Source organism: Osmerus mordax, chromosome 7, assembly GCF_038355195.1.
Source record: "Osmerus mordax isolate fOsmMor3 chromosome 7, fOsmMor3.pri, whole genome shotgun sequence".
NCBI lineage: Eukaryota > Metazoa > Chordata > Actinopteri > Osmeriformes > Osmeridae > Osmerus > Osmerus mordax.
The window spans coordinates 20,513,654-20,570,741 of NC_090056.1; the positions used below are offsets into that span (position 1 = coordinate 20,513,654).

Genomic DNA, 57,088 nt, shown 5'->3' on the forward strand with positions numbered 1-57,088 from the left:
CACCTAGGTCACTGCTCATCTCCACACTCACCTAGGTCACTGCTCATCTCCACACTCACCTAGGTCACTGCTCATCTCCACACTCACCTAGGTCACTGCTCATCTCCACACTCACCTAGGTCACTGCTCATCTCCACACTCACCTAGGTCACTGCTCATCTCCACACTCACCTAGGTCACTGCTCATCTCCACACTCACCTAGGTCACTGCTCATCTCCACACTCACCTAGGTCACTGCTCATCTCCACACTCACCTAGGTCACTGCTCATCTCCACACTCACCTAGGTCACTGCTCATCTCCACACTCACCTAGGTCACTGCTCATCTCCACACTCACCTAGGTCACTGCTCATCTCCACACTCACCTAGGTCACTGCTCATCTCCACACTCACCTAGGTCACTGCTCATCTCCACACTCACCTAGGTCACTGCTCATCTCCACACTCACCTAGGTCACTGCTCATCTCCACACTCACCTAGGTCACTGCTCATCTCCACACTCACCTAGGTCACTGCTCATCTCCACACTCACCTAGGTCACTGCTCATCTCCACACTCACCTAGGTCACTGCTCATCTCCACACTCACCTAGGTCACTGCTCATCTCCACACTCACCTAGGTCACTGCTCATCTCCACACTCTAAAAACAAGTAGCAGCACTTTATACTGGAGATGGAAGTTACAGGATGTGTCTTTACCTTGGTTGACAGTCTGATCGGATGATGATCATTCTCTTCATCCGCTGTGTTTCTGTTCCAGCCAATCCTCTGCCAGCTTTCATCATCAGAGTGGTGGTGGTGCTGCTGACTCTGCTGACGTCCAACACTGCCCTCTATCTGTACTTTAAGGTACTGTCGTTTGTTCATGTCACATTTCTCCGGGTTTTCCCCTTTTACTGAGCCTCTTGTGTTGTGTCTCTTCAGACCCCCAGGAAGCCTGTAGAGAGGGGGAGCATGCAGCTGGTCTCCCAGCATTCCAGTGCTGAAGCTGGGCCAGGAGAGGAGAGAGCAGCCCAGAGGATGGAGCAGGAGGAGAGTGCTGTCTAGACGCTGATCTGAGGTCAGTCATGGAGTCCCTGCCAATGGTGACTGACAGCACTGGGAGAAGCTGGTCTGATCCTGGATCTGGGTCTTTGGACCAGTTCCACCAGGATTACTTTAATATCGCCAACATTATATCCATCATCGAGTGTTAATCAGTGTTTTATCTTTTATTGTTGTTATATTATCTGGAATAACTGTTAAAGGTGACTTTTCTATAGCACATATTTGTTTCAGCATGGTTGCTTCATTAATGATGTTTACTTGAATAACTTAGTATCTATGATAGGAATAGTATTGTGTTTTTCTCTAGTTTTTTTGTACTTCAATTTAAATGTATTTTGTAAACACACTTTGTATACATGTGAATTATATTTTTCCAATATGTGAAAAAAAAAGAAAAGTTTTGGACAGTCCTCTCCTCTCTTTTCACTGTGTGTGAAAAGAAAGTTTATATTTTTTTTTTTAAAGGTTGAAAAAATATATATTTTTATAGTTTCCACAATATAACATTTTGAAAGGTTGAAAGGAAAATGTATTTAAAAAGTTTCTAAACATAAGTTTGCATCATTGATGTACTTGATGAGGACTCTGCTGTACTCTATTGTGCTTTCATCTACTCAGTTTTAGGCTTCTCTGTTCTCCCCTCTCCCCCCCTCCTCCCCTCCTCCCCTCCCCTCCCCTCCCTCTTCCCCCCCTCTTCTCCCCCCCCCCCCTCCCCTCTCCTCTCCTTCAAAAAGGTGAGTTTCACCTAAAGGTGAGGAGTTTGCATGCCTGTATTATTCATCTGTGTCTTTGGCCATAAAGAGTTTAACATGGTCCTCTGTTACTACACACACATGAACCGCAAAGATCATTTTATTTGTCTTACAATAATTATCTTGGTTACATTCGTATATAAACTTTCAGATTCCTTTAGCATTTACAGGATGACGGTTGTGACGTTTATCAAAGACTACATTTCTAAACCATAAAAAGATGTGTAGGACCCACATGAACAGCTGGAACAGGAACGACAACATTGTCATTTCAAGAAGACAAATCCACTGATTAATATCCAGACTTTTCCTTTCCTTCTCACGAATCAATCAATGATTAGAGGGAAGTTCTCTTGTAATCACATCAAAATCACCCAGAATGCAACAGGCTGACTGAACCCGTGGTGTGTTAGTCAGTAAACAACTTCCATTTTTAAGATTATTTTTGTGCATCAAACAATTCCAACCCAAGAGTGAAGTCAGGTGTTACATCCTAACTGTTCCTCAGTCACCTGGGGCCACGTCCACACTAACAACAAGTTGAAATGACAGGAAAGACTTTAATAAGGAAGTGCACTAAGGGGCATCATGTGACACCTTCGAGGGGGCGGGGCTTAGGGAAGGAGGACGAAGCCAGAACCCCTGAGGGTTCTGTATCGCCATGGAGATAGACTCTACAGCATCTGAGGGTTCTTTATCGCCATGGAGATAGACTCTACAGCATCTGAGGGTTCTGTATCGCCATGGAGATAGACTCTACAGCACCTGAGGGTTCTGTATCGCCATGGATATAGACTCTACAGCACCTGAGGGTTCTGTATCGCCATGGAGATAGACTCTACAGCATCTGAGGGTTCTGTATCGCCATGGAGATCGACTCTACAGCATCTGAACACAAAGGTGAAAGGTCGGGCCGTTCTGCAGGAGTGGGAGGAAGAGAGTGACTCGTGTCTTAGAAACCCAGCCGGACTCGACGTCACGTAGGGAACAACAGGAAGTAGAACTACATGGTTATCGTGTATAAAAGAGCATAAACATGTTGTCATAAAAACTCAAACAAAAAAGACACAGAGAGTAGAAAAGAACTACAGTACAGCGGATAAGAACATGCTGATGTTTCTGAACCACAGAAGAAAAGGCATCTTAGATCATGTTAACGACAAGCAGGCGATGATGAATATGGCGATGATTGTGTGATAGAGGGTTTTAGAGAGAGTTCACCCTGACAGGTGAGAAAACAGCTGAGCTGAGACAGAGATCCAGTCAGACAGAGAGAAGGAGGAGAGGAGAGGAGAGAAGGAGAGGAGACGAGGGGAGAGGAGAGGAGAAGGGGAGAGGAGAGGAAGGGAAGAGAGGAGAGGAGAGAAGGAGAGGAGACGAGGGGAGAGGAGAGGAGGAGGGGAGAGGAGAGGAAGGGAAGAGAGGAGAAGAGAGGAGAGAAGGAGAGGAGACGAGGGGAGAGGAGAGGAAGGGAAGAGAGGAGAAGAGAGGAGAGAAGGAGTGAGGCATCCTGATGAAGGGTTGTGGTCCTGGTCTTCATCACACCTCTGGAACAGAGTGGTCCATGGCTGAACGCAGGAGACCACTGGACATCCTACACACACACACACACACACACACACACAAAGGTTGATTTGATGTTCCGTGAAGTAAGGTGTTGTAACTGTACTGTGTGTGTATGTGCCCATTTAGGACGCTTAAGCCCCGCCCACCAGGAAGTGACCTCACCTCTTGATCATGTGTTCATAGATGAACTTGGGCATGATGGTGATGGTCATGGTGGTGGGAGAAGTCGTGAGGATGTCTTTGATCTGGGCGTCCTACACACACACACACACTATTGTCATAGCAGCTTATATGGGCGAGAATGTTTATGAAAAGCTTAGATTATTATTTAGGTAGGCTGTTAGGGATTGTCAAATGGAGCAGAACTAAAGAATTCTGATGTACCTGTACTTGTTAGAAATGGCAAATAAACTTGAAACTGAAATTGAAACTCGTGACTCAATTTGCTAACAGAACTAGAGCTACGGCAACAATTAAATGAAATAATAACTACGACTAAATCAGTTGCATAGCAAGTCAGACAGTAAGACTTGAGATAGACTTGATAAGCCAAAAATGACTTAACATGACTTAAAATGACCTAAAGATTGACTTTAAATGACATAAAGTGACTCAAGATTGAATGAGAGAATGTTGAAGTGTTCTGTGCAGCAGGCTGTGAGTCACCTTGAGCCCGATGACGTTCTGCCCGTTGATCTCACAGATGTAGTGGTCGGTCAGGAGGCCGTTCCGCGCGGCCGAGCCGTCCTTCACCAGCGAGGTGATCTTCCCAGACTTGAACACAAACCCCACGTGTCCGGAGCTGTCCTTGTGCATGGTGACGGTGCGCTGGAACGGCCTGCACACACACACACACGTTATAAACAAGTCACACACACAGTCTCTTAAAAGACAAGAAAAGTGAAGCCTTGCAGTGTGACCTGATGACCAGCAGGGGGAAACAGATCTGAAGTCACCATGCACAGATCAGTCAGACCCAGAGCCTGTTTAAGGAGAGCCTGCCCACTCCCTATTAAGCCCCATTGTACCGAATTTTGTTGCAGTTCCACCAGAGTTCCACTGGGAGTGATCGTGGTCGAGTGCAGAATGAATGCGAGTCTATGGAGCTAAACCGCTAAATTAGTCTCTTTCACCTGATTTTCGTTGAGAAATATCAGATTTGATTGTAGTTTTTGCATGTTCAACATGGATTATAGGTCAAAATTTGAATGAACGAGTACTTATATCCTTTCAATTTCTTACAGGGTGAGTCGTTGTTGCCCATAACACGCTAGACGCAGAATGTCAGAGCATTAGCAACAATATTAGCAAACCAAAAATCTTTCGAGCACAGGGAAAGCCTAACCTGTCAGCTGTGTTGTTGAGGCCTCGAGAGAAAAAAGGAAGTGACCAGAGCTTGCCGTAATGCGGTATCTCTGGCCGTACAATGTGTATGACGTCATTGACATTTTAAAAGGCTTTGTAGAACAAAAGGCGACTTAAAAAAAATCTGACACCCAGCAGTGTGTATTTGTTTTGCCTCCCCTTTCCAATTCAACATTCAAATTACTAGACAAAAAATTATATCCTGAGAAAAGTGGATTTTGAGGGGTATAGCTCCATAGACCTCCATTCATTCTGAACTCGACCGTTAGCGCCCTCATATATGGAACTAGAGTGGAACTGCAGAACCCGGAAGTTTCCCGAGAGTGGGAGTTCTCCCCATATTAGACATTCTCTGGTCAGACCTCTGGAAGCAGCAGTGTGAGGTGGGCGGCGGTGCTGACCTGTCCCTGACGATGAGCTCGATGCGGTGCTCGGCTGCGGCCTTCAGGGCCTTGTGGGCCTTGTCCAGGCTCCAGCCAGCACAGTTCTGACCGTTGATCTGGAGGACCTGGTCCCCAAAACGCAGACCTGCCAGAGCTGCAGGAGAGTTCCCCTGGACCAGCTGGATGAACACACCCTGCACACACACACGCACACACACAGTTTACTTTGTGAAAGCTAGGAAGTGATAGCATGGGGGAGTCTGCACGTGTGAGTGTGTGTGTGCACGTGTGTGTGCACGTGTGAGTGTGTGTGTGCACGTGTGTGTGCACATGTGTGCGCGCGTGTGAGAGCCTCACGTTGTCGATGGCCCTGAGCCGGAGCCCCACCCTGCCCTCCTGGTCCTTACAGAGCACCACCTCTCTCAGACCAGGACGGATCTCAGCACGCCTCACCCCCACGTCAGCCCCCGTCACCGGGCGCACCATGCCCCCCAGCATGCCCCCCAGCCCCGGGGACAGGGACACCTGCTGTACAGGGGAGGAGGGAGGGAGAGAGAGGGAGGGAGAGAGAGAGAGAAGGAGGGAGAGAGGGAGATAGAGAGAGGGAATGGTGTAGAAGGAGAGACAACATGAACATTCAGGTGAAGAGGAAGTGTTTCCTCCCAGCAGAGTGAAGGCTGAGGAGAGCTGCCACCTCAACATGATGACTGGACAAGCAGTGACCAACCAACACACTCACACACTCACACACTCACACAGGTAGTCTCTTACATTGTCGCCCACGGGCACCAGGGCCATGTTCCTCTGGACCTCGTCACTGTTGAGGCTGAGGCCCATGTACTCCCCCAACTCCACCAGGTTAGGGTAGAGGCCTGGAGGGAGAGGAGAGGTTAGAGGCCTGGAGGGAGAGGAGAGGTTAGAGGCCTGGGGTTAGAGGCTAGAGGACAGACTCAGGCAAGGGGACTAGCAGACAGTGATTCATCTGACCCGTCTACAGGCCACACACACACACACACACACACAACCTCTCTCACACAACCTCTCTCTCTCACACACACACAACCTCTCTCTCTCACACACACACAACCTCTCTCACACACACACACACACAACCTCTCTCTCACACACACACACAACCTCTCTCACACACACACACACAACCTCTCTCTCACACACACACACACACACACACACAACCTCTCTCTCACACACACACACACACATACACAACCTCTCTCTCTCACACACACACACACACACCTACACAACCTCTCTCACACACACACACACACACACACAACCTATCTCTCTCACACACACACACACACACATACACAACCTCTCTCACACACACACACACACACACACACAACCTCTCTCTCCAGGGCTCCAGACTAACTTTTTCCCTTGGTTGCACTGGTGCACCTAACTTTTTTATTTAGGTGCACCAGCACAAAATTTAGGTGCACCCACATTTTTCCTTGCGTCGCCACAATTTCAAGGTCATCTTTTTATCACGCTCCATATACATTCATATATATTATGTAAATGACCTTAAACAAGAATAAGGTGTAGGTAAATATTGGTTTTATTTGACGCACAATTAAACTGTATCTAAAATATTCTTCACTGAGCTGCTAAAAGTGCTTCACTGAGCTGCCAAACTAAAACATTGCAAGCAAAATAAAACATTTTAAAATAGAAAGTGCTACTGTTTAAAAGTGCTTCCCTGAACTGAGACCTAACATTTCATGGCTCAACGTCTTATAGCGGGTCCCCCCTTGCTGTCGCATGCCCTTCAGATGGCCAACACCTGTAATTTGGCTTTCTTGCCCTTTGGCCTTGGCTAAACCAGCTTGCCACACTCTCCCTAGCATCAACATCCTAGCCCCATGGGTTAGCTCCATGGCCCAGCTCCGTAACTCAGGGGTGGCCAATTAATTTTGACAAGGTGCCACATGAGAAACCAGAAATGTGTTGGAGGGCCGCATCAACGATAACTTGAACTTAATTCTGCTCACTATTCATTTTCCCCCATTGTAAAAAGCAGTAAAGTATATATTTTGATTAGCTGCTACTGGTTATCAGAAGAATAAGGATATTCTGTAAATATTTATATAAATATTTTACATGTTGGTCAACTAGGAAAAGACTATCGAAGTAACAGTAAAAACTTAAATAATCATTACATCAGTGTTTCATTTTATTTGTAACTAGTTAATCTTCACCAACACTGAAAAGTTGTTTTGCAGTTTGTTAAAGATATGCAATTGATCAACTTTATACAAAAAGCAATACTTTTTTGCAGTTCATTTTGTTATGTGAGAGGAATCCAGTGGGCTTGAACAAGTGCATCGAAATCTGGCTGAATGTCTGAGGTGGATATGCGAAGGACAGCTGACAGGTGACATCCGAGTGTGCAATTTAACTAGCAAACCATCAGCCCGCGCCCACTGAATCAGTCAAGTTCTTATTATGTCCGCGTTTTTTCTTGAGTCCCTTAGTGCCGATTCAAATTGTAATCCTTCAACACAGCGACCTGTTCTCCAAAACTAAGAACACAGCTTTGACTTTGACCTCAGTAAACAGATACTTAGAAGTCCATGTCTTGTTAAAAACTCTACATTCTGTATCAACCTTTCGTTTTTCATTTTCGAGGGCTAACCACCTAACTCTCCTGTCGGTGAGGTTGCGCAAGCGCACATATGTAAATTGCCTGATCACTAGTGTTTCAGGACTACATATTTACAACCGCTCAACACATTTATTTATTTTTAATTTTAGATTTACCTCACGCGGGCCGGATTGGAACAGCCTGTGGGCCGGTTGTGGCCCTGCGGGCCGTACAATGCCCAGGTCTGCCATAACTGATTCTCTGGTGCTCAGGTCGTAATTTCACACAGAGCAGTGTAGGCCTACAGGAATATCTGGACCACAGCCAATCAGAGGCAAAGACCCGCCCCATCTCTGTCTCTGATTGGTTTAGACCACGATATGATCCAACCATGAGTGCGAGTTCCGTCAAAGAAGAAACAAACGCTTCGTTCCTGGAGAGGCAGCGGATGCGAGGAGGTTAGGTGCACCGGTGCGACCTAGTAAAAAATTGTCGCACCCGTACAAATTTTGGTCGCACTCTAGAGCCCTGCTCTCACACACACATACGGAGTGAGGGGATAGTGGAAAGAGAGAGGTGACAGAGAAGAGATAGAGAAGGAAGTGGATGAGAGAGGAGGAAGGAGGAGAGGAGGAGAGAGGAAAGGAGGAGAGAGGAAAGAGAGGAATAGAGGGAGGGAAGAGGAGGGGGGAGGAGAGAGGAGGAGAGAGGAGAGAGGAGGGGGGAGGAGAGAGGAAAGAGAGGAGGAGAGGAAAGAGAGGAGGAGAGGGAGAGGAGGAGGAGACTTGGTCCGGAGCCATGTGGGCTGCAGATTAGTGATGATGTCACACCACTTCCTGTCTGTTCCCTTCAGTCCCAAGGAAAAACAACCTCCCTCCCTCCCTTCCTCTCTCTCTACTCTCCTTTCCTCTCTTTTTATTTCCCCACCCCGCCCCTCAAAGTCCCCTCAGTCTCTCTCTCTTGCCCTCCCTCAATCCCTCCCACTCCCTCTCTCTCGCTGTCTTCAGTTCAAGGTCCATGCCATGTGGAACATTCCCTCTTTGTCACTCTCTCCTCTCTCTTTCTCCTCCCCCCCCCATCCCTCCTCCTCTCCTCCCTGTCCCAACACTAGTGCCAGGCCAGCTGTCTCCATAGCGACTATGGCTGACTAGGGAGAACAAAACCACCCCCATGGAGGGGGAGAGAGGGGGAGAGAGGGGGAGAGAGGGAGACAGACAGGCGTAGAAAGAGAGAGGGAGAGGAGAAGGAGGGAATAAGAGCAGAAATGTGTTCGCTAGCCTCGGTGGCCTCTTCAAACTCTTATTATTCTGTTCTTTCATTCCCTCCCTCCCTCATCTATCCTTCCCTTCTTCCCTCTGAAGAACGGTTCTCTGCAAACTCTCCAAATACTTCCCTTTCATCTCAACTCCATCATGAGCCGAGGAGGGGCGGAGAGAGAGAGATTAACTCTCTCGCTTTCTGCATGTCTCTCTCTGCTCTCAATAGCTCTCTGCCACATAGCCCCCCCAGGCTTCCAGAATAGACCCCACACAGTGAGAAACAGGCAGAGAGAGAGAAAGAGAGGGAGATAGAGATAAATGGTTGTAGGGTTGTAGCTCTGCATCTCCTGGTCTGTTAAGAGGAGGCCTCAAAGCCTGGGACTCACTTGATCCTGGAGCCTCAAGGCCAGCTGCCGGCTGGGGCTGGTAGGTCCCCTCGGGGTATGTCCCCTCTGCGATGGCTGGGAAGGTAGAGGTGGTCTGGACAAATTGGGCCTGGGCCTTGAGGAGGAAGAGCCGAGGAGAGAGGAGGAGAGGGGGAAAAGGTTGAATATCAGCTGCTTGTTGCTGTGAGACTGATTCCACATTACATAATACACATCTAACTTTATATACAAACTATCAACCCAAGATGTGTGTGTTCTTACCTTAATGACTTTGTCCACCTTCAGATCCTCTAGGGATGGATACAGCGACATGCTGGAGGAAGAGAGGACATGCCTTGTAAGATTGTGTAGGTGTGTCAGTGTGTGTGTAGGTGTGTGTGTGCAGGTGTGTGTGCAGGTGTGTGTGTCGGTGTGTGTGTCGGTGTGTGTGTCGGTGTGTGTGTCGGTGTGTGTGTAGGTGTGTGTGTCGGTGTGTGTGTCTGTGTGTGTGTTAGGGTTAGGTGTGTGAGCGTACCTGCACCGCGAGCGTGCGCGCCCGTTAGGCAACACTGCACCGCGAGCGTGCACGGTTGTGACAGTCTGAAAGGCCTGGCCATGCAGTGGAGTCTTAATGAGATTCCTGCTTTTCAATTTAGTCTTTCACCACAAGCCTAATCCCCATTTATCCATACCTCTGTAGAGGAGGAGGAGGTGGAGAGAAAGAGAGAGAGGAGGAGGGGAGGATGGAGAAGAGGAGGGGGGGTGGAGATGGAGAGGAAGAGAGAGAGGAGGAGGGGAGGATGGAGATGGAGAAGAGGAGAGAGAGAAGGGGGGGTGGAGATGGAGAAGAGGAGAGAGAGGAGGAGGGGGGGGTGGAGATGGAGAAGAGGAGAGCAGTAAAGGAAGGGGTTCAGAGAGAGAGAGAGAGAGAGAGAGAGAGAGAGAGAGAGAGAGAGAGAGAGAGAGAGAGAGAGAGAGAGAGAGAGAGAGAGAGAGAGAGAGGCTGGCTCATGATGAGTGGTGTTGTCTAGGGACTGAGTGGGTGAGAAACCTGCCTGGTTAAGTTGAACAGACTCCCTCTCTCATCTAATCTGGCTTGAGGTTCAACAATCAAAGAGATTCCACCATTCACAACATTCCCTCAGAGAAGTGAGTTCTTCACACACTGTATTGTTATAGCTATAGCCTAGCATTACGCAACAGGCCTTTAATGTATTATCATAGGGCTAGCCTAATTGAAGGAGATCTTAATTGTATTACCCATTTGCACATCTGATCCTTGATCGTCTGCTGTGTTTGAAGGTTCTTATGGGAGGAAAACATGTGTTTTGGCCCAGGTGTTAAGGTTGGCCCATGTGTTAAGGTTGGCCCAGGTGTTAAGGTTGGCCCAGGTGTTAAGGTTGGCCCAGGTGTTAAGGTTGGCCCAGGTGTTAAGGTTGGCCCAGGTGTTAAGGTTGGCCCAGGTGTTAAGGTTGGCCCAGGTGTTAAGGTTGAGACAGAAAGGCCCTAAAAGAGAACTTGCCAGCTCTGGGAAGTTTAAACAAACTTTCCATGGAGTGACGGAGTGACCTGTCATGTGACTGTGTGTCGAGGCTGGTGATAGGACAAGGTTGACCTGTGCTGTTGGGAAACAGTGAGCAACATGACAAAGCACTTTCCTCTTTACTGGAAGTGGAACGACCACAGATCAACAACTCCTACTTACATCCATTAGGATGGGGGGGGGGGGGGGGGTGAAGGACAAGAGGAAATGAAAGTAAGTGGGAGGAGGAGGAAGGAAAGATGGAGAAAGAGAGAAACAGAGGGAGAGGGGGGGGAGAAAGAGAGAGAGAGGGAGAGAGAGAGAGAAAGAGAGAGACAGAGAGAGAGAAACACAGGGAGGGAGAGGGAGAGAGAGAGAGAGAGAGAGAGAGAGAGAGAGAGAGAGAGAGACCCAGAGAGAGAGAGGGAGAGACCCAGAGAGAGAGAGAGAGAGAGAGGGAGAGACCCAGAGAGAGAGAGAGAGAGAGAGAGAGAGAGAGGGAGAGACCCAGAGAGAGAGAGAGAGAGAGAGAGAGAGAGAGAGAGAGAGAGAGAGAGAGAGAGAGAGAGAGAGAGAGAGAGAGAGAGAGAGGGGGAGAGACCCAGAGAGAGAGAGAGAGAGAGAGAGAGAGAGAGAGGGAGAGACCCAGAGAGAGAGAGAGAGAGAGAGAGAGAGAGAGAGAGAGAGAGAGAGAGAGAGAGAGAGAGAGAGAGAGAGAGAGAGAGAGAGAGAGAGGGTTGTGACGTCAGTGAGCCAGCTGACTATGAGTGTGTCTCCATACCTGGAACTGTCACACAGGTGGCCAACACCTGGACACCTGCCATGACAAACACACACACCTGTCCCTACGGCCTCTCCTTTCAAACACTACCTAACACCTGCCACGACAAACACACACACCTGTCCCTACGGCCTCTCCTTTCAAACACTACCTAACACCTGCCATGACAAACACACACACCTGTCCCTACGGCCTCTCCTTTCAAACACTACCTAACACCTGCCACGACAAACACACACACCTGTCCCTACGGCCTCTCCTTTCAAACACTACCTAACACCTGGACACCTGCCATGACAAACACACACACACACACACACACCTGTCCCTACGGCCTCTCCTTTCAAACACTACCTAACACCTGGACACCTGCCATGACAAACACACACACACCTGTCCTACGGCCTGTCCTCTATCACTACCCAACGTGGCGACAACACTCAACATTCCGTCTCCTAGCTGGCAACAGCTCCACTTAAACAAGGTTTACATAATCTCCCAGGAGAAATGAATCCTAAACCTCAGCACTGGAGTTACGACAGTGAGGTTTATCTCAGAGCGTAGGTCTGCCCTTCCCTCAGAGAGACACAAACAGACACGAGGTTCATGTTCCGTCTGATGTTTCCTGTTTCTGTTCCCGGTGATTGTCTGTCAACTGATAGCTATAACCTGTACGTAGCTGTAGACTGAGTGTAAGTATAGACTGTATCTGTAGACTGTGTAAGTGTATAGACTGTGTAGACTGTGTAAGTGTATAGACTGTAGAGTCTGACATAGGAAAGAGGAAGTCAGGGGCACACGATCATCCCACTGCCAAGACCACAGATGATGCAAATGCCCACATTTCCTCCCACGCACACACACACACACACACACGCACACGATAACACATCTAACTCCACCCACATCAGCTGTAACCTACACCGTAACAAGCCTACTCCCACCGTGCATCCACAGTGTATTAGGCTCTACCATGTCAAACATCAACAAGTCTCTCTCCTACGTATAAAACAACCCCTACGGCAAGTTCTCATAGTTGCTCAATCGATCCAGTTCCTCCTCGGTGTGGGAAAGAACCCACTCAGACAGACGCAGCGACCAGTCAGTCAGACGGCCGCTCACAGACCCTCTGTTTTCCCCTGGATCGCTCCACACACTGGCCAGTGACTCACTTCTCCCTCGCACAAACATGCCATTATGAAACAGAACAAAACGACTCCTTCTTCCTCAACAGTGTTTATGTTTCTTTTCTCTTTTTTGTTGCCGCTATTCAGAACCCTGGCCTGGGAGGATTCAGAACCCTGGCCTGGGAGGATTCAGAACCCTGGCCTGGGAGGATTCAGAACCCTGGCCTGGGAGGAATCAGAACCCTGGCCTGGGAGGATTCAGAACCCTGGCCTGGGAGGAATCAGAACCCTGGCCTGGGAAAATTCAGAACCCTGGCCTGGGAGGATTCGCTGGGGGAAATGTAAGAGTGTGGCACACACTCGCGTTATCTAGCCTGGGATGAGGCAAAGCATGTCAACACCTCCCCCCCCCCCCCCCCCCAGACCAGGCCAAGGACAACAGAGGGCCTGTTTTTGGACTACAACCTCACCTATGGAGGCCTTCAGCCGGGTGAACCATACAGCAGTGTGCCTCCTGCTGGGGTATCAGCTGGATGAGTCTGGCTCTGCGGCTCAGCCCTGAAGCCTGTCCGGTTCAAACTCCACTGGGCCGAACGAATCGACTGGAGGCATGAATAATGTAGTCCCCTTGGAAACGTATTCAGCTTTGCTGACATGAAAGGAGGGGGCAGGGTGGGAATCACGATGGGGGGTGGGGGGGGGCTGGTCATGAGGTATTTTCTGGAACTTGCTTTCTCATGTTCGGTCTGGTATCTTGAACACCTTTTGTACCTACCGGTAAGTAGGTACAGGCCACTGTTACATAACATGTCCCAACCCAAAGACATAACAATATCCGGCTCAACTCCACATCCAGGTGTCTAAACTAAATTATAAATAGAAAATAACCTGACCTGGCTACCTAGTTGACGCCAATTTTGACCGGTCACTGATAAGTTCTCAGACATGACAATGCTGCTGTTACACTGTTTGTAAACACGGATGTAACGTTTGGTAACACGGCAAATCTGTCAGATATAAAATATTCTGCGTCTCAATATAAAGGCCTTGTTGTGAGTTTAGGACTAAAATCTTTGATGTGTTACCACCACAAACTGCCGACTTCAGTGCATCCTGATCTTATCTAAATCGCCACATGATTTACATGTCATCACCAAGCTAGCTGGCTAATTAGCCATATCGAGACAATTTAGCTCCTTGACTAGCTAGTTTGGAAGGAACACATCAAGTCGTTGGTAGAAATATATTTAAAACAATACGCTTTTTCGTTAACGAATTACAGGCCACAGCAGGTAACACTGCTAGCTAGCAGACGTTAGCATTAGTCTGTTGTAGTGTTTATCCTCGATAGAGCTAGCTAGCTAGCTACGTATACGTATACGCTTGTGCTAGCTAATAGGCTATTTAGTCTGGCAAAGAAAAACTGCATTTATCACTTTGCTAGTGACCCTGTTGTTACTTAAAGAAAATATGGATGGATATATATATATATAGCTTTTGAGCTAATGTGCCAAATACAAAAACTCACCTGAAGGTTGAGGTTGTCGAGTTCAAAACTTTACAAATATTTCCCTTAAAATTTCCGTCTGACACAATAGCTATTAGCTAGCTACTTCGTACTTCTTTCGCACCGTCAACAAAGAGTCTACAGGGGTATTCTGAAGTCACCACAACCCGTTTCCTGGTAGACGAAACTCAGACCAATTACTGCTGACGTCAGACCGTCACCGCCTACAATTTCTATTTGTTGATATATTGTGTAATCCATAAATATCTCGGTAGTTTATGCTCCTAATCACACGGAAAACTAAGGAAATGTATTAATGCTATATTTATAGAGGCTCCATCAGCATGACTTTTATTGTTAGGGTAACCTCCACTTGAAACATGATTTCCCCAGAAGTGGTCTCGAACAATGTGATGTTGGCATGGCAAACTTCAAAGAAACGCAAGAGGCCTAAGGACGTTATTGAAGTTCAGAAACTGTTCTCACTGTAATTCCTTATCTAAAGAAGGCAAATCTAGAATAGTCAAAGGGACTGTCGTGAAATCAGGTTTACCTGGATTATTGCCAATGGAAATTCCAGCGACGGGCAGAAAATGTCTGAAGTATGAGTCAACATTTTCTTTCCGCGTGTCATTTAAGGGTAGGCATATCTGACCCCCCACCCCTAACGGTGACCACGAGCATGCTTTTCACAAACCATAACTCACCACATAAAACATGGTTTTTGTTTTTGATCAACAATAAGAAAAACCGGAAGAAGAAGAGGAGACCAGAGGCGTTGCCCCAAACAGGAGAGCACTTTATTGCAACGGCAAGATTTAAATATTCATCATTGGTTTTATCCTGCACACAGCATGTAACTCAGCACACTACAAAACGGGAAGGGGAGGGGCGAAGTGCCAGGCCCAGGACCGCGCGGCTGTCGCAGGCCTCGAGCAGCCAAGGCCAGCAACAGACGGGCTTCATACAGCTCCTCCCTCCAGTGGTTATCGAACATAACTTTACTTGATTTGCTCAGGTGAACAGAGCGACTGGTTTGTTGAGGCAGGTTTGGTGGTGCGAGCTAAGAGGGGAAGGCTTAAGCTCAGGGGTTGGAGAGTTAGACTGCAGATCAAGAGGTTGCAGGTTCAAATCCCCACCCCCCTTCCGGTACATCGCTTTGGCTGAAGGCTTCAGCTAAAGAGAATACTTTGTTATTATTATGACATCGACAGAGATCTGCTCTACTGGTAAAGTGTAAAAAAAAAAAAAAGATTCTGCAGTTAGAAAGTTTGGCATTTGAGAAATTCCCATCGTAGGTAGCCTACACAAAATATGTTAGGTATAATAGGTTTGACTTTGAAAAGCAGAATGGAAAAGTAGGCAGACTAAAAGCTATAAAAATGCAAAGCTTTGAGATAGGGGAGATGGAGACATGTCTAGCCAGGACAGAGGCACATGTACAGTTTACAGCTGTTATTAAATACAGTACTTGGCTGTTCCTAGTGGACAGCCCTCTATATCCTATTAAAGATCATTAACAACTAAAATCAAGAACGAAAACACTTCACTGTCTGATTCTATTCTACCAAAGGTTCAGGTACATTTCCGTATCAAACTAAGTTCCTGTTTTAAACAGGCATCCTATTCTTGGTTCTTCCCTCAACACTAAAACCCCATATATTACCAGACTGCTTTTATATTCTGTTCTTTGTCTTAGCTGGAACAGAGGTTCAGAAAAAATGTGCTTTTTAAAATATTGTCTTGGGTTGGTTACCATCGTGTTGTAGCCCTCTAACTGTGTCAATGTAAACTCTTAAAACTGATGAATGTCGTTGCTAGTGAGTCATTGGTGTTTTGTATTACTCATAATAACCACAGGTCTTCACAAAACAAATGCAGAATAGCATTAAAGCACAATATTTAAAAACAGAAATTCAAGATTAAGAACCAGGAGGTTTTGTAAGATTATGGCCCACACATTGGTTTTAAGAAGAAGAATGTGAAAATAAAGTAGTGAATCACTGAGAATAAAACATCACAGACTTTCATAACATATGGATGAAACAGCGAGAGTAAAGTGGTGTAACTCAAGGCTGGAGCATGCTGCACACTGTCCTCTCTCCAGTCTGCAGCATCAAGTCACCTGAAACACACAAGCACACACAGCAGCTCCATTCAGACACAGTAACTGTGGGATTACAACAGAATAGAACAGAATAAAACAGAATGGAACAGAATAACTGGAGGCCAACTGACAGATCTGTCAGCAGATAATATCTGACTAAATTGAGACTTTGTATACGCATTTTATCTGTGATATTCTTATTTGTGTTCACTATACATTTATTAAGTGGCTACTGCAGTCCAAATGTTATTGTTTCACTGTACGTTATGGTTGAACTGTAGTATTCTTTTTTGGTTAGCGGTGTCTGGTAGCTGAGACCTCCAGATATTGTAAAACTACGCACTTCTGCAACTATAAATACAAATTCATAAAATTAAATGTCCAATGTACAATTTTAATAATGAAAATAACATACAAAATAAGTAAATTAAATGTAATCTAAATATACTCACGTCAAATAAACGTCAGTTGGTGGACGGCTCATTCCAGGCTTAGCAGCTCCACGTCGAAGGTGAGCGTGGCGTTGGCCGGGATGATCCCCGGGTGCCCCTTGTTCCCATACGCAAAGTCAGGAGAGCAGGTCAGCTTGGCCCTCTGCCCCACGCTCATCTGCACACAGGGGACACCGGAGGGGTCATTTTACTCACTGGGTGTTTACATGGCTCCTTCACATGAGAGCGGACTGATCGAAACATTTAGTCAGTCATTTAGCAGACGCTCTTATCCAGAGCGACTTACACTAAGTACAAGGACATTCCCCCGAGGCAAGTAGGGTGAAATGCCTTGCCCAAGGACACAACGTCAGTTTGCACGGCCGGGAATCGAACCAGCGACCTTCAGATTACCAGCCCGATTCCCTAACCGCTCAGCCACCTGACTCCCTAAATACTCTATGGGTTTAGCCAGTCGCTCCTGCGCCGGTCCTGTGGTTAAGAACCAGAGTGGAAAGGAACAGGATGCAGGGTTGGTGGGACACAGGCAGGACACACCCCTTACCTGCACGTGACACAGGCAGGACACACCCCTTACCTGCACAACACCCTCCTCCCAGCCCCGGATCACTTCCTGTTTACCGATCTTGAAGCGGAAGGGCTTGTCCCTGTCTCGGGACGAGTCGAACTTACGACCGTCAGTCAGGGATCCTGGGAGGGGAGGGGAGAGAGCAGGAGATGGGGGGGAGGACATGAAGAGAGAGGAAACAGTCAATAAGTCTTCTCTCAAACACATCCTTCCTTCCTGCCGTACTGTGAGGAACACGACTGCATCAGTAAATTGTGGTCTCACTTTGATCAGAGACTGTTCCACCCCAGGCGTGAGGCAGGCTGGGCAGGGCCTACAGACTACTGTAGTCTGTATTAACATTTATGTAGTATGTAGTACTACAGTAACATGTCTGTAACAGACATGTTAGACATCTCCATACCAGCTAAGACAGACCAGTCCTTCCTTGTTAACTCCACCTTTAATAACACACACAATGGCGAAGACAACCTTACTGCATATAGACCTGCATATAGCTGCTTGTCGTACAATACATGACATATCATGTATATTTTGTAACTGGTTAGGGAAGCAGCCATTTTCCCTGCTGTGTGCCACTGAGAAGTCAAATTAAGAGATTCCAAGGATGTCCGAAATAGCGCGTGCAGCTGTCTTGAGGGAGTGGAAGGCAGAGCGACGGGCTCGTGTTATCTACCCCCAACATCGCATCCCCTGTCTGAAACCGTTTTAAAAGGCGATTAGACTGGAGTGAAGGAGGAGAGGAAAGGAGGGAGGGCGAGAGGGGGCGGGTATGTGTAATCTCTGGCGCGCGCTTCTGTCGGGCACACCAGGGGAGCTAGATAATATGGATTGTGATCCAGGTCGGCGGAGGAGGGGCGCGTGGGTGGCCCAATTCAATGACCGGGTTTTGTCGCGGTATGGTGCGTCTCTCTCGTTCTAAATGGCGATGCCAACTCTCACGACTACACATATTACGAACGTCAAACAAACGCAAAATGATTCGGCTACACGTTGTAAAAAATTCACTTTATTGATCCTGGTGGCGGGTATTTAATTGAACTTCGGTCTTTTTCCAATAGCCTATAGTCGATAGCCGAAGTTAGATGGTCATGTTTGGAAATGCTGTTTGTGGAGTAGAGTGTGTGTGTGTGTGTGAGAGAGAGAGAGAGAGAGAGAGAGAGAGAGAGAGAGAGAGACAGAGAGAGAGAGAGAGAGAGAGAGAGAGACAGAGAGAGAGAGAGAGAGAGAGAGAGAGAGAGAGAGAGAGAGAGAGAGAGAGAGAGAGACGCAATCTCCGTTCCACGTGCCTTCAGAACACTTCATGTAGGCACAGATCCGGGTATTATTTCAAAATTACATAATCCAACACCGTGGAGGCTGTGTTAGCAAGAAAGCTCGTGATCACATATACATTATTATAACAAGTAGTAGAACAGATAGGTTAAGACGTGTCTGGGCGTGTTCTCCTCCCACGCTTCATATCTAGTAGCGGGTCTTGTTTTGATTACAATTAAATCGAAACAAGAAATCTCTTGGAACAGTCGCCCAGACAGCGATAATCCGTTCTATCCAACCTCTTAGAAGTGTAAACAGCCCTGGCCAATCCTACACTCACACTCAACAAATCAGACGGTCTTTATAAATCCACACTGTTTTGTCTGGGATATCTGTCTCGACTCTGAACCCCGGGGCGGCGCACCGCGCTCGAGACAGAGACCTGTTGGATAAACCCTCTACTGGGATCAAAGGAGCGCAACGACATTAGTGCACATATCATACACTAACGCATAGTTGGACGATAATTGTAAAACTGTAACATAACTAAAACCGAAAGCGGTATTTACTCCACTTATGTTTACGCTACTTTTACGCACGACATGATTCAACCACGTTCCAACCTATCCAACCTTCGAATTCCAATGAATGGAAATAAAGTCCTGTAACGGACACCGTTTAACGATGAGGGAATGCATCCGCTGTGCACGTGACTACGGGGCCTGTAGAGTACGGAATTTGGGCCACTAAATGAATGATTAATCTATAGCCGTGTTTAGGACGCGCACACACGCCGTTTTGCTGCCAACGCACTTCAGAAACTTACCAACATAATGCACCACGCATGTCTGCCCCTTCTTAGGGAACGTCCTTCCTGTTGGAAAAGGCGCAGATAAAAACAAGATAAGGCACACGAGCAGGAAAGTAGACGCAGAGCGTGATTTTTCTGCACAGAAATGTGACATGACGAATCAAGATCCGTTATGAAGCGTAAAATGAAAATTTAAAACATGGAGTGGTTTTACCATCGCCCGGGGTTATGGTCTCGATTTCGACTCCCATTTTTGTCCGTTAATGTCCCTGCACCCTCGCTAGAGATTCTCCCGCAATCCGCTGCTCCAGTCTAGCTGCCAGTCTAGGACTGGAGCGTCTGTCACGTGACGGGTACGTAGCTTTGAGGCTGGGGGGTGGGATGTGTGGGATGGGGTGTGTGTGTGTGTTTGGTGGACTGTGGGGTACATTTCCGCTATTCCACTTTTTGTGAGCAGTTGATATTCGCATGAATAAAGTATTATATAAATACTTATATAATTAGAAAACATCTCAAACCAGACAGTCCGTCTCCCTGACGACCTGTATTGTCGTGTTTTTTAATCTGACTACATTTTAATTCTAAAACGTTAATTAGTAAATATCTATCCATAATTAGTACAATATCAATAGTGACTTTGGAAAAGCTTATATTTTATTTACATCACTCAGCTGACACTTTTCAAAGAGACCAGTCAGCCGTCGGCCAGAGAGACGTCAGCACAGTCGTTTGAATCAGCATTATTAAAAAGGGCCTTTATGAATGAAATGCTGGCTATCTGAGTATCAGCGTGACAATATAAAGTGGATATTTAATTTTCAGAAGAGATGGAGTGAATTGTATCTACGTGATAATCCCCCCCAACCCTAACTCCCCACACACACACTTTTTTTAAGCACCCCATGTTCAGAATACATCCGGAAAGGAAAGGGCTTTATTTTTATAAAAAGAAAATCAACCTTTTGAAACTTTTTTTTCACACAGTGAGAGGAGAGGAGAACAGAGAAGCCTCAAAACAGAGGATTTAATCAGAGCAGAGCACAATAGAGTATAGTAGAGTCCTCATGAAGTACTTATCAATGAGTCAAACGTTTGTGTAGAAACTTTGTAATAAATAATTTTTTCAACCTTTTGAAACTTTTTTCCAAAACTGTTTTTCAAACACAGTGAAAGGAGGACTTTTTTTCAAAAATATTTTTTCTACTTTTGAAAAATATTGTATCAAAACCTTTTTTCACACACACACACACACAACCTTTGCAATGTGGGGGGTCTGAGACAGCCCAACGGTTAAAAGAAAATGCTTCACTTTGTTTTTGTATGCGGTAAAGTTGTCGCAATACGACGGTGGGTCACAATGACTGATGGGTCAGAACGACCCGAAGATAACACAAGGTAAAGGAGATGAGTTTTTTTTTTTGTAATGAGAAGAAATAATATGGATCATGCCACCAAATACAGATTAAAATGAAAGTAACAAGCCTGGCTTGAAAATGTATGAAGTAGAAAGTACAGATTTTTTTTTGGAAAACATTTTTGGAGTGAAAGTAAATATGTACTTTAGTACAGTAACTAAGTATTTGTACTTCATTACTTCCCATCTCTGCCCCTGAGGTAACTGAATTAAAGAATGAAAACATCAACAAAACCCTTTCTCTCAACTGATAGATAGAGAGAGAGAGAGAGAGAGAGAGAGAGAGAGAGAGAGAGAGAGAGAGAGAGAGAGAGAGAGAGAGAGAGAGAGAGAGAGAGGTGAACATGTCTTTTAACAGTTGTGGTAGCAGCACTGTCTTCTCTATCGGGCCTCCCCAGAGCCACCATCTTTCCCCCTGAAAGGAACAGTTAGAGGAGAAATCACTTGACTGTTTCACACAAACACAGCAACACAACTTACCACTGCTACACTGTAGGCGGAGTCAGGTGGCAGAGCGGTTAGGGAAGCTGGCTTGTAATCAGATGGTTGCTGGTTCGATCCCCGGCTCTGCCAGATGACGTTGTGTCCTTGGGTAAGGCACTTCACCCTACTTGCCTCGGGGGAATGTCCCTGTACTTACTGTAAGTCGCTCTGGATAAGAGCGTCTGCTAAATGACTAAATGTAAATGTAGGCAAAGAGCCACACATTCACTTCTGGTAAACAGTACAGAGACCGCAATATCAGCTGGAGGCAGTTAAAGCTACTGGCCACTAGGTGTCGCTCCAACATTGAATTTAGGGACATGCTTGAACAGTCTTTCCCATGATCGCAGCTGATGTGGGAGGGTAAGAGAGAACGTACCAGTGCGATCTGAACAGGCAGCCAAACGGAAGTCAGCAGTTCAAAACTTATTTGAATTTAATAAGGAAGGTATTTGAATGCGGCTGAAAATGGATGAGTCATGTCTAAATGTGCACAACATTTCTATGTACCCGATTTAAATAATTCCAACTTTATACCAGTGGTTCCAGTGACATACATTTAAACTAAATGGGTTTAAAAAAATAAAATCAATTTGAAACAGCCTAGCTATTTTTCTAAATGTTCAGGTCAGGATAACAAAATAAAACATTATTTAATTTTCTTGTTACAGTGCTACTCACCCAAGGAAACCAACCTGCCATGAACTATGAAGAGAAACTCTACTAATCTCTATTTTAACTGATATTTTATATTATATATTTATCCTCCTCATTCTCTTTTACACTAGCGTGAGACGCAATCTTAAACTGTGAGAACCGTGCCACATGAATTCAAGTTCAAAGACCAGAACTAGTTCTGCTGATTGAAATCAGCTGTCTCAGTGCATTTGGGCTGTCTGCCCCCGACTGGTAACACGGTGGCCGTTCTGAGCCTGAAGGTTTTGCTCCTCTATGTGTGAGTGTCTGTGTGTGTCTGTGTACGTCTGTGTGTCTGTGTGTGTTTGTCTGTGTGAGTGTGTGTGTGTCTGTCTGTGTCTGAGTGTGTGTGTGTGTGTGTGTGCGTGTGTGCGTCTGTCTGTGTGTGGGTGCATCTGTCTGTGTGCGCGTCTGTCTGTGTGTGTGCGTCTGTCTGTGTGTGTGCGCGTCTGTCTGTGTGCGTGTGCGTCTGTCTGTGTGTGTGTGTGTGCGCGTCTGTCTGTGTGTGTGCGTCTGTCTGTGTGTGTGTGTGTGTGCGTCTGTCTGTCTGTGTGTGTGTGTGTGTGTGTGTGCGCGTCTGTCTGTGTGTGTGTCTGTGTGTGTGTGTGCATGTGTGTGTGGACTCACACGGCTGCCAGCAGGGCTCTCTGGTTGCGTGAGCGGCGCTCCTCGTTGACGGGGTAGCAGTAGAAGAGGCCCAGACCCACCAGCAGGAGGACGATGGGCACCGGGGAGAACAGCACCCTCAGAGACATGATCACCTCAGAGGGCTGTCTGCACGCCCCAGACTGGTACCCTGCGTAGCTGGGAGGAGATCACAGAGATGTACTCCACACACCTTACATTTCCCATAATGTGTGTGTATGTATAAGTGTATTATTATGTATTAGTGCCTGTGTATGTGTGTGTATGTATTAGTGCCTAGTGCCTGTGTATGTGTGTGTATGTATTAGTGCCTGTGTGTGTCTTACTGCAGCACCAAGGTGGAAATGCCCACAGCCAGTCCTCCTCCAAACTTGTTGAAGAACACGAAGCAGGAGAAGAAGAGGGGTTCCAGGCCGGTGCTGGTGGGGTTCTGCACCTTGAAGTCATCTACCACGTCAGGGAGCATGGACCTGCACACACACAGACAGACACCACATACACACACACAGACACCACACACACACAGACACTAATTATAACCCTAAAATCCCCTGGAATTAGCATTTAAAGTGACAGGCCCCAACAAAAGGACCCACAAGGTCAAGGTTTTCATATTTCTCTTTACTCGTGAGGACGTTCCCACAAGTGTGGTTAAACAAGGTTGCACACACACACACACACAGGTACTCACCAGGGCAGCAGGTAAAGCACAGCCAAGCTGCCCCCGGCAAACACAGCCATGATGAAGAACACAGGAAGGTTGTTATTCACACTGGCAAAGACTCCGATGGCGGGACCATAGATCTGGAACACACACACGGTAATAATGACAAATAATTATAATCCTACTTACTACTACTACTACTACTAATATTTTTTTTTTTATAAAATGTTTTAGAATATATACATTAAAAGAATATCTATATAATAAAAAGTGAGACGTGTAATAATAACTGACAGAGAGGCCGATGAAGAGGGTGGTCTTCTTGCCCAGTCTCAGCAGCACCGCCTGCCACAGAGGTACGCTCACTGTGGCCGACGCCTGCATGGCACACACACAACCAATCAGGATCAACCAATCAATCAATTAACCAGTCAACCAACCAATCAGGATCAACCAATCAATCAATTAACCAGTCAACTAACCAATCAAAATGTATCGATCAGTCACTGAACCAATTAAAAAATATATACACGGTATATCAAAACAAAATCTACCAATCAATATGAATAAAATTGCCAAGTCAACATTATTGTTTAGCAGGAGGAGGGTGTGTGTTGTGGCTAGCTGAGTGACAGGTGTGTGTGTGTGTTTCTGAGACCAGCAGGACGAGGATGATGTGCTGGAAGTACTGTCCTACTCCTGCTACATGGGTGCAGAACAGAGCAAAACTCCCCTGGGCCATCTAGGACACACAGAGAGGTCAGAGGTCATCAGGACACACAGGGAGGTCAGAGGTCATCAGGACACACAGGGAGGTCAGAGGTCATCAGGACACACAGAGGGAGGTCAGAGGTCATCAGGACACACAGAGAGAGGTCAGATGTCATCAGGACACACAGAGAGAGGTCAGAGGTCATCAGGACACACACGTAGGTAAACATGTATACAGGTACAAACACACACACGCACATACATACAGGTATACATGCATACAGGTGCACACACAAGTACACACACACATATAGGTCAGATTAGAACACCCCCCCCCCCCCAGGCCCCGCCCACCTGGAAAGCGATGGAGCTGAACAGGAAGCCAGCCACCAGCTGGACGTAGGGGGTGTGTCCCACCACCAGCCTCATCCCTGACAGGTAGGACATCCTGACCCTGCCCAGCGTGCTGAGGGGGGCTGGGGGAGGGGGCGGGCGGGGGCCGGGGGGCGGGGGGGAGCAGGGGGGAGAGGGGGGATGAGTACAGCTCAGTGGCAGATTGTTTGACTGCAGATCAAGAGGTCCCCAGGTTCAAATCCCCCTCTGTTGGTCGCTTTAGAGAAAAGCATCTGCTAAATAAACACGTTACTTATACAAGGTCAGATTACCAGATGTTACCGAAAGTTACCAGATGTTACTGGAGGTGGTAGCTTCCCTTACCCAGCTGCTCCTTGACCCCCAGGAAGAGGATAAGGACACACAGGAAGTAGAACCCTGCCAGGACCAGAGCAGCCAGGACATAGGCTCTCCTCTGGAGACAGGAGAGATGGTTACTCACAAGGAAACACAGGAGAGATGGTTACTCACCAGGAAACACAGGAGAGATGGTTACTCACAAGGAAACACAGGAGAGATGGTTACTCACAAGGAAACACAGCCATCACAGAGTTCCACTCCTTTACATCAGTGTTACATACCTGATTGAAATGAACAGGTTATTATCAAGCTCAGCAGAAGCCTGATAACGACCCCTTCATTTCAATCAGGTGTGTTGGAGCAGGGAAACATCTAGAACATGCAGGGAAGGGGGGCCCGAGGAGAATAATTGAGAAAGGCTGCTTTAGAGAAACCTCTCCACCACAGGAAGTCAAGCAATTCTGCTTCCTTTTTTCAGAGAAAGCTTCACTTCACAACCACCCACACTGTTGTTTAAGAAATGACCCCATGGGCCTTTAAACCCAGACCTGGTTTTCTTCAGGTCGTCATTGTAAAATGATAATTGATTCTCAACTGACCTATCTGGTCCTATCCTATAAATAAGGTACAGAGAGAGAAAGACAGAAAGAGAGAGAGAGACACATACAGTGTCACAAAGAGATAGATGGAGACAGGATAATGGATGTGTCCAGCGCTTGGTTGCATGCTCTCACCGTGTTCTGCAGAGTGTCAGTGAGAGTGTCGGAGGCGTTCTGGAGGAGAAGGGTGTCGCTGCTGTTGATCTGGCTGCAGGCCAGGACCTTCCTGGCATGGTACACTCCCACGATCTGACCCTGGATCAGGGCTACGGCCAGGGTAGCAAAAACCTCCATACCCATCCCTTTAGGGGAGGGAGGGAGGGAGGGAGGGAGGGAGGGAGGGAGGGAGGGAGGGAGGGAGGGAGGGAGGGAGGGAGGGAGGGAGGGAGGGAGGGAGGGAGGGAGGGAGGGAGGGAGGGAGGGAGGGAGCCATGACCCACACAGACCTCAGAGCCATGACCCACACAGACCTCAGAGTCTGCAGCAAAATTGTTGAAGTGTGCGTGTGAGGGTGTATGTGTGTGTATATGAGTGTGTGTGAGGGTGTAGGAGTGTGTGTGATGGTGTGTGTGTGTGTGTGATGGTGTGCATCTTACTGTAGCTCGTAGCAGAGTCTCTGTCCCTCTGGTCTCCTCCCAGGAACATGTTGAGAGAGGAGAAGGGAACGTGGGAGCACTGAGGAGAGGTACACACACACACACGCACACACCACACACACCACACACACACCACACACACACACCACACCACACACACCACACACCACACCACACACACACACACACCACACACACACCACACACACACACACCACACACACACAAACACACACACACCACACACACACACCACACACCACACACACACCACACACCACACACACACCACACACCACACACACACACACACACCTTAGTGAGGAACACCACACACACACATTAGTGAGGAACACCACATGAAAACATCCCATAGTCTCCATGGAGACTCACACTCATGAACAGGTCGAAGAGGCAGTTCCATGTGAAGAACCAGGAGAAGCTGAATCCTGGAGACGTGACTTCCTGGGGGGTGAACCACAGCATGACGTAGGACAGCACCCCCAGAGGCATGGAGAATATGATCCTGGGGGGAGACAGGTCACACAGACACACAGACAGGCAGACAGGTCAGACAGGCAGACACACAGACAGGTCAGACACACAGACAGACAGACACACAGACAGACAGGCAGACAGGTCAGACAGGCAGACACACAGACAGACACACAGACAGACAGGCAGACACACAGACAGACAGGCAGACAGACAAGTCAGAGAGACAGGTCAGAGAGAGAGGTCAGAGACAGGCAGACAGTTTGATAGACAGGCAGGTCAGAGAGACAGGTCAGAGAGACAGAAAGGTCATTCACCAAGGTATCAGTTTGCCAAAGCGTGTCCTTCCGCTCCTGCTGACGAGGTATCCCACCAGGGGGTCTGTGAGGGCGTCCCAGGCCCGTCCCAGGAAGAGGATGATGGAGGCATAGAACGCACCCATCTGGGGGGGCAGGGGGGGGGGCAGAACAAAGGTCAAATAAACTTGAATTATATTTAGATTTGTTTGATGCTGGGCATCACTGACCTGCACCTGGGGTATCACTGACCTGCACCACGTCCAGTAGGAAGATCTGCATGAAGAGACCTTTAGCGTTCAGTGTCATCTGGTAGGGAACGCCTCCCACCGCGTAGCACAGCTTCCTGGAGAGCGGGATGCCAGCTTGTCGCTTCTGCAACGCACAACCTCAAGACTTACGAAGATTGATTGGTCTGATTTAATCATATTTAACTTGATCCATTTTCAGATCTCCAGCCTAGATTGCTTTTATTCTGTAGGCATAGGCCAATCTATGTAGGCCTATTAGATAACATAGTGTGACATGTAATAATTGAAATTACACAAAAAAAGAGCGCAAATACATCAAACAGACACATCGAGATAATTATAGTAGCTACAATAATATTTGTCGACACACGACCACCATAAAAATAATCAATCGATGGTGCATAAGGAGGACGGGGGATGGTTGACTGACAGAATGCCAGCTACTTTATACTAGACTATGTCACCTCATCATAGCTTAAAATTCCTAGTAGCCTATAGCCATTTCATATTCATTTCCTTTCCCCACGGGCATTAGACTCGCTACGCTATCGGGTGAAGATCTGACTCCCAAAGTTGTTTCCTTTCCGTTTCCTTAAAAGACCACGAGCCACTGCATAAATCGTTTACACAGATAATCGCTAGTTAATTCACGAAATGCTTAAAAATAATTGAATGGAAATAGGCCTACTATGCCGTAGGATTATCACAGAATAGCAACAGGTTTAACAGACTACTTTATGAAATTGCGAACTAGGCACGGAATAGGTTAGTCGAAACCCAAGAATTAGGCTACATCCAAACAGCTGCGCATTCTCTCACTCCGCTTTTCTCACATTTGAGACAAATAACTTATTTAGGTATTTAGGACTAAATACGTAGACATTGTAGGCTTATACATTTTAAAATTAATATTTAGACCCCGTATAAAAGTAATGCATCTTGGGCATAGTCGATTTTACGGTGCTACTGTTGGGACGAAAACATTTACATTTTCAAATTCATGTAAAAAAACGATCAAATGATTGTTTGTTGTTTTACTCTGATTAATATAATTTAAAGATTAAAGATATTTTGAGCATGTTTTAGGTATGCAAAAAATAAATGTCACTACCCTTTGCACCCCCCGTTTTAAAACCTAGAATCGTCTATGATCTTGGGCCTTTGAGTCATTTTTATGGCAGGCGACTGAAACGGTCAAAGACTAATTAGTGTCCATTCAATCCATGCAAAATCAAAAACATCGCAACCCACTGTTTTAGCATCTTCATTCTCTGTTGAAATCGGATACTTCTCGTTGAGCGGACAGTCCTCCACTACATCATTTTCTGCCATCATCCCTGAAGCCTGTAGTTCAGATTCCGCAGAAAATGTAGACTATATCCTTGGCATGACGTTAATCGTTTGAACTTTAAACCACTAACCAGATATTGTCCAACTTCTGCAAATCTAAAACTTGTCTGACCACGCCCCACTAGATGCTTACATCATGTGAGGAACAAAACAAGGGTCTGAACACTACACACTTGAAAATGAGGAAATGTAAAAATCCGTTTAAGAGCATGGGGTAATAACCAGTGAAGAAAGAAAAGTTGGTAGAAAAGAAAAATACTACTGGACGTTCTTTTACATCAAACAAAAAGATTTTATTCGTTTTCCAGAGGTCCAAACAATCATCCCGTTGGTTCCGTTTAGGCCCCGTGCATAGAGAAGATCGGTACATATCAGCCTGTTGGTCGAATCCCAGTGTCAACAATCTACAACCCAAGTGAGCTATATGTTAAACCATTGGTTTGATAGTAAAGCAATCTAAATGTTAATGTTATACACATCAAAATCCCACTTTGTCTTTACAGGGGATTTATAATCCTGGCATCTGTAAAGTAAAGAAATGAAAGAAGAAAAAAAAGTCAGTTAAAAAAATAATTCAATCTTTTTTTGTATTTTCTTATTTTTGGGTCTGGGTTTGTGGTGTTGTAGGTGATGAGCACAAGGCTTCCATGGGGCTGGTTAGCAGGGAGAGAGCTGTGGGCTGGTGTGTCTGCAGTGTAGCATTAGCAACACCAGAAGGAGAGGTTATCTCGAACGTGGACCAGGGGGAGGCGGGACCAGGGGAGGGGGGGGGGGGGAAGAGACCAGAAGATGGACAAGAAGAGGGGAGAGCTGGGACAGGGAGGGACAAACATAGTGCAGGCTGGAGGACGTGTATTGAACATCTCTTTACAGAGCTTTCTAGCCTGTTTAGGCTCAGAATGCCCCTGGCTGGTTCCCGTGGCGATGACAGAACGCAGATACGGAAATGCTCCGCTCACAGAACTCGATCAGAACCTGTAGAATGTAGACATGGAACACGGAACCAGGAGGCCTTCTAAACCCGGAAACCATTCCCTTACTGTGAGGTTACACCCTCCAGCCTGGTCACCAAACCCTAGGAACACATCACCACATCATTCTCTATATCCCTCATCCTCTCATCCTGTCCACAGCCAGCTTCATCCCCGTCCAGGACTCCACCCAGACCACAGCAGAACGAGGGGGAGGAACAGGGTGGGGGATCATGTATAATGCACCACTATAGAAAACAAAATAAAGGAATTAGCAGTCCATTCATAACAAGTCCTTTGGGAGCGGGAGGCGTTGGTGGCGTGCTGTGCCTGGGCGCGGCCAGCAGGGGGGGCTCATCACTTTAGCCGCTGCACGATGACAGCGTTCAGCAGGTTGGCGTCTCTCAGGCTCTGGCTCTCGTCCACCAGCTCCTTGTTGGGGAACGTCGTCATGAGAACGAACTCGGTGGCGGCCATGTTGGGGCGGGCGGCGACCAGGAACTGGCGCACGTCGGACACGCTGGGAGAGAGACAGACACCAGAGCAGCTCCATCAGGTACGAGGAGGTCTGTTCTATCACTCTGCTCATAATACATTGGGCTGTTGGAGAAAGTCTTAAACTGAAGACTTTGCTCAGCAAAGCCCTCTCTCCAGTCCTGACCCCAGCCCTGTCTACTAACCCCAGCCCTCTCTACTAACCCTAGCCCGGACCCCAGCCCCCTCTCCACATCCCCTAACCCCAACCCAGTCCTCACCTCTGACCCCAGCCCTCTCCACATCCCCTGACCCCAACCCAGCCCCTCACCTCTGACCCCAGCCCCTCTCCACATCCCCTGACCCCAACCCAGCCCCTCACCTCTGACCCCAGCCCCCTCTCCACATCCCCTGACCCCAACCCAGCCCCTCACCTCTGACCCCAGCCCCCTCTCCACATCCCCTGACCCCAACCCAGCCCCTCACCTCTGACCCCAGCCCCCTCTCCACATCCCCTGACCCCAACCCCTCACCTCTGACCCCAGCCCCCTCTCCACATCCCCTGACCCCAACCCAGCCCCTCACCTCTGACCCCAGCCCCCTCTCCACATCCCCTGACCCCAACCCAGCCCCTGACCTCTGACCCCAGCCCCCTCTCCACATCCCCTGACCCCAGCCCCTTCTCCACATCCCCTGACCCCAGCCCCCTCTCCACATCCCCTGACCCCAACCCAGCCCCTGACCTCTGACCCCAACCCCCTCTCCCAGCTCACCTGTGGGTGTGGTTAAACTTCTGCACCAGCCGCCCCCCATCGGCCAGTCGGATCTGGATGCTGGTGACGGGCTGTGAGGGGTCAAGGGTCACGGAGGAGCTGGCCTGGGCTTCGCTGGCGGCCCGGTCGGCCTGGGGGCCCAGCGCCGACGGCAACGACACCAGGTCTGGGGTGGCGCTGGCGTCAGGTCAGGTGGGGGGAAAAAACACACAAAGAGGTAAGACTTCCAGTAGCTTGGATAGACAGAGCCTTTACTGCTATCTAGTGGTGGAAACATGGAACTACAGCCAAGACACACATTCCTAGCTAATGTTGATGGGAGATTAGATGCTGGATAATGAGTTTTCTGGAAATGAGATCCCAGTGTTTGGGAAGAGGCACTATGAGATTACACTGCATTACAGCTTTCCCTAAGTTAAATAGTATTTTAAATGAACATTTTGTCAGTATATATTCTGCTAAATACCTCTGTGGTTAGCTAGACCTAGCTATCTCTGTGGTTAGCAGTCCCTAACTAGCTCTGTGGTTAGCAGTCCCTAACTAGCTCTGTGGTTAGCAGTCCCTAACTAGCTCTGTGGTTAGCAGTGCCTAACTAGCTCTGTGGTTAGCAGTTCTAACTAGCTCTGTGGTTAGCAGTCCCTAACTAGCTCTGGGGTTAGCAGTCCCTAACTAGCTCTGGGGTTAGCAGTCCCTAACTAGCTCTGTGGTTAGCAGTCCCTAGCTAGCTCTGTGGTTAGCAGTCCCTAGCTAGCTCTGTGGTTAGCAGTCCCTAACTAGCTCTGTGGTTAGCAGTCCCTAGCTAGCTCTGTGGTTAGCAGTCCCTAGCTAGCTCTGTGGTTAGCAGTCCCTAACTAGCTCTGTGGTTAGCAGTCCCTAGCTAGCTCTGTGGTTAGCAGCACCTAGCTAGCTCTGTGGTTAGCAGTCCCTAACTAGCTCTGTGGTTAGCAGCACCTAGCTAGCTCTGTGGTTAGCAGTCCCTAGCTAGCTCTGTGGTTAGCAGTCCCTAACTAGCTCTGTGGTTAGCAGTCCCTAACTAGCTCTGTGGTTAGCAGTCCCTAACTAGCTCTGTGGTTAGCAGTCCCTAACTAGCTCTGTGGTTAGCAGTCCCTAACTAGCTCTGTGGTTAGCAGTCCCTAACTAGCTCTGTGGTTAGCAGTCCCTAGCTAGCTCTGTGGTTAGCAGCACCTAGCTACTAGACCGGCCAATACGCTCACCTGCCCAGCTTCTGTCCCTCCCCCCCGAAGGCCTTGAAGGCCACCTTGGGTTTGGAGAAGTCTTCATCCCTGTGGTCCTCCATGTCCAGGTTCACCTGCCCTCCCCTAGACCGCTGCCTCAGCTCCAGGGGAATCTCCCTGCAGCGCGCATACGCACACACACACACACACAGAGCAACTATTAGCAACACTTTGCAAACAGTAGGCATATTTGAATTTAACAATTCCAACCAGCCGGTTGTAATTCCAATCAGGCTGTACTTACCCCCTGCGGATGGATTCCAGGAAGATGGCGTTGCCTGGGTCACTGTAGTTCCGGAGCTCACCTTCGTCAAGGCTGAAACCAGTCTTCCATAATTTCAACACCACGTGTACCTGAAACACACACACACCTGGTACTGAAACACACACACACACCTGGTACTGAAACACACACAGACACCTGGTACTGAAACACACAGACACCTGGTACTGAAACACACACAGACACCTGGTACTGAAACACACACCTGGTACTGAAACACACACAGACACCTGGTACTGAAACACACGTGTTGTTTTGCTCCAACCTAGAGACTATAACAGAACAACACTGTAGTGTTGCTAGGCTACAGAGGAGATTATTATTCTGGTGAGTTGAATCTATGACAGCCAGTCTTGAAAGTGCCTAGTAGTTATACTACAGCCAATCAGAGATGAATGTGACCAGTAGGACTCTATGGCAGCCAATCAGATGTAAAGATCACCAGTAAGGATCTATAGAAGCCTATCAGGGACGAACATGATCAGTAAAAATCTGTAAGGCAGCCAATCAGAGATCAGAGTGACCAGCGAGGCTCTACGGCAGCCAACCAGAGATGAATGTGAGCAGTAAATCTGAGCCACTCACATCCTGTTGGTTGTTGGCGCCTCTCCTCTCCCCAGACACGTAGGCTGACTGCTCCTCTGGGGCGGCACCCAGACGGTAGCCTCCTCCCCCAAACGCCTGGAGGGGGGAGACAGAGGGGGGGAGAGAGGACAAGGGGAGAGGAGGTGAGGGGGAATGGAGACAAGGAGAGTTGAGGGAGATAAGGAGGGCAGAGGAAGGGGGAAAGACACAGAGAGAGAACGTAGGGGCAAAAAGAGGCAGAGAGAGAGAGAGCATTAAAGGAGCTAGAACAACAGGAAACTAAACGCCGCTGTGTTTTCAACCAGCAGTGGCACTGGATGGTGTGGAGGGAGAGTGTTACCCGGGCCCTGCTGGGTTCCCCCGGCCCCCGGCCAGCCTTCTCCACAGGCACAGCCCCGTGCTCCTTGGCCCCCTTGAACAGGTCCTCCACCACCTCATTGGAGCTCTTCTTCTTGGGCGGCCCCACGATCTGTTGGCCGCTGCGCTCCGAACCCCCGGCAAAGAATCTGGGGCGGGGGTGGGGGGGAAGGAGAGATGAGAGGGAGAGAGGAAGGAAAAATGGGGAATGGGAGGAGGGGGATATGAGAGAGAGAGAGAGAGCGAGAAGAAAGGTGAGTCAATCTGATGCAGCAACACTGCAGCCACACACCACGCAGAACCTGTCGAGGCAGCATAACATTGCACAAAGGGCCCACACTGAACAGAGAGCTGAGAAAGGTTGTGCACATTCTAGAACCACAAGGTGTGTGTGTGTGCGCTCACCTTTGCCCCTCCTCTTCATCACTGTCATCCTCCTCCTCGTGCATCAGATCTCTGAACGATGTCACCCTGGGCTGACTACTGTCCGAGACAAACATTCAATCAATCGTTAATCATCAACCCTTGACAGGTCACAAAACACATCCTCTAAACATTTGAACCCAATGACTTCAAATGTGTTTCAAGTTGTGTGTCTCCCGGTGTCTACCTGGGCGCCGCAGGCCGAGGAGCGGACGAACCGCCGGTCTCCGGCGGAGGAAGCGTCACGATGTCATCTTCTGCTCCGTCTTCAAAGAAACTTGCGAGGGCAAGCTGTGACGACAGAGACACGGAGTCGACTGAACGTTAGTTACTTAAAATATTCAGAATTAGCTAGCTAGCTCGAGTATTGGCGTATTCATGATTACATTACGCTAGCTAACAAAGAGATATCAAGCTAGACTAGCTACCCTGAGAACAGGTTGAGTTATTGAAACGGTGGGGCTAGCTCAGAGTTAGCTAGCTTCTAACGTTACGTTCAGCTAGTGATGCTAGCGGTTAAAATTAAACATTCAACTGAATGACAACTCACGAGCTAGATGAACAAATAATATCCAGCGGACTTTATTCTAGCATTTATCTAGCTGGTTCTGCCTAGATGTTTCAAAATACAACAGAAAATTAGACCGTAATGTGGCCAAGCTAGCTATAGCCATTGTCAAAGAGTGACTTGCACAAATCACCGGCATCGTCGCTAGCTAGCTCGCTCGCCTGCTACTACCAGCTAGCTAGTTAGCCAGCATTAACTAGACTGGCAGCAGTCTTTTGTTGTACAAACTTCCATTCTTTTATTGGATTCTGTGTAACTCGGCGGGGGATGAGATTATCCCGTACCTGCAGATCCCAACCGGCAGACTCTAAGAAAAACCGGGCCCTTTCTTCGTCAACATCAGTAACTGCAACGAACTCCCTCACCGACTCGTCCTGGTCCGCCATTTTCAAATGCCCATTGAATGAAAGGTCCGACTGAACCTACGGAAACAACCTACGACGTTCCTACCAACGCCACGGTATCCTTTCACTTTTAACAGGACGTAAAAAAGGCACAAAAGACTGTCTACACTTAATAACGACAAGAAGATAGACTTAAATATAATTCCGGGGTTGCTAAAATATCAATTGGTTTTGTAAACGTTTTATAATTTGTACTATTACATTTGATTCTTTCGATTAGTCTGTACGCAGTAACACGGTCCACCACTAAGTGACGACAAATGCTTAATTGTGAATTCCCAGAAATGAGCTTGAGTAGCCTACTTAAAGCTGAATTGGACACCGACACCTACCTATTCGTTTGTGTCTAAAAAACATTATTTTCTATAAATTCGTGAAACGGAATACAGAGCTGATGTGATCATATCATAAACCATAAATTGCCCACAACTTACCTTACCGAGCAGTTGAAACACTTTATTGGGGACTTTGTATGTTACAACTGGTTATTCGTGTTTGTGTTCTGTTATTTCAGATCCAGTCTCTTGTTGTGGAGAACCAGAATTAGACCGGATAGCGGGGGAGTCACAGGCAGCGTCTTGATTGTTTCTTGGGGGGGAAGACGGATCTGTCACGCGCTGCTGGCGGTTTGATCGTCAAGGCTAATTAAAACTACAGCGAAGTAAAAAGACGGTGGTTTGGCTGTCACCATTTCTCGGCACAGAACATACAAGCACACATAGGCCTATGCGCGCACACAGACACACACACACACACACTCACACACACACAAACACACACACACAAGCACACACATTAAGGGAGATAAAAGCGTAGTGACGTAGGGATTTGGGGCAATAGTTGTGTTCCCTGGTGGCTGTCTGCTGCAGGGTCCTATGATGACGCAACTGAACACTGAGACGGAATCAGACATGGCTGGGGGGTGGGGGGGAGAATAACATTGGGAACAAGAGACAAGAAGAGAGGCATAGGAAAGAATAGGGAGCAGAGAAAGTAGAAGTAGAAAGTAGAAGAGAGAGAGAGACCAAAGAAAGAGGGGGAGAGAGAGAGAAAGAGGGGGGGAGAGAGAAAGAAAGAAGGGGAGAGAGAGAAAGAGGGGGGAGAGAGAGAGAAAGAGGGGGAGAGAGAGAGAAAGAGGGGGAGAGAGAGAGAAAGAGGGGGGAGAAAGAGGGGGAGAGAGAGAGAAAGAGGGGGAGAGAGAAAGAAAGAGGGGGAGAGAGAGAGAAAGAGGGGGAGAGAGAGAGAAAGAGGGGGGAGAGAGAGAGAGAAAGAGGGGGGAGAGAGAAAGAAAGAGGGGGAGAGAGAGAGAAAGAGTGAAAGACAAAAGAAAGAGAGAGGGGGAGAGAGAGTCGAGGGTCTGTTGAAAGTCTATTGTCTGCATGTCAGGCCTCAGGAGATGTGAGGATGTCTAACAGTGATCCCTCGACATCAGGAACACAACTACACACTGACAGCAGGGATCAGCTAGCATCCACATGACACACACATTCACACACACACACACACACACACACACACACACACACACACACACACACACACACACACACACACACACAATCCCTCAGGTGAGGTGGTTGGTGGTTTTGATCTTATTGTCTGTGACCATGATTCCTGCCTCAGGGGGAACTCCTGATAGTGTTACACTCACACACACACAGAATGGACACAGCTTAGAGGGGAGGAGAGTCTGTTGTCTGTTGTTGAGTAAGATATTCCAAGTGGAAAGAGGAGGATGGGGCTGGAGTAAAGGTGTGTGTGGAGCAGGGGTGGTTTGTGTGTGGTCAGGGGTGGTGTGTGTGTGGTCAGGGGTGGTGTGTGTGTGTGGTCAGGGAGTAGAAGTGTGTGGTTCGGGTGTGGAGGTGTGTGTGTGACCGGGGATGGAGGTGTGTGTGTGACCGGGGATGGAGGTGTGTGTGTGACCGGGGATGGAGGTGTGTGTGTGACCGGGGATGGAGGTGTGTGTGTGACCGGGGATGGAGGTGTGTGTGTGACCGGGGATGGAGGTGTGTGTGTGTAACCTTGAGGGCTGAGTAGGACAGCAGACTCATAAAGGAACATGGTTCAGCTGGGGAGCTTCATCAAGGCATCTGCCAAGCACCTATAAACCACTCTGTACAAACAGGACAGGCAGACACACACACATGCGCACCCACACCCACACACACACACACAGGTACACACGTACACCACACACACTCACCCACACCCACACTCATACTCAACACACACACACACACACAGCGGGGTGGGTTGAAATGAACTCTTTCTCTTTCCTCGGGCAACGTAACTGTGTTATAAAACACCCTTTATGACTCCTGACAGTTAAAGGGGGGTGGATCTACTGCCCTCTCCTCTTCCTCCCCCTCCCCATCCCTCCCTCCCCATCCCTCCCCCTCCCCAGCTTGTCAGAGGCCGACCTTTTGACCGGAGGAGCGCTGGACAAGCAGAGCGTCATCAATACATAAACTAATCAGCACGTTCAGACGTTCCTGGTTCTCAACCTGTCCTCACAACTTCCTGATGTGTGTGTGTGCATGCTTGTGCGTGTATGATTGGTACTATGCTGTTTGTAAAGTTCAAGGCTCTTTAACAGGTTAACTATCTGAGACCACAGGAACTTAAAGATCTCATCTGATTGGCTGTAAGAAGGGGTTATGTTCTATGATTAACAATAAGTCTCTATCTGTGTTTTGCAGTTTGTATGAGTTTAGAAGTATGTTTGGTACAGAAGTATGTGTGTGTGTGTGTGTGTGTGTAGAGGTTGCAGAGGGGATGTGTTCCATTCTCTTATTAACCAGCAGCCACAGACCAGGGTGTAAATCTGGACCTTTCAACTAAGGAAGATTTACACCAAGCAATCCTTCTTTGCTCCTCTCCTCCCCCTATCCCCCTCCCTCTTTCCCCTTCTCCTCGCTCTTCCTCCCCATGCTCTCCCATCTCCATCTCCGTATCTCCCCTTTCCTCCTCCCTCTCTGTGTGGGTGGTGTGTGGGTGGAGTGTGTGTTGGTGGTCTGCGAGTGCTCCATAAAGAACCGTTAACATGCAGAAGATGTTGACGTCTGACCTTAATTATTTCATGTGCATTTCTGGTTGAGTCGTTTCGTGTTTCTGTTAAGCAGGCTGCAAAAAGAAACACCAACTTAGTATGTCTGAGGGACAGAGGACAGACCAGAAACACTACTAAGAGAGAGAGAGAGAGAGGGAGCAGAGAGGGGGAGCAGAGAGGGGGGGAGAGAGAGAACGGGGAGAGAGGGGGGGGAGAGAGAACGGGGAGAGCGGGAGAGAGAAGGAGCAGAGAGGGAAAGAGGGAGGGAGGGAGGGAGGGAGGGAGAGAGAAAGAGGAAGAGAGAAAGAGAGTGAAGGGGGAGAATGTGTGAGAGAGATGGGGGGAGAGAGTTGGAAGGAACAAGAAATGGCAAGAGAGGGTGAGGGAGGGAGATGGAGAGAGGGAGAGAGAAAGAGTGAAGAGGGAGAAAATGGAAGAGACAGAGTTGGATGGATGTAGAGAGGGTGTTGGATGGATGTAGAGAAGTGTCATCACACACATGAACACACACTGACAAAGACCCCTCCATCACACAGACCAGACCAGGACCAGGACCAGACCAACACTAGACCAGGACCAGACCACCAGTACCAGACCAGGACCAGGGCTAGACCAAGACTAGACCAAGACTAGACTAGGACCAGACCAGGGCTAGACCAAGACTAGACCAAGACTAGACCAGGACCAGACCAGGACCAGGACCAGACCAGGACAGACAAAGAAATCAGACTACTTAACAACCACAGTGCCATAAGCTACCACAGGACTGCATAATTCCTTCTCAACCTCTAAACACACACACACACACACACTTACACAAACACATTTACACACACACCATATAACCCCAACCCCCACCCCGCTCCTCCCCTGTTGGGGTAATTCCATGTGACATTCCATCCAGACCATCCATCTCCACGGTTACCGCTTTGATTGGTGGCAAAGAGAGAGGGGTCACCGTGGTAACCACATGCTTGGCTGGGGGGCCTCATCTGGCCTGATAGGCGTCTGTGGAACGTGCCTGTCGGCAAACTGGCCTAGATCTCAACTGACATTTGGCAGTCTATAGTGTCTGGGTTTATGTGTGTGTGTGTGTGTGCGTGCATGCGTGTCAGTCCACTTATGTCTTTGGCACATACAATGTGTGTATGTGTTTGTGTATGTGTGTTCACTTGTGTATTTGGCATATCACACCCAAAACACACTCTGAAGAACACACACACGTACAGACACAACTATAAAGCCTGCTGTGAGTATCTCTGATTTCCTGTTTAGTTGTTGTACGTAAAGAGAGAGTTGTTTAAACATTTATAGTTCCTCTCCACACTGGATGTTTCCACACAACATGACTCTCCTGCACATTAAACATTCAAACTTCTCATCTCATTCTTCTTTATCTTATGTTTCTTTCTCCTCTTCCTCCTCTCCTCTTTTTCTCACAATTCCAAGACTGTTATTACTGCCACTATCTCTCTCAGCATCTCTCTCTGTTCTGGTCTCTCCTTCTCTTCTTCTGTCTTCCCTCCTCCCCTCCCATCCTCTCTCTCCCCCCCCCCCTCTTCCTGACTAATTTGGGACATCCTAGATGTCCTGTCTGATCAGAGATGCAGCAGTCCAGCATGTCAGCTCATGAAGCTCTGATGGTCTGAAGCCACTTTCTCTACAGCCTGCTGCAGGTCTGCTTGTCACACACTGGGGGTTCTCCAGCCTGCTGCAGGTCTGCTTGGCACACACTGGGGGTTCTCCAGCCTGCTGCAGGTCTGCTTGTCACACACTGGGGGTTCTCCAGCCTGCTGCAGGTCTGCTTGGGCACACACTGGGGGTTCTCCAGCCTGCTGCAGGTCTGCTTGGCACACACTGGGGGTTCTCCAGCCTGCTGCAGGTCTGCTTGGCACACACTGGGGGTTCTCCAGCCTGCTGCAGGTCTGCTTGTCACACACTGGGGGTTCTCCAGCCTGCTGCAGGTCTGCTTGGCACACACTGGGGGTTCTCCAGCCTGCTGCAGGTCTGCTTGTCACACACTGGGGGTTCTCCAGCCTGCTGCAGGTCTGCTTGGCACACACTGGGGGTTCTCCAGCCTGCTGCAGGTCTGCTTGTCACACACTGGGGGTTCTCCAGCCTGCTGCAGGTCTGCTTGGCACACACTGGGGGTTCTCCAGCCTGCTGCAGGTCTGCTTGGCACACACTGGGGGTAGCCTGCTGCAGGTCTGCTTGGCACACACTGGGGGTTCTCCAGCTGCTCTGCTGCAGGTCTGCTTTGGCACACACTGGGGGGTTCTCCAGCCTGCTGCAGGTCTGCTTGGCACACACTGGGGGGTTTCTCCAGAGCCTGCTGCAGGTCTGCTTGGCACACACTGGGGGTTCTCCAGCCTGCTGCAGGTCTGCTTGGCACACACTGGGGGTTCTCCAGCCTGCTGCAGGTCTGCTTGTCACACACTGGGGGTTCTCCAGCCTGCTGCATGGGGGTCTGCTTGTCACACACTGGGGGTTCTCCAGCCTGCTGCAGGTCTGCTTGGCACACACTGGGGGTTCACCAGCCTGCTGCAGTCTGCTTGGCACACACTGGGGGTTCTCCAGCCTGCTGCAGGTCTGCTTGGCACACACTGGGGTTCTCCAGCCTGCTCAGGTCGCTTGTCACACACTGGGGGTTCTCCAGCCTGCTGCAGGTCTGCTTGTCACACACTGGGGGTTCTCCAGCCTGCTCCTGCAGGTCTGCTTGTCACACACTGGGGGTTCTCCAGCCTGCTGCAGGTCTGCTTGGCACACACTGGGGTTTCTCCAGCCTGCTGCAGGTCTGCTTGCACACACTGGGGGTTCTCCAGCCTGCTGCAGGTCTGCTTGTCACACACTGGGGGTTCTCCAGCCTGCTGCAGGTCTGCTTGGCACACACTGGGGGTTCTCCAGCCTGCTGCAGGTCTGCTTGGCACACACTGGGGGTTCTCCAAGCCTGCTGCAGGTCTGCTTGGCACACACTGGGGGTTCTCCAGCCTGCTGCAGGTCTGCTTGGCACACACTGGGGGCGGTTCTCCAGCCTGCTGCAGGTCTGCTTGGCACACACTGGGGGTCTCTCCTCAGCCTGCTGCAGGTCTGCTTGGCACACACTGGGGGTTCTCCAGCCTGCTGCAGGTCTGCTTGGCACACACTGGGGGGTTCTCCAGCCTGCTGCAGGTCTGCTTGGCACACACTGGGGGGTTTCTCCAGCCTGCTGCAGGTCTGCTTGGCACACACTGGGGGTTCTCCAGCCTGCTGCAGGTCTGCTTGGCACACACTGGGGGTTCTCCAGCCTGCTGCAGGTCTGCTTGTCACACACTGGGGGGTTCTCCAGCCCTGCCTGCATGTCTGCTTGTCAACACACTGGGGGTTCTCCAGCCTGCTGCAGGTCTGCTTGGCACACACTGGGGGTTCTCCAGCCTGCTTGCAGGTCTGCTTGTGCACACACTGGGGGTTCTCCAGCCTGCTGCAGGGTCTGCTTGGCACACACTGGGGGTTCTCCAGCCTGCTGCAAGGTCTGCTTGGCACACACTGGGGTTCTCCACCTGCTGCAGGTCTGCTTGTCACACACTGGGGGTTCTCCAGCCTGCTGCATGTCTGCTTGTCACACACTGGGGGTTCTCAGCCTCAGCCTGCTGCAGGTCTGCTTGGCACACACTGGGGGTTCTCCAGCCTGCTGCAGGTCTGCTTGGCACACACTGGGGGTTCTCCAGCCTGCTGCATGTCTGCTTGTCACACACTGGGGGTTTCTCCAGGCCCTGCTGCAGGTCCTGCTTGGCACACACTGGGGGTTTCTCCAGCCTGCTGGCAGGTCTGCTTGGCACACACTGCGGGGTTCTCCAGCCTGCTGCAGGTCTGCTTGGCACACACTGGGGGTTCTCCAGCCTGCTGCAGGGTCTGCTTGGCACACACTGGGGGTTCTCCAGCCTGCTGCAGGTCTGCTTGGGCACACACTGGGGGTTTCACAACTTAGAATGTTGTACTAAAACACATTTTCAAATCACAATGTTTCTTCTTATTCATCCTCGGCCGCTCGGCTTCTCTCTCTCTCTGCTGTATGTCCTCTCTCTCTCCCTCTCTTTCTGCTTTCCCAGTCAGACGCCTCCTGATCCTCTCCCTCCCTCCCACACCCACCCACCCACCCACCCTCTCTCTCTCTCTCTCTCTCTCTCTCTCTCTCTCTCTCTCTCTCTCTCTCCTCTCTCTCTCTCTCTCTCTCTCTTTCTCTCAATCTCCCTCTCTTTCTCTCCCATTCTCTCCCCCTCTCTCCCTCCCTCTCCCTCCCTGCCTCCCTCTCTCTTGCTCTTTCTCTCTCTCTCTCTCTCTCTCTCTCTCTCTCTCTCTCTCTCTCTCTCTCTCTCTCTCTCTCTCTCTCTCTCTCTCTCTCTCTCTCTCTCTCCCACTCCCACACCCACTCTCTCTCTTTCTCTCTCTCTCTCTCTTTCTTTCAATCTCCCTCTCTTTCTCTCCCATTCTCTCTCTTCCTCCATCCCTCCCTCTCTCTTTCTCTCTGGTGTGGTTTCCTCCTGGCTCTGTTATCAAACAGGAAGTGACTGAGAGTGGCATCCTGTCCTACATGCCAAGATAATGCCCAGGAAGGGAGAAAGATGACTGTTTATGAAATATTCAGCAGACTCCCTTTCTGACGCAGCTTGAATCTTTAATTGAGGGCTTTAAACCAGAGTCAGAGTACAGGTTACTGAGTCAGAGGGACTGGTACTGGTTACTGTGTGTTGTGTGATCAAAACACACCTGATTCAAATGAATGGTCGTTACCAGGTTTCCACAGAGCTTGACAACAACCCATTCATTTGAATCATGGAGCAGGGAAACATCTCAAACATACAGGACAGTCTAATGAAGGACAAGAAAGGAAGACAAAGCAGAGAAACTAGACCTGTAGAGTCTTTTCAGACAGTTGCAGATGTGTTGCGTGTGTTGTGTGTTTATCTTTGAGACTGCAGAGATGAGGGGAGGAGGGGGGAGAGGGGAGGAGAGAGGAGAGAGGAGAGGGGAGATGAGAGGCTGATCAGCAAAGAGCCACAGAAGCCCCAGGAGAAGGCCTACAGCCACACCGCACACTGTGTGTGTGTGTGTGCGTGTCTGTGTTATTTTTTTTAATAATATTACCTTGATGCGACGTCAGTATGACAGAAAGGAATTAAACTTCTTACCAGGAAAACAGATACCCAGAAACATGAAAACATGTTGTTTCTAGGAGATGAGTGACACACACACACACACCTGACTGACCTGAGTCACCTATTGCCTCCGTCATCCAGACGTCAGAGTAGAGCTGGAGAAAGTGTATCACACACACAGACACACACAGAGACACACACACAGACCAACACACAGACACACACAGACACACAGACACACACACAGACCAACACACAGACACACACAGACACACACAGAGACAACACACACAGACACACACACAGACAGACCAACAGACAGACAGAACACACAGACACACACACAGACAACACACACAGACAGACAGACAGACACACACCCTAGCTGGTGAAATTCCACACCTTTGAGTGGGTGTTAAGTTACACCAGTGTTATGAACAGACGTGTGTTTGACGAACTCAGTTCTGTAGGACACACACACACTTACCCCAAAAAAACCACACACACCCTCATTAGAATAGAAGGGAACTAGGTTCTACTGAAGTGTGTCTGGGTTCCACAGCAGAATAGAACCAGCATGGAGAAAACAGTGTGGGTCTGGAGGGAAACGTTCTCCTGACAAGAAAGTTGAAGTTGATGGAGTGTGTTGTAACAAGTGTTGAGATGTTACATTGAACATTATTTTGAACATTACTAGTATCAGACACACACAAACGGAGACTAACACACATGCACATGCACACACACACACTGACAACTGGGGCATGTAAAACAGCTACTGTGTTATTACAGCCACTTCCTGTCTCCCAGTCAGTAGCCAATCACATAACCCCTAACACTGTTTCACCACTGCCAACATCCTGACACACACACACACACTGCTGTTTGCCTGGGGGTGTCTGGAGTGTCTCTGTATGTGTGTGGGTGAGTGTGTGTGTGTGTGTGTGCAGAATGACTGGATTCTCCTCCAGCACAGGAGATAGGCAGCTTTGTGAGTCTCCGCTAGAACCACGCTGCTGGGAGTTCTAGAACCACGCTGCTGGAGTTCTAGAACCACGCTGCTGGAGTTCTAGAAGAATGCTGCGTTCTACTGTGGATCTTGATATGGGATTCTAGATCTTTTTCCTTCAACTTCCCTCCTTCCTTCTCTGTCTCTGTCTCTATCTATCTCCATATATCTCAAACGAGATCTATCTGTCTCTATTCCTCTATACCTTTCTCTTCATCTTTCTCTCTCTTTTCTCTCTCCTTTTCTATCTCTCTTTATCTCTCTCTTTATCTCTCGTTCTCTCTCTCTCTTTCTCTATTTCTCTCTCTCTCTCAGTCCCTTGACCCAGAGAAGATGCAATCCAGTCTAATAAGCACAAATCTCTTACTGTGTCATGCTACTTCAGCAGAGTGGAAGGCATCCCACTACACCTGGACCTGGTTCCATCACACACACAAACACTCACACACACACAGACAGAAACTCTCCCATGTTATGTTTCACATACACACACACATAAGACCCTTCCCCCAGTCCACATGTACTCCTGCTGCATGAGCAGACAGATTCCATCTTCCTCCCTCCATCCCTCCCTCCTCTCCTCCTCTTCCTTCCTCCCTCCCTCTGACCCTCTCCTTCCCCTTCCTACTCTCTTCCCTCCTTCCCTCCATCCACTTTCCCCACTTTTACCTTCCCCTTCCCCCAACCCTCGTGACCTTTAACCTCAACGTTCTTGCCGCACTGCATTGTGGGTAGACGCCTGGCGTGTGTGTGGCACAGCTAACTGCTGTTCTTTAGCTTCAGAAATCTTGCAGCAAGCTTCCATAATTAATCTGCTGATGCACACACACACACACAGTCCACACACACAAAATTCACTCTCACATGCTGGAGCACATACTCATCTGCACACAACACGTACTAACATGTTGACACACACACACATCACAAAGCTCATTCACTCACACACTCTCACATGCACATGTGCACACACGCACACACAAAGCTAGTGACAAATGTGCTCTCTGAGTCTTCATGTTTCATGTATGCAGCTGGAGTCTGGAATTTGACTTGCAATCCAAGTCAAATTAGTCACTCAGGGACTTCATGTTACAGTGCTACAGTCGTGGTTCACACACACACACATGCACACACATGTGATCACACATTACACTGCACACACACCATTCACCATCCATCAGTAACATTAGCCCAGGCAGCTGTGTCAGAGTGACAGGACTCTGGGGATCATGTCCTCACGTTCCCTGATATAACTGGTTCCTCTGTGTGCCTCCCATCCACGACCCCACCACCACCAGGGGGGACACTTAACAACGTGACACCCCTGTTAGAGGAAGAGACATCCCTGTCACGGAGCCCCTCAGGGCCAACAGACGGCTGTGTCACTGTCCTCGTCTGCTTGGTGTAGGAGCTGACGTCCTCCCTCCTCCCCCCTCTTCCTCCCTCCTCCCCCTCTTCCTCCTTCCTCACCCTCCCTCCCCCCCTCTTCCTCCCCCTCTTCCTCCCTCCTCCCCCTCTTCCTCCTTCCTCACCCTCCCTCCCCCCCTCTTCCTCCCTCCTCACCTCCCCCCTCCTTCCCTTCCCTCCTCACCCTCCCTCCCCCTCTTCCTCCCTCCTCACCCTCCCTCCCCCCTCTTCATCCCTCCTCACCCTCCCTCCCTCCTCACCCTCCCTCCCCCCCTCTTCCTCCCTCCCCCCTTCCTTCCTCCTCACCCTCCCTCCCCCCTCTTCCTCCTCACCCTCCCTCCCCCCCTCTTCCTCCTCACCCTCCCTCCCCCCTCTTCCTCCCTCCCTCTTCCTCCTTCCTCACCCTCCTCCCCCATTTTCCTCCCTCCTCACCCTCCCTCCCTCCCCTCTTCCTCCTTCCTCACCCTCCTCCCCTCCTCACCCTCCCTCCCCTCTCTCCCTCCTTCCTCACCCTCCCTCCCTCCCTTCTACTTCATCTCTCCTCCCTCTCTACTCTGAACCATCAGGATATGCGTGCAGTTCTCCTGGAGGTAAAAGCATTTCTAACGCACCCCAACACACTCCCTCTGCCACCGTTATGAAAACTGTGTCACGTTCTATCTTGTCCCCCCAGGAACACAGATACAATAAACCACCCATGCACGCTGAATGAGCTCTTACCGACTGAATGTTCTCTTCAATTACTCTGTTTACCCCCCAAACTTTCCTGTCTGTCTCTTCTCTTACTGTCTCTCTCTCTCTCTCTCTCTCTCTCTCTCTTTCTCTCTCTCTCTCTCTCTCTCCTCTGTCTCTCTCTCTGTGTCTCTCTCCCTCCCATCTCTCTCTGTCTCTCTCTCTCTCTCTCTCTCTGTCTCTGTGTCTCTCTCTCCCTCCCGTCTCTCTCTCTCTTCTTTCTCGGCTCGTTAAATCCTCTTCCTGCCGACCCACTTTAGCAGCCCAAGAGCCACAGAGTTTTTCTTTTGAAGATGTGTGAAGACTCTCAGCGTGACAGCCCCATTACAGAGCAGTCTGGAAACACTGCACTCCCCCCTCTCTCTCTCCATCTCTTTTCCTGTCTCTCTCTCTCTTTCAGTCTTTCTCTAAAAGGTTACTACCGAAATACATCCAGTTTGATGAAATCAGAATTCCGTAAAAATATATATTTATTAAAAGTGTAGTAATGATAATTCTTCTATTTTGGAGGGATGAAATTGTGTACGGGCTGGGCTGGTGAATAGTTGAATCATGTTGAAGGTGGATGTGTGTGTGAGTGTGTGTTTGAGTGTCACATCCCCACCTCTACGACAGAGTTTAGTATTTAGGGACTACTGAAAACAATGGAAAGGCAGTGAGAAAGACTGAAAGAAAAAGAAAGAAAGAACGAAAAAGAAAAGAATAACAGAGTATCTAAGAGGGGGAGATACAACAGCCCCAGAAGCTGCGTTCAGGGTGCTGGAGAGGGAAAGTGGGCTAGATTTAGCATCTTTTAATTAGAGCAGGGTTTTCTCAACCGAACGGGGAGATGAACAGAGAGAGAGAACAGGATGAAGACAGAAAGGCTTGTTCTTGAAGGGGGAGTTTGTTTTTGTTTGGTCTGAAAAAACAAAATGTTTCTCTTCCCTCTCCTATTCTGTCTCTCTCTCTCCCTGACTCTCTCTCTCCCTGACTCTCTCTCTCTCTCTCTCCCTGACTCTCTCTCTCTCTGACCTCTCTCTCCCTGACTCTCTCTCTCTCTCTTTGACTCTCCCTGACTCTCCTCTCTCTCTCTCTGACTCTCTCTGACTCTCTCCCTGACTCTCTCTCTCTCTGACTCTCTCTGACTCTCTCCCTGACTCTCTCTCTCTCTGACTCTCTCTCTCCCTGACTCTCTCTCTCTCTGACTCTCTCTCTCTCTCCCTGACCTCTCTCTCTCTCTGACTCTCTCCCTGACTCTCTCTCTGACTCTCTCTCTGACTCTCTCTCTCTGACTCTCTCTCTCTCTCTGACTCTCTCTCTCTCTGACTCTCTCCCTGACTCTCTCTGACTCTCTCCCTGACTCTCTCTCTCTCTTTCTGACTCTCTCTCCCTGGCTCTTTCTCTCTCTGACTCTCTCTCTGACTCTCTCTCTCTCTGACTCTCTCTCTCTCTCTGACTCTCTATTTGGCTATCCAGTCTTCTATTTCTCTCCAACTATCTATTCTCTCTCTTGAGGAAGAAAGAGGGGGCTAAGGGAAAGAGAAAGAGAGGGAGATTGAAAGACCGAGAGTGAGGGCCAGGGGTGTGTGTGTGTGTGTGTGTGTGTAGATTGAAATACAGAGAGTGAGGGCCAGGGTGTGTGTGTGTGTGTGTGTAGATTGAAATACAGAGAGTGAGAGCCAGTGTGTGTGTGTGTGGATTCTAACTGCCACTTTCTCACAGGTCATCGTCTTGCTGCAGCTGTGTGTCTGTTCCTGGGTAAGATCTCTACTCACCAACTGTGTTCAACTGAGACCAAACAACTGCTACACTCACGCATGCACACACATGCACACACGCACCACAGGCGCTCATGCTAGCAGGTGCACATTTTAACCCTTGTGTTATCTTCGGGTCATTCTGACCCATCAGTCATTGTGACCCACCGTCGTATTGCAACAAATTTACCTCCTACAAAAACAAAGTGAAGCATTTTCTGTTAACTGTCGGGCTGTCTCAGACCCCCCACATTGCAATGGTTAAAGGAAAAATTATTTTTATTTGTTTTTGTATTGGGTAAAATTGGGGTAAACACAATGATGGTTCGTTATGAACCTTTGGGTCATGTGACCCGAAGGCAGCACGGAGGGTTTAAGCAAAGCAGACAGGCCTCTTTGTGCGCATGTGAGAAGGTAGGCAGCAGGATTGTATTATTGTCGTGTTGAACTGTTTATTTAACAGTGAGGAAGGGAAGGAGAGAGGGAGGGAGGGACAAATTAAGGAGTCAGAAAAATAAATAGTTAAGTAAAGTATGTACTGATACCAGAAAAATCTACTTCGTTACTTCCCGTCTCTGGTTATGAAGGGAACTTCAAGTCAGGTGCAAAGTTCAGAATCACATTCCTGCTGACTGGCCTGTTTACGTCTCCTATCTTTAAAGGGGGGTTTTCTTTTTCACAGCGGGAAAGTCTGAAACGGTTCTCCCACCAGCTACTCTTCAACAGACCTCATTCATTATTGATAACATATCTTTTCACACACCTCAACTATAGATAGTGCGGACTGTGTGTGTGTGTGTGTGTTTGTGTGTGTGTCTACGTATGTTGTACCACACAGCTCTGCTCAAAAACACACGGAAGGAAACAAAAGCACACCTACCCATCCCTGACACACCTCTCTGTCTCAACACACCGTCACCACTCGTGGCTTCCCGCTCTGATGTTGAAATGTGGATCTTTTCACACACAATACTGGGATGATCACAGTGAGTCAGGGCTCGAGCAAGGAACCGCAAAGTCAAATTGCGTAGGCTATGCCAAGATTTAAGACAACCTAAATTCGAGGCTGAGATGGAAGTTCGCCAACTTATAGATCCCCCAAAACGGAAAGTAATTTTCATGTAGCCAAATATGATCTCTATTATAATTTGTGACGTTGACAGCCGAAAGACGACAACGAGAACTATATAACGAGAACTTCATTTGAGTCCACACCAACCTAGGCGACTAGCTTCTCAGCAACATCGCCTGACGTTTGAAATGCTCGAGCGCTTTACATTTGGATAGATTCTGATTGGTTGCAGGTGTTTTATAGTTCATCAGTTGGGATTTTTTTTTTTTTAAGTTGATCCCAACGATATCGTTGCGCAATATAGTTTTCGTTATCGTTGTGGTGCGAACGTGCCCTTTAAGAAGCAGCAACATATTGCCCTCAGTGTGTCTGTGTGATCTCTCAGTCAATGGTATTACTGTCACAACTTCCCAGACTAGAGCAAAACGAGTTTGTCTTTAGTGCGAAACCAGTGTAAGCAGGACTCCGGTTCTGTACTACACCGGCTGAACCGTGAATCTGTTTCCATAAATGAGGGAGAGGGAGAGATAGGGAAGGCGATAGAGAGATGGAGCGATAGATAGAGACGGAATGCTGGGCAACAACACGCTAAGCTAAAAACACACAACCCAGTTTTCCCACAGCTTCCAGTGTGACAGATACACACTTACACACACACAGCAACCACACACAGTCACACACTACGCACACAGAACCCATCTGCTCCGTGTCCCTTAATCAGCTTATCACTAAGTGTCCTCGTCCCACCGGTGTGTGTGTGTGTGTGTGTGTTTGACATACATTAGCAGCAGCCATTCTCAGGGCCTGGGATCAGCTGTGAGTTTACACTACCATTTCCTCCAGCTCCCAAACACATACGCACACACACACTCACTCACCCACCATGTCTACAAACACACACACTCACTCACACACATTCACCATGTCTACAAACACAACACTACTTCCTCATTTCAGAACGAGCTCTGTGTTGTTTTTGAGGACAAGCTGCAGAGTGCGTGTTTGTGTAGTTGCATGTGTTTGTGTGTGTGATTACACAGTGTGTGTGCGTGTGGTTACAGTGTGTGTGGTTACAGTGTGTGTGTGTGTGGTTACACAGTGTGTGTGTGGTGTGGTTACAGTGTGTGTGTGTGTTCCCTCAGAGCTCCACAGCCAGCTGATGTCTCAGTGTGGACATATGGCTCCTGTTCCTCCCCTCTCCGTCTCCCTCTCCGTCTCCCCCCTCCGTCTCCCCATCCGTCTCCCTCTCCGTCTCCCTCTCCGTCTCCCCCTCCGTCTCCCTCTCCCCCTCCCGTCTCCCCCTCCGTCTCCCTCTCCCTCTCCGTCTCCCCCTCCGTCTCCCCCTCCGTCTCCGTCCTTGTCGACTCCTTTTATCCGAGGAGTGTGTGTGAGTGAGTCCACATGTTTCACTCTGAATAATGGATCAAACTGGAGGGTACAGGGCTGTATTGTAGGGCCACCATGTAAATCATTTATGCCAAAACTGGATTTGAAACAACTTTGAGCCGGACCCCCCCCCACTCCTGATTTAGCTTAATATCATATTAATAATAGGATATGAGTTATGATATTGACTTGATTGCCACATTTTAGCACAGTAACATCCCATAATATCATATGCAAGAAAACACCCGACACGGCAACTTACTTTAAAAAAACTTTATTCCTGCTTTCCTTCTGAAGACGACATCCGGACGCAGCTATGCTGAGTAGCTTGGTTCTCATTGGCCACCTGCCGACAGGCTCCTCCCACCCCAGGCCCCGCCCCCATCTCTACCCTGCAGCACCTACAGTTCCTCTCCAGACCTCCCAGAGCAGGACAGCGGGAGCCAAAATGGCCGCCCACTCCTCACAGCTGCTTCATGCAAGCCTGGAGGGTTAGCACCTCCTGTCTTCCCAGACAAACAGGAAGTCCAATAAATAAACATCAGTTCCTGCTTCCGTTTTTTTTTCAAACCGCCCGTCAAAGTGATGTCATCGCTTAGAAACACACACAGCAATGGCCCGTCAAAGTGATGTCATCGCTTAGAAACACACACAGCATGGCCCGTCAAAGTGATGTCATCGCTTAGAAACACACAGCATGGATCTATAAGTGTGTGTCTGTAGTGTGTGACTGTGTGTAGTGTGTGAGAGTCTAAGTGTGACTGTGTGTGTTTGTTCATGAACCTGTGACTGTGTGTGGGCATGTGTGTGTGAGCATGTGTGTGTGTGTGAGGGTGTGTGTGTTTGTACAGATAGTCAGATTGCATATTCAGTCCAAAAGGTGTAAAACGTTACGTAAAACTCCTCCAGCTGGGAGACAATAGACTTCCAGAACCTTCCTATCAACCTTTCAGAAACTATCCCTCTATTATCTCTCCATCCACACATCTTCCTATCCTAGCAGCTGGGATGGGTAAACCAGAGATCTCTCTCTTATGCTCCCCCCTCCCTCCCTCTCTCCATCCACTCTTCCCCTCCCTCTCTCTCTCTGACCATCTCTATCCACCTCCCCATCCCTCCATCTCTCTCTCCTGTGTAAAGTCAGTCAGACTGGCTAAGCAGAGCTGCTCCCTGTAACAGCCCTCTGTGTACCAGTACCACCGACACCTGACAACTCCCCCTCTCACTCACACACTCCATCTACACACTCAGCCACACACACAATCTCCTGTACTCATATCTCACATAGCTGACTGTGTGTGTGTGTTAGTCAGAATGAGTGGTGTGAATGGTTGTGTTGTTTTCCTGACAGCAGTGTGGCTGTCTCACTAGGTCAGTTAGCTTGTTAGCTTTCACATGCACAGACAGCAACACTATCAACTAGGGATGCACCGATACCATTTTTTAAGGACCGAATACCGATATATATTTTTCTGGTACTCGCCGATACTGATACATTTATTAAAATAATATTCTTTATTTGGGGGGTAACGTGGCAGTTTTCCAAGCGCAACACAGTGAGACTAATTAATGTAGGACAGCTTCTTTATTATTACTCGAATGAACAAAGTATTATTTTTTATGTGCTTATCACAAACTTAAAGCACAAATTTCAGTGTCCATCCATTCAAAGACCTTCAAAGGGCAATTATGCCCTTTGAAGGTCCAATAACCTTCAAAGGGCATAGTTACCATTGTCATAATTATTATTTTTTCATTAAATGTCAGGTATCGGTCTTTGGTATCGGGGGTATTTTTACGAGTACATGAGCTTGGTATCGGGCCTGATACTGGTATTGGTATTGATGCATCCCTACTATCAACAGTCTTCCAGCCAAGGTTAGAACAAACACGTTTCATAGAAGCTTTTGGATATTTCGCAGTATCGTGATTAGCTTTGCTCTCAAGTTACACATGTGTGCACACACACGAAGAGGCCAGAGAAGATTTCTCTACACAAGTCTTTATTGCCTCTTTATCTCTACACTGACAGAGATGAACCCAGCTCCACACACACACACACACACACACGCACGCACACGCACACACGCACACACACACACACACACACACACAGTACCCTGTCAACATCTACATCCTCCTGATCATCATCCACATTATTGCTCGTTACAACTGTTATATAGATATATAGATCTGTATATCTCTTCTAGTCTTTACAAAGGAGGAGGGGCCCTCCTGATGATGCTTCCCTCTTGTCCAAGAGGGAAGCAGTCTCTGACCTGCAGCCATTCATTAACCAAACACATTCATGAACACACATTCGTAGCACACACAGAAAAAAAAACTACAAAAACATAGACTTCTTCAAAATGGCCTCGAGGATCGAACAATAAATATTATTCTCCACACGGAGGGGGTGTGGCTTGCAAACTAGCCCCTCCCCCTTTGTCCCTCTGAGTGTCATTATTCCCGCCCTTATTGGGGGCCAGGAGGTGAGCCAATGGCTGCTAAACATTGGAGATGCCTGTACAGTCCCTAGCCAGGGGGGCGGAGTCCCTAGCCAGGGGGGCGGAGTCTCTAGCCAGGGGGGCGGAGTCCCTAGCCAGGGGGGCGGAGTCCCTAGCCAGGGGGGCGGAGTCCCTAGCCAGGGGGCGGTGTCTCTAGTCTCGGGGGCGGAGTCCCGTGCCTGCCTGATGCCGTACAGCCACTTGATGACGCGAGCGTTCCTCTCGATCACCGATATCCCGTACGGCACGCGCTCGCTGGCCCTGGGCATTCCCTCCTCCTCCCCCTCCTCCTCCTCCTCCCGCCGGCGCTCCCCGTACTCCGAGCTGGGCGTGGACACGCTGCGCATCTTGGAGACGGAGACGATGTCGGAGGCGGCCCTGGCGAGGCGCCCCCCGGGCCCCCCCTCGCCCCCGTCCAAGTCGCGGGGGTCCAGACCACAGTAATTGAAGAAGCGCTCGAGGTCGGCGGTGGCGCGAGAGTAGCGGTCGCTCAGGTCCGACTTGGAGCGGTGCAGGGAGGGGTGCTTGCGGGACCCCCTGGAGCTGCTGGAAGAAAGGCGAGTGAAGGCCGGGGAGGCTGGGGGCAGCCTGGGGCTGGGGGGGCGGGTAGGGAGGGGGGGGCCTGGATGGGGGGGTGGGAGGGGGGCGGCGGGGCCTGGGGCTGGGCTATCTGTCGAGGCTTGATCAGGGGCTGGTGTTTGGGCTGAGGCTGGTGTTGAGGCTGGGGCTGGGGCTTGGGTAGAAGAGGAGGCCTCAGTGGTTTCCTCACCTCATGGGGTCGGACATCCACCCTGCGCACCGTGACCGAGTTGGGGGCGCTGTAGGGGGCAGGGGGCCCGGAAGCGGAGGCCCCTGGCTGGGACAGGGGGCGGGCAGCGGGCAGGGGGCTCTGGATGCGCCTGGCTGGGGGGGGGGAGGGGGGAGGAGGAGGTGCAGGAGGAGGTGCAGGAGGAGGCGGGGTGGCGTCCGCTCCTCTCCTGCTCGGCTGACAGGCTCTTGGCCCCCGAGGAGGGGGAGGCGGAGGAGGAGGAGGAGGGGTCTGGGGAGGTGGCGGAGGACGAGGGGGGGAGGACAGAGGAGCCTCACACACGTTATTGATCAAGTTATTCAGAATCTCCAGGTTCAGAGGGGGTCCCCTCCTTCCCCCCATCCCGCCCCCCTGCTCCGCGTCCCCCGGTCGCCTCGGAAACCTCCTGGCCGGCGGTGTGCTGACGCGGCACTGCATCACCATCCCGGGGGAGAGGAGGGGCTGCGGATGATTGGCGGCTTGAACGGGTGCCTGCCTGGTGAGCGCCACCTGCTGGCTCTTGACGTACTTGGCCTTGTCGGCCTCCAGACGCTCCACCGCGCTCAGCCGCGGCCCCGGGACCACGCGCCGCCGGAAGTAGTCCGGGCCCTTGTTGAGGAGGCGGAAGGACATGGCGGGGGTGAAGGGGCCCCCAGGGAGACGGGAGTCATGGGGCCGCAGGGTCTCCACGGGCATGCTGCAGGGGCTGGAGGGGGAGACAGACAGGAAGAGAGGGTGAGTACAGGATGAGAGACGAGAGAGAAGAGAGAACAGACAGGGGTATAACGGTCAGAGTCTCAACAAATGTCCTCAGAAAGCAGCTTTTTTATTCTCTCCCTCCCCCACTCCCCCCTCTCCCTCCCCCCACTCCCCCCTCTCCCTCCCCCCTCCCCCAGCTTCTTTAACTTCCTTACCGGTTAAACTGCTCCTGCCTTCTCTTCTCCTCTTCTCCTCCCTCCTTCTCTCTGTCTGGATCACTGAAAGCCTGCTCGCTGACCAGCCAGGGTCAAATTCCACACCAGCTCGCTCTCTGTGTGTGTGACCCCCGGGGGAGACCCAGATAGGGGCTGAACCCTGGAGCGTTGACCCAGGAACAGGCACCAGAGTCCTGGGTTCAGCGGGGGCGGAGGTGGGTCTGACTGGGGGCAGAAACAGACCTCCAGACAGACAGACAACAGATGATCCAGTCTCTTCCTGCTTCGTCAGTAAGTCTGCGTGTCCCAGATCCAGACAGACAGCTGCTCCTCTTAAGGTCCTGGTCCAGAACTGGGTTAGTCCTGGGTTAGTCTTGGGTTAGTCCTGGAGGTAGGGAGAGATCTGGTCACACACAGACACAACTCTCTCTCTCTCGAGGACGGGAGATAACAGCACAGACACAACTCTCTCTCTCTCTCCGGCAGAGGACAGGAGAGCAGTGAAGTGGAGCAGACGGAGAGAAGGCTTTAGTATGCCGCCCGGCCACGCCCCAGCACACTCTCCAGCCCCCGCCAGCCAATCACACGGCAGCCTGCCAGCCCCAGCAGGTCAGGGGGGGCGGGGTGGGGGCTGGGGGAGCTGCGCAGTCATTGGTCGTTGTCAGAAGGGATTCTGACCAATTACACCCCTCCCCCCACGAACAACAAAACACAGACATCAGACTGGATTTTCATTCAAATGAAATTCTTTGAAAGGCTGGAGAGAAAGAGAAAAAAGGGAGAGGAGGGGAGAGAGAGGAGGGGAGAGATAGATAAGAGGAGGGGGGAGGAGGGCAGAGAGAGAGAGAAAGGGGTGGAACAGCTGCAATCTTTTGCATTCACTTGCGTCAAAGACAGCAGGCTCTTACAAAAACATTATGGAAACATTTAAATAATCATCACTGTTCTCCTCTAACGGGAACTCCTTCACTGCTACAGTAAAGGAGGGAGGAGTGTGTGTGTGTGTGTGTGTGTGTGTGTGTGTGAGTGTGTGTGTGTGAGTGTGTGTGTGTGAGATAGATACAGAGAGAGAGACAAAGACACAGAAAGAAAGAGAGCAGGAGAAAGAACGTGAACAAGAAACAGCAAAGAAAGAGAAAGGAGAGAGAGAGGTGTGAGAAAAGTAGGTTTTTCAGTAGTACTGTTACATATCTCAATAACCTCCTCTCTCTCTTTGTGTTGCTCTCCTCTCTCCAGTCTGTAGTGGATGGATGGATGACGATTAAAATGAAATTCAACCGTCAAAGCACTGGTTACTACTAGTGTCAGAGTCCTAGTTAGAACTGTCCCTCTCCTCTTCCCATCTCCTCCCCCTCCTCTAATCTTCTCCTCCCAAGTCCTCCATCTCCTCCCCCTCTTCCCCCCTCCATGCAGGGGTTACAAAGTTGGGTTCTTCCATGTTTCCATCCCTTACACCCTCAACCCCCTGCCTTACATCACCACACTCCCCCCCTTCCTCCTCCTCCTCCTCCTCCTCCTCCCATCTTCCACACCATCAGAAACATCATCATCCTCACCTTTTTAATGAGTCTTTTTATATCCTCCCTCCTCCTCACCTCGCTCTCCTGCCTCCCCCCTCCTCTCCTGCCTCCCCCTCCTTTCCTGCCTCTCCCCTCCTCTCCTGCCTCCCCCCTCCTCTCCTGCCTCCCCCCTCCTCTACTGCCTCCCCCTCCTCTCCTGCCTCCCCCCTCCTCTCCTGCCTCTCCCCTCCTCTCCTCCTGCCTCCCCCCTCCTCTCCTGCCTCCCCCTCCTTTCCTGCCTCTCCCCTCCTCTCCTGCCTCCCCCCTCCTCTCCTGCCTCTCCCCTCCTCTCCTGCCTCCCCCCTCCTCTCCTGCCTCTCCCCTCCTCTCCTGCCTCCCCCCTCCTCTCCTGCCTCCCCCTAGCAAAACCCCAGGGTAGACAACACACACTGTACACACACACACACACACACACTCACACACACTCACAGCAGCTTTCATCTCCTCCACGTGACAAACCAAAGGCTTCCGTATGTATTTCTGTAGATGAAAACCAACACCTCTCTCTCCCTCTCTCCCTCCTCTCCTTTTCTCTCTCTCTTCCTTATTTCTCTCTCCCACCAATCTCATGGGGATTACACCTGTACAGTGTAGAGTACAGACACACAGTACCTGTCTGTCTGTCTGCCTGTCTGCCTGTCTGTCTGCCTGTCTGTCTGCCTGTCTGTCTGCCTCTCTGTCTGCCTCTCTGTCTGCCTGCCTGCCTGTCTGTCTGCCTGTCTGTCTGCGTGTCTGTCTGTCTGTCTGTCTGTCTCTCTGCCTGCCTGCTGTCTGTCTGTCTGTCCTGCCTGCCTGTCTGTCTGTCTGTCTGTCTGTCTGCCTGCCTTTGTTCTCTGGTTGGAAACATGTAGCCTACATAAATGACTGAGTGACCGACTGACTGTTTAGCAGATTAGGACAGATTATGGATTACAGATTATGGATTACAGCGGCAACAAGAGGTAAGCAAACAAAGGATGTGGGTGCAGTCACAGTCTACATTATTATATAAGACTAGTATCATTCAGCAGAAAAGCATTAAACCAACCAATCAAAACAGGAAGTAAAACAGGCCTTTCATATCTATACAGATCAGCAGGTCTGCACAGATTTAAATAGAGCATCTACAGACATACAGGTCCATATCCAGGCCCCAGGTCCAGTGCAGGTGTGTGCAGGGCGTGTGCAGGGCATGTGTGCAGGGCATGTGTGCTATGAGTCGACAGCAGGATGACTGGGGGTGTCATACCACTGAGGTGAGAATTGATCTGGACAAGAGACTCACTGACCTGACAACTCTGTGTGTGTGTGTGCGTGTGCGTGTGTGTGTGTGTGTGTGTGTGAGAGAGGAAGGGACAGGAATA

General features: G+C 49.4%; 5 protein-coding genes across 6 annotated transcripts in view; all 5 read right to left on the minus strand.

Moving 5' to 3' along the window:
- Positions 1-1,884: 1,884 nt before the first annotated feature.
- On the minus strand, positions 1,885-14,448 carry sdcbp2 (syndecan binding protein (syntenin) 2). 2 transcript variants are annotated; one of them, XM_067239216.1, is made up of 9 exons: positions 14,313-14,448; positions 9,637-9,688; positions 9,376-9,490; positions 5,888-5,988; positions 5,474-5,641; positions 5,135-5,310; positions 4,035-4,206; positions 3,531-3,622; positions 1,885-3,396 (listed from the first exon to the last, which is right to left on the minus strand). In XM_067239216.1, exons 2-9 carry the CDS (start codon positions 9,685-9,687, stop codon positions 3,342-3,344), a joined length of 930 nt encoding a protein of 309 aa, XP_067095317.1. In that variant the 5' UTR covers position 9,688; positions 14,313-14,448; the 3' UTR covers positions 1,885-3,341. The 2 variants fall into 2 exon arrangements, with proteins under 2 accessions (XP_067095317.1, XP_067095316.1); XM_067239215.1 differs by having other exon boundaries at positions 5,474-5,644.
- A 1,482-nt stretch (positions 14,449-15,930) lies between these two features.
- On the minus strand, positions 15,931-19,812 carry fkbp1ab (FKBP prolyl isomerase 1Ab). Its single transcript, XM_067239633.1, has 5 exons — positions 19,701-19,812; positions 19,502-19,549; positions 17,428-17,540; positions 16,851-17,007; positions 15,931-16,416 (listed from the first exon to the last, which is right to left on the minus strand). Exons 1-4 carry the CDS (start codon positions 19,735-19,737, stop codon positions 16,879-16,881), a joined length of 327 nt encoding a protein of 108 aa, XP_067095734.1. The 5' UTR covers positions 19,738-19,812; the 3' UTR covers positions 15,931-16,416; positions 16,851-16,878.
- A 1,003-nt stretch (positions 19,813-20,815) lies between these two features.
- LOC136945787 (sodium-dependent lysophosphatidylcholine symporter 1) lies at positions 20,816-28,436 on the minus strand. Its single transcript, XM_067239830.1, has 14 exons — positions 28,281-28,436; positions 27,031-27,153; positions 26,800-26,924; positions 26,381-26,513; positions 25,988-26,066; positions 25,527-25,693; positions 24,817-24,907; positions 24,454-24,575; positions 24,047-24,130; positions 23,683-23,766; positions 23,416-23,528; positions 23,051-23,194; positions 22,707-22,883; positions 20,816-21,315 (listed from the first exon to the last, which is right to left on the minus strand). The coding sequence occupies exons 1-14, from the start codon at positions 28,362-28,364 to the stop codon at positions 21,282-21,284; spliced, it is 1,560 nt and encodes a 519-aa protein (XP_067095931.1). The 5' UTR covers positions 28,365-28,436; the 3' UTR covers positions 20,816-21,281.
- Positions 28,437-28,936: 500 nt separating this feature from the next.
- On the minus strand, positions 28,937-34,440 carry nsfl1c (NSFL1 (p97) cofactor (p47)). The gene is made up of 9 exons (XM_067239826.1): positions 34,333-34,440; positions 33,668-33,771; positions 33,463-33,540; positions 33,041-33,206; positions 32,701-32,796; positions 32,077-32,186; positions 31,812-31,949; positions 30,598-30,774; positions 28,937-29,870 (listed from the first exon to the last, which is right to left on the minus strand). The coding sequence occupies exons 1-9, from the start codon at positions 34,432-34,434 to the stop codon at positions 29,708-29,710; spliced, it is 1,134 nt and encodes a 377-aa protein (XP_067095927.1). The 5' UTR covers positions 34,435-34,440; the 3' UTR covers positions 28,937-29,707.
- A 17,617-nt stretch (positions 34,441-52,057) lies between these two features.
- wu:fa11c10 (protein FAM110A) overlaps positions 52,058-57,088 on the minus strand; it is an 11,214-nt gene continuing 6,183 nt past the window's right edge. The window contains 4 exon segments of the mRNA XM_067240128.1: positions 52,058-53,125; positions 53,128-53,323; positions 53,325-53,546; positions 53,549-53,704. Coding sequence (XP_067096229.1) covers positions 52,323-53,125; positions 53,128-53,323; positions 53,325-53,546; positions 53,549-53,704 — 1,377 coding nt within the window. The 3' untranslated portion in view covers positions 52,058-52,322.

What these genes read in the sequence shown, in the direction of transcription:
- sdcbp2 (XM_067239215.1), bottom strand. Translation starts at nt 9,687, where the DNA reads ATGTCGCTGTATCCATCCCTAGAGGATCTGAAGGTGGACAAAGTCATT. An exon ending in CCTTGAGGCTCCAGGATCAA is followed by an intron (nt 5,989 to 9,375) that starts GTGAGTCCCAGG and finishes CTCTCCCTCCAG; the next exon opens with GCCTCTACCCTAACCTGGTG. An exon ending in TATGAACACATGATCAAGAG is followed by an intron (nt 3,397 to 3,530) that starts GTGAGGTCACTT and finishes GTGTGTGTGTAG; the next exon opens with GATGTCCAGTGGTCTCCTGC.
- fkbp1ab (XM_067239633.1), bottom strand. Translation starts at nt 19,737, where the DNA reads ATGGGAGTCGAAATCGAGACCATAACCCCGGGCGATG. An exon ending in GACCATAACCCCGGGCGATG is followed by an intron (nt 19,550 to 19,700) that starts GTAAAACCACTC and finishes CTTTTCCAACAG; the next exon opens with GAAGGACGTTCCCTAAGAAG. An exon ending in GGGAGGAGGGTGTTGTGCAG is followed by an intron (nt 17,008 to 17,427) that starts GTAAGGGGTGTG and finishes CCCTGTGTGCAG; the next exon opens with ATGAGCGTGGGGCAGAGGGC.
- LOC136945787 (XM_067239830.1), bottom strand. Translation starts at nt 28,364, where the DNA reads ATGATGGCAGAAAATGATGTAGTGGAGGACTGTCCGCTCAACGAGAAG. An exon ending in GGGGGTCAAGGAGCAGCTGG is followed by an intron (nt 24,576 to 24,816) that starts GTAAGGGAAGCT and finishes CCCCTCCCCCAG; the next exon opens with CCCCCCTCAGCACGCTGGGC. An exon ending in ATTTCCACCTTGGTGCTGCA is followed by an intron (nt 22,884 to 23,050) that starts GTAAGACACACA and finishes ATCTCCTCCCAG; the next exon opens with CTACGCAGGGTACCAGTCTG.
- nsfl1c (XM_067239826.1), bottom strand. Translation starts at nt 34,434, where the DNA reads ATGGCGGACCAGGACGAGTCGGTGAGGGAGTTCGTTGCAGTTACTGAT. An exon ending in GATGAAGAGGAGGGGCAAAG is followed by an intron (nt 33,207 to 33,462) that starts GTGAGCGCACAC and finishes CCCCCGCCCCAG; the next exon opens with ATTCTTTGCCGGGGGTTCGG. An exon ending in CTGGAATCCATCCGCAGGGG is followed by an intron (nt 31,950 to 32,076) that starts GTAAGTACAGCC and finishes TGCGCGCTGCAG; the next exon opens with GGAGATTCCCCTGGAGCTGA.